This window comes from Homo sapiens, chromosome 11 (assembly GCF_000001405.40).
Source record: "Homo sapiens chromosome 11, GRCh38.p14 Primary Assembly".
NCBI classification, from domain to species: domain Eukaryota; kingdom Metazoa; phylum Chordata; class Mammalia; order Primates; family Hominidae; genus Homo; species Homo sapiens.
The window spans coordinates 124,112,361-124,164,257 of NC_000011.10; the positions used below are offsets into that span (position 1 = coordinate 124,112,361).

The window sequence follows — 51,897 nt, forward strand, 5'->3', positions numbered from 1 at the left end:
CTTTACAAGCCCTCATAGATTTTTAGACACTTGAGCTGCATCCTGCCTATCCCCTTTGGCATTTGTCTAGGCTTTGGGTTTGTCAGGAGCATATTTGCTTGTAATCGATGAAAATTGTTACTTTTAAGCAATGGTCACTCTCATCCAAGAAATTTCTGACAAACTACTAAGTGATTTGTGATCACAGACATTATTCCTGTCTGTAATTAATGTAGTTTGACATACTATGTAAAACACTTAGCACTGGTTTCAAATAGGAACTCAATATATAGTACTATGCATATTTTTAAATTCACTCTATCTATCCATTCATTCATGATAAGTTTCTGCTGAGCCCAGGTTGTCTGTGATATCTTCAAACACTTAATTTCCAAGTTATCGGTGATCATATGAAAATTATACCTATTAATTATAATTGTTATCACCAATATGTAATAAATGCTTATAAGATTTGTGCACGTCTGAGCATTTGTTATTTGAGCTTTTGAAATCTATTCTCCAGTATCTATAGTGGATTGCAATCACAAGACCTAAGCGTATATACAACCACTGGGATTTGTATGTATTTATTCATTAAACAAATAACTTCATGACTTTTAAAAACTTACTTTCTTAAAGGTTTACAATTTTAAGAGCACATAAAGGGCTCAAGTATGATAAAAACGGCAGGAAGTTTTAGGTGAATTGCTATGGAAACATCAGAGGAGAGAGAACAAGCAGAACTGGACACTTAAAACTCCATGATGATAGAGAACATTGAAGAAAGAGAATAACAGAAATGAGACAATGACCGAAACGACTTATTGAAAGCCTGTTCTGAACCAATGCTAAGCACTCTATGACAAACAGCCTTTTTATTTCAGGAAGGGAAATGGCTCTCAGAAGAACTGAAGAAAAATAAGTAGCAAACTATGATCAACATAATCAACACACACCGGCATAATTCAGGGCACATGTGTTACAGTGGTGGGCGCTAAAATAAATTGGATATTGTTCTCATAATATGCAGATTTCTATTTCCATTATAAGCAAATGTGCTTTTCATATTCTGAAGAAGATAGTTTCCTTAAAAGTCTACTTTTTAATTAATCATAATCAAATGTATTAGGGTAAGATAAGGACCCAAAGAGCTGTTATAAACCATGGAGAAATTTGTTACTTTATCCTGTAAAATTCTGTGATGATACAGTGGCTTGCTCTATGAGAGTCTCAGGGGCTCAGGATCTTTCTGTCTTGTTGCTTCTCCATTTTTAGGGGAAATGCTCCAGGCTTTATGATCTAGTCTTTATGGTTCAAGCTGGTTCAGTTACCTGCATTCACACCAATGAGCAGGAAGAGGGTAAAGTGAATGGGAAGCCATCCTCTTTTCTTTGAAAGGGCATGACATGGTGTTGCACTTATTTCTTGTACCCTATGGGCCAGAGCTTAGTTACAAGGCCACACCAGCTTTAAGGGAGGCTAGGCAATGTTTTTATTCTGAATGGTCATAGACATTGTGAAACTTGGGGTTCCTGTTAGTATAAAAAAGAAGGTGAGAATCAACCTTGAGGAATGCCTGGCAACACTAAGACAGACTTTTAAGTGAAGATATCTCATCTATATCGGTTTAATTGTGTATATTGTGCTAGGTTATGGGAATTTTCACATAGTTGTTTTTTCAACAACCAGCAACTTCTGTGTGTTTCCTGATTCAGTGCCCTCTAACCACGCTGCATGCCTGGTCTGTGGCAGACTTTTAGTGCTAAGCTCTAAGCCCAGCAGGATCAGATGATGAACTCTGCCCACGTTTCCAGCTCCTCCCTTTTGTTGCTCAGATGTTTCGGCCAATGGAAAGAAGGCACAGTCACAAGGAACAATACCAGACATGATTTCTCTCCAGAGAAAAGGATAATTTCCTCTCATAATTAGTTCAGTACATGTAAAAAACATGGTTGTAGGGCCTAGTACTGATAAAATAGAATTTGTGCTTATATTATGCTTTACTATATATGCATATATTACATGCATGTAACTGTATATACATGCATGGGTGTACATATATACACATATATACATCTATGCATGCACATCCATGTATATAAATGTGTATGTGGGTGTATATATATAAAGTATATAAATGTGTGTGTGTGTGTGTGTGTGTGTGTATATATATATATATATATATATATATAAAACTTTTATAGCCACTAAGATTCATTAGATCTCACAAAAACAATCAGTGGAGGTTTGTCATTATCCCCGTTTCAGATGAGAGAACAAATAACTTGGGGAGAGTTATTTGTATATAACAAATATCTCACAAAAACAAGTATATAACCAGTATATAACAAGTATATCCACAAAAAATACATCACAGAGACCAAAATCAAGCTGTGTTTTCCATATGTATCATGTATTCTTTATCCTATAGATTCTCGACAGCAATATGACACTTTAAGTCTCAGATTTAATAGGTTGTTTTGAAATAGAGAAGCCATGGGGACCTTGATCGCTTCTAATGTCCTTTAGCCAGGTAAATGAGCATAGACATTCTCAGTTACTTACATCGTTAACCCAAACATTTGGTTTCAGGATCCCATAAGCGACCCATGACAGGAAGACTTGGGCTTCCCTGGCTAGAGCTTCTCTCATTAGAGCAGATGTGTGTGCCTTGCACTATCTCCTTATCTTTCCCCCTGCTGTAGGGGAGGGGCAACTTGGGGGAAAATGACTCACATTAGAGATAAGGTGTCAATGATATAATCTCCATAAAGCTTTGATTAACAGGGCCCAGGACACAGTAAGCCTTTGGCAATTAAGCTTTTACAAAAATATGCAGTTTTTAATGTCATTGTTGTTGTTCCTGTTGCAGCATTTTCCCTTGCCCTCTTTGCCTGTTCTCTGATTGTTCCTTAGCAAAGAGCAAAGAAAAAAACCAAACGTTCCAAAGTCGAAGACTTTTCCTTTGATACAAACAAGCGAAAGTTCGATTATTTGTTCAATAATTTTCCGTTGATCCCTTAGTCTTGTAGTCGCTACTTTATAACCGGTCCCTAGAAGGGGGCGGTTCTTTCCGGAAATTATGACTGCAGCTGTTTTCACTCCGCTGTGACTCAGAGCGCTCCGGGCTGCAGGAGAGGAAGGTAGGGGACCAAGCTACCGGTGCAGGGCCTGGATCCAACCCCTGCTCTGGAAGACTGAGAGCTCCACATTCTAGCTCCCTTTCCCCAGTCCCCAAATTTGTAGGGGCTCCTTGAATTGCACGCCCCATGGGTGGAGGATTTCATCCTGATGTATGATCCCCAGGAAGGTTCCTGCAAGTTTGGCAGTTTAGGGGAATCTTTTGGAGGTTGAAGGAGGGATTTAGCCATCTCCTAATCTCAAGGCCCTTCTTCCTACTTTCCTTCTCTTTTACTTTACTTTTTTTCCCGCTTTCTTTCTTTGATATAGACAATTGATGTTTTCTCAGTTTCAGGATAGTGTAAGCTGAGGAAATGAGGCTGTAAGCCTCATCTACTCCAATCAGTTGCAGCCCCTAAGCCCTTCTCTATAGAAATGTAAGAGACCGACGCAGTCTCTTCTGTAAATACGTGGACATTGGAAATCTAGGACTGAATGGAAAGGTTAAATCAATCTCTGATTTTATCCAAGCCCCACTTCTTACCCCAAATCTCCTCCTTGTCTGGTTCCGAGTTCTCCACTTCACCCCTGCCACAGGCCGCAGGGGTGTGTGTGGCCGGTGGTGCCACCCAGCTCCCCTCCCACCCTCCTAGCTGCTGAGCGGCTGGTGCTGGGACTCTGCATTCCTGAAGCAGCTACCTGGCTAGGCCGGAAGCCTTGTATTCTCCCAGCTGCCTCAGATTCATGGCTTTCAGCTTGGTGGCCAGTCTCTACCTAAGCCTTGCAAGTTGCCTTTCTGAAGTGCCATCCTGAGAGACAGAACTAATTCTGACCCAAACTAATTTTGTTTGTACTGGGAAGAGTGGGGGCAAGGGTGCAGAATAGCAAGTTTTCCTCAACGGAGGATTTGTTCTGAGCTTAGAATCAGGAAGCGAAGGCTATTTCCTTGTAGGGGTGCCCTTTGCGTCTCTCTCTCTTTTACTCTAGCCACCTTGGTGAGTATTGCCCAGCCTGAGAGCTTCTCTTTCAGCTGTTTTACTCCTGTGTGAGTCTCCTGCTTTAGGCTCTCTGCTTAATGTGTTATTAGAAATTCTTCCCTCCCCCAGCCCAGCCTGTTCTACCAGAGAACTTGCCCAGGTCAGAGGTCTGCGTAGAAGCCCTTTTCTGAGCATCCTCTCCTCTCCTCACACCTGCCACTGTCCTCTGCGTTGCTGTCGAATTGTGAGTCATTTTGCCACACTCAGTTTTTATCCAATTTCTCAAAATAAAAACAGATATGGAATGAAAAGCCTGATTTATTGGTGCTGTTTAGTGGGGGTGCAAATGTAGGCTATGTGCCTATATAATATTTAAATATATTAGAATATCTTGGATGGATACAAACAAATATACTCGTATCTTTTAATTTTGGGTCCCAAAAGAAAAGCCACAAGGTAAATGGCCTGTGGCAGGAGTCCATCTTGAATCACACAGCTTCTCACATGCAGCGCGTCTCTGAATGCCATGATCCAAAGTGAATGGTGGCAGAGGTTTATTGATTAACAGTAACAACAATAATAGGGACAATAGTGATGTCTGTCATCATTGATTAAATGCCTCCTATGGCCCATGTGCTATTGTAGGGACTTCACATGTATTAATTCACATACGATGTGTGGATATTATACTACTCATTTTGGAAAGAAAATACTGAGGCTCAGAGGGATTAGTGACACCTACTCCATATGCCCAAGGAGTGGTGAATTAAATACACTTTTGAGAAAGTGGAATTGGTATTTGAACCAGCCTCAGGGTGTTTCAGAGATTTCCTGTTTAGTAGATACCAGTGAATCTTACACCTTCCCCACCTGGGACTGCCATTTAAAAGGACCCTTATGACTGAAATCTTTGTCTCCTTTTTTTTAAAGGTTCCAACTTCCTAACTCCAACATTAACCCTTTGAATGTATTCTTATGCCAGAGAAAGGCACATAAAGTACTGGTGTTTGAACAGATAACTTCCAACATGTCCTCTGTTTGTGATATGTCTTTTCTGCAGAAATCTTGCATCACCATGGTGCACTTCTGTGGCCTACTCACCCTCCACCGGGAGCCAGGTAAGCCTAATTTGTGACTCTTACTTGCCATTGAATCTTTGGCACCTATCACAAGGCTTGATCTACAAGGAGGCAATCTATTGAAGCTTGATGAACTTGAACTCTGGTCTATCTCCAGTGCCGCTGAAGAGTATCTCTGTGAGCGTGAACATTTACGAGTTTGTGGCTGGTGTGTCTGCAACTTTGAACTACGAGAATGAGGAGAAAGTTCCTTTGGAGGCCTTCTTTGTGTTCCCCATGGATGAAGACTCTGCTGTTTACAGCTTTGAGGCCTTGGTGGATGGGAAGAAAATTGTAGCAGAATTACAAGACAAGATGAAGGTAGTAGAGATTACCTCCTCCCTTCTTATTACATTACCTCCTCCCTTCTTATTTCCTTAATGCATACTCTTTATGATCTCTACTAAATGTACCTTCACAAAACATGCTGATGTTGAAAGCTCTTTCTTCCACTCTTTTCTAACTGCCATTTTTCTAAAATCATTTGGGGAAAGAAATCAATCAGAGGCATTCAGAGTATAGCTGTGATTAGACAAGACCAATCACACAGTCGCTCTGCACTGCTCGTCTCTTTTTCAGCCATGTCACCTTGGATGTTCCCTTTCTTTCCCATCCCTCGCCCTGTGCTTCTCAGGCCCGCACCAACTATGAGAAAGCCATCTCCCAGGGCCACCAGGCCTTCTTATTGGAGGGGGACAGCAGCTCCAGGGATGTCTTCTCTTGCAATGTGGGTAACCTCCAACCTGGGTCGAAGGCGGCAGTCACCCTGAAGTATGTGCAGGAGCTGCCTCTGGAAGCAGATGGGGCTCTGCGCTTTGTGCTCCCAGCTGTCCTGAATCCTAGATACCAGTTCTCTGGTGAGTACCTCTCCCCTTTGAATTCTAGTGGTGGGTGACATAAATGGGGAAATTTTCTTAAGGTTGAGAGTGTCATAAAAAGTGTTGGCAAGGAAAACAGAACTAAGGTCATCTTTTATAGGGTCGTCTAAGGACAGTTGCCTTAATGTGAAGACTCCTATAGTCCCTGTGGAGGACCTGCCCTACACACTCAGCATGGTCGCCACCATAGATTCCCAGCATGGCATTGAGAAGGTCCAATCCAACTGCCCCTTGAGTCCTACCGAGTACCTAGGAGAGGACAAGACTTCTGCTCAGGTAGTTAATGAGAGAATACTGCTATTGTCAGTACCTCTGTTGCTTGAGTCTTGACTTGGTCCCCAACCAGTTCTTCCCAAGTGGTAACCCAGAGGGGGTCCCACATGCTCCTTGCATATCGTCATTTAATCTCCAGAGCCTTCTCTCCAGCCTCACCTCTGTTCCTAGTCATGCTGTCTTATGGAGGAGGACTGCGCCCTAACCTCAGCCCCAAGAAGCAAGAAGTTATGATTCTAATGTGGCTCCTTTACCTGTCCTCCACTCAGGTTTCCCTGGCTGCTGGACACAAGTTTGATCGGGACGTGGAACTCCTGATTTACTACAATGAGGTGCATACCCCCAGCGTGGTTTTGGAGATGGGGATGCCTAACATGAAGCCAGGTATTTTCTTTCTTCCTTTGTAGTCATCCCCTAAGGGGCAACTCCCTGTCTTGGAATTACTGTCGAATTACTCTCTTTTCTTTCCTTCCCTCCAGGGGTGGTTAATACATGTGAAACACTGAAATAGTTTACACTATGTCATGCAAAAATGGTTAGGTTTAATGACTGTCATGTGATATGTCTTGTAGGCAAATTTAAGTAGATCAGTAGATAATTGGGCAAAAGCCAGGAACAGATAATTTACAAGAGAAAACATGGCCAGTTTATAAACATGTGGCAATGATCAGTCTTGACAGACATCCAAATAATCATGTGACATTTTCACCTTTCAAATTATCAACGATTTCCAAATCTGATGCCTCATGCTTTAAAAGGTTTTCTTAAGGTTGTGAGTGTGCTAAAAAGTGAACTAACCTTTCGAGGATAAATTTGGCCATATGTGTTAAATCAATGTTAACTTTGGTAATTTCACTTTTAGAAATCTTGCCTAAGGAAGTAAATCCATATATAAGTAAAAATATGCACTGAGATGTCCCCCACCATTTTAATAATATCGAGTATTAGTAAGCAATCAAAATGTCTCTTATTGGCTAAATTTGCTATGCTAGGTATACTTCATGAGTTAATATGCAGCTACTAAAATAGTGTATATTGACAGATTGAAGTAATTGGACAAATGACCTCCAAAGAATGTTACGTAAAAGAAAAGTAAGTTATAGACAGATTACCACTATAAAATACTCTGTGCTTTAGGAAAAACATTTTAAAACACAGGAAGAATGCAAGTAGTCATTGTGATTAGATTGACTAAGTTTAATTCTTAATTAAGAAAGTTCTTAATTTCTTTTTTATCTAATACATAATTTCTATTGATTGATTCATCACAGCTACATGCAGTCTCAACTGAAGTTTTTTTCTCTTTTCGAGATATAATATATGTAACAAAATTGACCATTTTAACTGTTTTTAAGTGTACAGTTCTGTGGTCTTCAGGACATTCACCTTGTACAACCATCACCACCCTTCATCTCCAAAACTTTTTTGTTTTGCCCTAGCTTCTTAATTTCTAAGACTAAGTTTAGCTTCTTAATAACTTTAGTTTCTTAGTTTCTTTTAATGTTTATTACTTTTGAAATTTTCCTTAATGTACATGCACTCTTTCTTGGAATTTAAATTGGTGTAACCCATGTCAGTTTGCTGTGTTCTTGGGGCCTTCCTGGGCTGCCATGCTTCTGAGTTTCGGTGACACAGGACTGGAGTGCTATTGCCACTTCTGAAGCATTTACACATGGTGGAATGGACATGTCCTTGGTGACAATCATATTCAAAGTGGGACGGCTTGGCTTAGGCTCTTGTTTTTACAATTATAGCTGTTGTCAAGAAAATTCCCTGTAGTTGTTTTTCTACAGAGTACCCTACTCTCTCATTGTTAATGTTTGCTTCCAAAGTAGCTTCATACTTGAGCTCACAAATTGAACTTTTTAGTTTTCCCTCACTTGTTCAACCACTCTTCCTCAGGGCAAGCTCTCCATGCTAAGGTCATTCAAGGGGCTCCCAGCTTCCACCAGATTTGCTGTAACCATCTCCTCTTCCACGAAGCTCCATGCTCTGTCTTTGTACGTTAGTTATCTGCTTTTTCCTTTCCTTATGGTGACTATTTCCTTGGGTGTCCATGAAATATTCCCATAACAGTGACCTACGTGTCAGTTAAGATTATTTCAAAGGACTGTTTTCACCAGAGAAAGTTCCATAATGTTGGATCTCAAAAGGTAAGGATTGAGATCTCAGTCCCTGTTTTTCTAAGAAGTTCCCCTGGCCCCTATGCAGATTTTCTCATCTAGTCCCCATGACCAGGTCTGAAGGCCAAGGGGGGACATCAGGGACAGTCTTTACAGTCTTGTGAATCCCTTCCAGCAGGACTGCTCAAGTCTTGCTTCCCAGGTCGTATATTTAGTCAAGATGACTTGCTGTTCTCATCCACACAAGGAAGCGAATGACAGCTTTAAGCGGCAGCTTGTCTCACTGAAACCATTCAGAGTTCTGCCAAATGAAACCTACAGATATATGACAAAAACACAGTATGTTATTTGTTTTACAGACTTAGAACAGATGTACTTACGATATTAAGAACATGTTTTTCTAAAATTAAATTTATAATTTAATTTAAAAATTGTATAAAAATAAAATTTACAAATAATTTTATAATATTGGTTATTATGGGTTTAATCTGAGTTGAGCCCTAAACTGAGTTCCTTAAGTACATTATATTACTTAACTCTTACAATCAAGCTTGTTCAACTCATGGTCTGTGGGCTGCATGTGGCCCAGGACAGCTTTGAATGCAGACCAACACAAATTTGTAAACTTTCTTAAAACATTATGAAATTATTTTGTGATTTTTTTTTTAGCTCATCAGCTATTGTTAGTGTTAATGTATTTTATGTGTGGCCCAAGACAATTCTTCTTCTTATATGACCCTGGGAAGCCAAAAGATTGGATACCCCGGCTTAAAATAATCTTGACGTAGGTGTTACTACCTTGACTTTTCAGAGGAAGACATGAGGCTAGCAAGCAGAGGAGCTAAAGTTTGAAATGCCTCATTTGAAAACAAAGAAGCTGAGACTCATGGAGGTGAAAATAATTTGAGCCAGGCTAAAATTATAGTAGATAATCCACATATAACGCTTACAATTCATCTGGCATTGTTGTAAACAGGTTAAATATGTTACCCCATATCATACTCATGCCACCCTTTCTGACTCCTCAATATAGCACCAGCTCCATTTAAACCAGCTGTCTCTGAGAATGGAAAGGAATCTTGCTCATCACAAAAGCTCCTCCTCCATCGTATATCCAGACATCTGGATTGTGTAAATGTTATTTTTTGAACTAGTGTCCTATCATATATTTGATGGGCAACACCCATCTTATTTAGAAGCCAGTTTGGTGTCTGGCATATCCTATGGAGAAGAAATTAAACTGAGCCAGATTCTATTGTCATACCAAATCCCAGGACTACTGAGAATATAAATCTATGATCCTGGAACTGCTTCTTAAAAATGGGATAAAGGAATTTAATTATATAGCCTCTTATATTTTCTGTAAAGCTGGAGTTAACCTAGCCATTCTCATTGCATCTCTATCTCAATACTAGCATTTCAATTCCTGTATCAGCCCTCACTTGCTTCTAAAAATAGTCACAGCTGTGGCTTTGACAACATGGCCAGATAGACTGGGCTCCTGTGGTCACCCCCACACCATTGTTTGGATGATGATAATAGAATCCAACATGTGTCTCAGTGTTTCCCTTTCTTCTGGGGACTATCAGCGAGTTATTCACACCCAAAGCAGACAGACTTACCTTGGTGGGTATAATACTTATACTCTCAACACTTGTAAATTGTCAACCTAAAAATTGTCCATGTGAGTATCACTTTTTTCAAAGCTGTAATTAAAGACTTAAGGCCCATGTGATACATTTCCCATTTATTTGATTTGAAGAAAAGGTTTGATTCTGCAGATAAACTTGTCTGATTCTTTTGGCAAATGCTGGAACATTTTAACCTAATGTATTTCATTCATTTGCCTAGCTGCCAGGAAACTAGTAATCAGTGACAATGTTTTAACTATTGCTTGTGTCTACTAACTTCTATCCTCTTTCTTCTCTTTCATATCTGTTCTGTTTTTGTCTGTCTTATATATTTATAACTCACCTTGACCCCATTGCAAGCAGTTATGGTACATGAATCATCACAGTGTTTTAGATTTGAGTTTTCCTAGCTCTTAATTGAATTCACTACCATTGATTCTTAGGTACTAGGATTCTTGAGTTCCTTTTTGTCTTACAGTGGCTTTATCCTTTCTGAACAGGTCATTTGATGGGAGATCCATCTGCAATGGTGAGTTTCTATCCAAATATCCCAGAAGATCAACCATCAAATACCTGTGGAGAGTTTATCTTTCTCATGGACCGCTCGGGAAGTATGCAGAGCCCCATGAGTAGCCAGGATACATCTCAGCTGCGAATACAGGCAGCCAAGGTAAAGCTAGTTTCTTTCCTCTTCTGGGTCACATGCTCAAGTGAGGATGAATCTGAGGGGTTAAATAAGGGTCTATCTGGAGCCTGAGAGAGCAGCACGACCACCCTGAGGCTAGCCTTGGAATGTAAGAAGGCACAAGGTGGGGGATGGCCCACATCCTCAAGAGTCGATTGACAGGGCCCATGTGTTTTGGCGAGCCTCTCTCACTCTGTCTCTTCATACTCTCTTACCTTCAGGAAACACTGATTTTGCTGCTGAAGAGTTTACCTATAGGCTGTTATTTCAACATCTATGGATTTGGCTCTTCCTATGAGGCATGCTTTCCGTAAGTTTCTGGAAAGACAATAGGGAGTACAAAACGAGACTTTAAAGAAAGGGACTAAATTGTTAAAGGGGTTACTGCGGAGTTGACTTTGGCATTGGGGGTTTCGGATAAGACTCTCTTTTAATGGGGGTTTCTCAATTCAGGGACTCTATACTGGGCAAGGTTAAGTAACCCTCATGTAACTGGGTGTGTTTGTTTTTCTCAGGGAGAGTGTGAAGTACACTCAGCAAACAATGGAGGAGGCTCTGGGGAGAGTGAAGCTTATGCAGGCCGACCTAGGGGGCACTGAAATCTTGGCACCACTCCAGAACATTTACAGGGGACCCTCCATCCCAGGCCACCCCCTACAGGTAAGAAGTGGAACAGAGCTAACAGAAGAGACAGGAAGTGTGAAATCTCTAAGAATCTATGCCCCTGAGCTTCATGCAGTATGTTGAAATATAGTTTGCAATTCACAGTCTTCTATCATATAGTAAACAGAAAAAAAAAAGATGATGCATTTGTCTTCTTCCTTAACTCCATGCGATGGACACTGGAAGGCCTTTTATGGAGTGCCACAATAACTGAGATGCAGCTAGGAGGGGAGGTGCTAAAAATTCCCAGGGTTCTGAACAGATCATGTGAGAATGTGGTGCCAGCGACTGAAACATTAGGGATTTCATGCCTCTTTGAAGAGGCACCAGAGCCTCTGCAATGAAATAGGTGGATTTTTCAAGGGCAAATTCTGGTTTCTTAAAAAGAACTTGACAAAGACCTGATGAACATTTTCTTTCTTTGTATAGCTTTTTGTCTTTACAGATGGAGAAGTTACAGACACGTTTAGTGTAATTAAAGAAGTTAGGATCAACAGACAGAAACACAGGTAGGAAGAAAATGTGATTTCCGGGTGATTGGTGCTGAGTAGTGACACACAGACTCTAGTGCTACATGATGCCGGTGTTGACCTTCCTTCAAGAGGACCAAATGATTTCAGAATTTAGTTTTAGCAGCTGAAAATTTATTTCTCCCTGTAAACGTTAAAAACAGTTTTCCAAATAACATCAACAACACAGCAAAACCATTGTTTCTTATTCTTTCTAAACTACAACGAACACAAGAATTGAATAGTAAGATGTTAATTTTTTTTACTATAAACATTTTTAGAGAAGTAAAACATGCTGAAAACTACACAAATTATAAGCATACAACTGGACTCATTATCACAGTGAATGCACTGTGTGATCGCCACATAGGTAAAAACTGGAATGGTCGTAGGCCTCTCCATCTGTACCCTTTTCCATCATGTCCTATTCCCTGTCACTACACACTAAAACTTTCCTGACTTACAATACCATGGGTTATTTATGCTTGTTTTTGAATGAAAATAAATAAGTTATACAGTATGCTTTTGTTTCTGTGTATATTATTTCTTTCCTTTCAGCAGTGTGTTGAGAGATTCATATACATTTTGAGTATAGCCATAGTTCATTTTCATTGATGTATAGTATTCCACAAAATGACTATGCCATAATTTATATATTGATTTTAATGCTGTTGGACTTCGATTTGGCTGTTAAAAATGATGCTGCTGTGAACAGTTTTGTATTCTTGTACATGTATTGTTTTGCACACACGTGTATATGCATACATACCTATTTATATACGTAGATTTTTCTCTGAGTAGACAGAATTGTGGAGTTTCTAGGGAATGCCAAACATTTTTCCAAATGATTGTACTAATTTAATTCATTAAATTGTAGGAGTGTTCCAATCGCCTAATTTCCTATCCAAAACATGATATTGTTTGTCTTTAAATTTTAGTTTTGTGTGTGTGTCGTGGTGTCTTATGGTTTTTTTTTTTTTTCTTGAGATGGAGTCTCGCTCTTTCGCCCAGGCCGGACTGCAGTGGCGCTATCTCGGCTCCCTGCCATCTCCGCCTCCTGGGTTCACGCCATTCTCCCGCCTCAGCCTCCCAAGTAGCTGGGACTGCAGGTGCCCACCACCGCGCCCAGCTAATTTTTTTGTATGTTTAGTAGAGATGGGGTTTCACCGTGTTAGCCAGGATGGTCTCGATCTCCTGACCTCTTGATCTGCCCGCCTTGGCCTCTCAAAGTGCTGGGATTACAGGCGTGAGCCACCGTGCCAGGCCCCTTATTATGGTTTTAACTTACATTTTCCTGCTGATGAATGAAGTTTAGCACCACTTCATATTTACCCGCCAGTTGGATGTCCTCTTTTGTGATGTGCTTTCAAGTCTTTTTCCTGTTACTTATTTATTTCTATTAGATTGATTTTCTTATTGATCTATATAGTTCATTCTGTAGTCTGGATACAAGCTCTTTGTTGACTGTATGTTCTAGAAATACTCTATAGTTTGCTCTTAGCTTCAAAATGTATTTGAGTAATAGTTGTTAATTTTAATGTAGTTTGATATTTTTCAGTCTTTTCCTTTATGGTTAGTGTTTTCTGTGTCCTGTTAAAAAGTCTTTCCCTATCCAAAGTTTCGTATTTTTGTAATGTGGATATCAAATTGACCCTATTCCATTTATGGAAAAGTTTGTCCTTTTCTCAGTAATGCACAGTGTCATCTCTGTCATCAATAAGCACCTGTATACATGTACATTGTTTCTGGGTCCTCTGTTCCATTGCATTGGTCTATTCATCTAGACGTGTGCTAGAACTACACCATATAAATTAGTACAGGTTCATGATAAATCTTGGTTTCCAATAGTGATAAGTCCTCAATTTTGTTCATTTCATAACCAAGACTGTCTTGATTACACTTGACTCTTAGTATTTGTATTTTAGCATTAGCTTGTCAGTTTTTACCAAAAAAGGAAACCTATTGGTATATTGGCTAGAACTGCATTGACTAGATCTATTTAAGCAGGACTTACTATTTACTATATTGAGCATTCCAGTCTATTTACATAGTATATCCTTTCATTTACTTTGGTCTTTTCTGATTTCTCGAAGTGTTTGTTTCCAACATTTTATTAAGAAACCTTAAACATATAGAGATCTTGCAAAAATACAACAATGGGGGCTGGCCGCAGTGATTGAAGTCCTGTAATCCCAGCACTTTGGGAGGCCGAGGCAGGCAGACCACGAGGTCAGGAGTTTGAGACCAACCTGGCCAACATGGTGAAACCCTGTCTCTACTAAAAATACAAAAATTAGCCAGGGCATGGTAGTGTGTGCCTGTAATCCCAGCTATCAGGAGGCTGAAGCAGGAGAATTGCTTGAACCCAGGAGGCAGAGGTTGCAGTGAGCCGAGATCACACCGCTGCACTCCAGCCTGGGTGACAGAGCAAGAATCCTTCTTGAAAAAAAAAAAAGAACAATGGACACCATATAACCTTCACCCGGGTCTACCAGTTGTCAACCTTTTACCACATTTGTTTCAGCTATGTTTTTTGTCTGAAATATTTGAGGGCAAACCACAGATGTCATAACCCTTCATATATAAACACTTATGCACTCATCTATGAACAAGAACATTCTGCTACATCACAATACAACTATTAAATTCAAGACATTTAAAGTTGAGATAACACATTATCTAAATGCAGGCCATATTTGTCAATTTTTCATTATGTTCTTTTTATTAAGTTCTGGGATGCATGTGCAGAACATGCAGGTTTGTTACATAGGTATACATGTGCCATGGTGGTTTGCTGCACCCATCAACCCATCATCTGCATTAGATATTTCTAATTCTATCCCTCCCCTAGCCCCCCACCCCCTGACAGGCCCCAGTGAGTGATGTTCCCCTCTATGTGTCCATGTGTTCTCATTGTTCAACTCCCACATATAAGTGAGAACATGCAGTGTTTGGTTTTCTGTTCCTGTGTTAGTTTGCTGAGAATGATGGTTTCCAACTTCATCCGTGTCCCTGCAAAGGACATGAACTCATCCTTTTTTATGGCTGCATAGTATTCCATGGTGCATATGTGCCACATTTTCTTTATCCAGTCTATCATTGATGGGCATTTGGGTTGGTTCCAAGTCTTTACTATTGTGACAGTGCTGCAATAAACATATGTGTGCATGTGTCTTTATAGTAGAATGATTTATAATCATTTGGGTATATATCCAGTAATGGGATTGCTGGGTCAAATGATATTTCTGGTTCTAGATCCTTGAGGTATCCCCACACTGTCTTCCACAATGGTTGAACTAATTTACACTCCCACAAACAGTGTAAAAGGTTTCCTATTTCTCCACATCCTCTCCAGCATCTGTTGTTTCCTGACTTTTTAATGATCACCATTTTAACTGGCGTGAGATGGTATCTCATTGTGGTTTTGATTTGCATTTCTCTAATGACCAGTGATGAGGAGCTTTTTTTCATGTTTGTTGGCCACATAAATGTCTTCTTTTGGAAAGTGTCTGTTCATATCCTCTGCCCACTTTTTGATGGGGTTGTTTGTTTTTTTCTTGTAAATTTGTAAGTTCTTTGTAGATTCTGGACATTAACCCTTTGTAAGATGGATAGATTGCAAAAATTTTCTCCCATTTTGTAGATTCCCTGTTCACTGTAATGATAGTTTCTTTTGCTGTGCAGAAGTTCTTTCGTTTAGTTAGATCCCATTTGTCAATTTTGACTTTTGTTGCCATTGCTTTTGGTGTTTTAGTCATGAAGTATTTGCCCATGCCTATGTCCTGAATGGTATTGCCTAGGTTTTCTTCTAGGGTTTTTATGGTTTTAGGTCTTATGTTTAAGTCTTTAATCCATCTTGAGTTAATTTTTGTAAAAGGTTTAAGGAAGGGATCCAGTTTCAGTTTTCTGCATATGGCTAGCTGGTTTTCCCAACACCATTTATTAAATAGGAAATCCTTTCTCCATTACTTGTTTTTGTCAGGTTTGTCAAAGATTAGATGGTTGTAGATGTGTGTCATTATTTCTGAGGCCTCTGTTCTGTACCATTGGTCTATATATCTGTTTTGGTACCAGTACCATGCCGTTTTGGTTACTGTAGCCTTGTAGTATAGTTTGAAGCCAGGTAGCGTGATGCCTCCAGCTTTATTCTTTTTGCTTAGGATTGTCTTGGCTATATGGGCTCTTTTTTGGTTCCATATGAAATTTAAAGTAGTTTTTTCTAATTCTGTGAAGAAAGTCAATGGTAGCTTGATGGCAGTATGGCCATTTTCACAATATTGATTCTTCCTATCCATGAGCATGGAATGTTTTTCTATTTGTTTGTGTCCTCTCTTATTTCCTTGAACGGTGGTTTTTAGTTCTCCTTGAAGAGGTCCTTCACATCCGTTGTAAGTTGTATTCATAGGTATTTCATTCCTTTGTAGCAATTGTAAACGGGAGTTCTCTCATCATTTGGCTCTCTGTTTGTCTATTATTGGTGTATAGGAATGTTTGTATTTTTGCACATTGATTTTCTATCCTAAGACTTTACTAAAGTTGCTTATCAGCTTAAACAGATTTTGGGCTGAGACGATAAGGTTTTCTAAATAGACAATAATGTCATCTGCAAACAGAGAGAATTTGACTTCCTCTCTTCCTATTTGAATACCCTTTATTTCTTTCTCTTGCCTGATTGCCCTGGCCAGAACTTCCAATACTATGTTGAATAGGAGTGGTGAGAGAGGGCATCCTTGTCTTGTGCCCGTTTTCAAAGGGAATGCTTCCAGCTTTTACCCATTCAGTGTGATATTGGCTGTGGGTTTGTCATAAATAGCTCTTATTATTTTGAGATATGTTCCATCAATACCTAGTTTATTGAGAGTTCTTAGCACAAAGGGTGTTGAATTTTATCGAGGGCCTTTTCTGCATCTGTTGAGACAATCATGTGGGTTTTGTCATTGGTTCTGTTTATGTGATGGTTACATTTATTGATTTGCATATGTTGAACTAGCCTTGCCTCCCAGGGATGAAGCTGACTTGATCATGGTGGATAAGCTTTTTGATGTGCCGCTGGATTCGGTTTGCTAGTATTTTATTGAGGATTTTCACATCCATGTTCATCACGGATATTGGCCTTAAATTTTCTTTTTTTGTTGTGTCTCAGCCAGGTTTTGGTATTAAGATGATGCTGGCTTCATAAAATGAGTTAGGGAGGATTCCCTCTTTTTCTTTTGTTTGGAATAGTTTCAGAAGGAATGGTACCAGCTCCTCTTTGTACCTCTGGTAGAATTCAGCTGTGAATCCTCCTGGTCCTGGGCTTCTTTTGGTTGGTAGACTATTAATTACTGCCTCAATTTCGGAACTTGTTATTGGTCTATTCAGGGATTCGACTTCTTCCTGGTTTAGTCTTGGGGTGGGGGGTGTATGTGTCCAGGAATTTATCCATTTCTTCTAGATTTTCTAGTTTATTTGCATACAGCTGTTTATAGTATTCTGTGATGGTAGTTTGTATTTCTGTGGGATCAGTGGTGATACTCCCTTTATCACTTTTATTGTGTCTATTTGATTCTTCTCTCTTTTCTTCTTTATTAGTCTGGATAGCAGTCTATTTTGTTAATCTTTTCAAAAAGCCAGCTCCTGGATTCATTGATTTTTTGAAGGGTTTTTTCTGTTTCTATCTCCTTCAGTTCTGCCCTGATCTTAGTTATTTCTTTTCTTCTGCTAGCTTTTGAATGTGTTTGCTCTTGCTTCTCTAGTTCTATTTAATTGTGATGTTAGGGTGTCGATTTTAGATCTTTCCTGCTTTGTTCTGTGGGCATTTAGTGCTATAAATTTCCCTCTAAACAGTGCTTTAGCTGTGTCCCAGAAATTTGGTGCATTGTGTCTTTGTTCTCATTAGTTTCAAAGAACTTATTTATTTCTGCCTTAACTTTGTTATTTACCCAGTGGTCATTCAGGAGCAGTTGTTCAGTTTCCATGTAGTTGTGCGGTTTTGAATGACTTTCTTAATCCTGAGTTCTAATTTGATTGCACCGTGGTCTGAGAGACAGTTTGTTATGATTTCCATTATTTTGCATTTGCTGAGGAGTGTTTTACTTCCAATTATGTGGTCAATTTTAGAGTAAGTGTGATGTGGTGCTGAGAAGAATGTATATTCTGTTGATTAGGGGCAGAGAGTTCTGTGGATGTCTATTAGCTTCACTTGGTCCAGAGCTGAGTTCAAGTCCTGAATATATTTGTTAGTTTTTTGTCTCATTGATCTGTCTAATATTGAAAGTGGGGTGTTAAAGTCTCCCACTATTATTGTGTGGGAGTCTAAGTCTTTTTGTAGGTCTCTAAGAATTTGCTTTGTGAATCTGTGTGCTCCTATATTGGGTGCATATATATTTAGGATAGTTAGCTCTTCTTGTTGCATTAATCCCTTTACCATTATGTAATGCCCTTCTTTGTCGTTTTTTATCAAAAAGCCCTTGAAGAAATAGTTTTTAGTGAATATTGTTTTTAGTGAAAGCAATAAATAAAAATCAATATTTGAGTGTTACGTCTGTTCCTTACTATTGGGCTGTTATTTATTCTTGGCATTTTCAACAGACAGAACTGGCAAATGTTTTTAAAAAATTCTGAAATTTTTACTTATGCCCCTGCTTCAAAGGTAGCAGTGTAGCATTCTTCCTCTTTTCTCCAATTCTGTATTTATGTCTTCTTTTCTACAGTGAGATAAACCTAGCTTCCAGCAAAATCAGTAAACATACTCATTTCTTCAATCTACCTATAAGTAGTCCACCCTTATCCATCAGGTATACCTTCCAAGACTCTTAGTGGGCGCCTGAAACTGTGGATACTATACCAAACCGTATATGTACCAATTTTTTTATACATACATACTTATGATGAAATTTAATTTATAAATTATAAATATCTATCTGATACCTGAGGCTGCTACTAAGTGATTAACGGTAATACAGATAGCATGGAGATGCTGGATAAAGAGGATTCATGTCCAGGGTGGGATTGAGCAGCATGGCATAAGATTTCATCATGCGACTCAGAATGGGATGCAATTTAAAATGTATGAATTGTCTATTTTTGGAATTTTTTTATTTAATATGTTTGGACTGCAGTGGACCGCACATAACTGAAACTATAGAATGTAAAACTGCAGATAAGGGAAGCCTTCTGTACACACAAAATCTCTCTGTAATATTTTATAATTCTCTGTGTAGAGGGCTTCATGCATTTTTTTATTAAATTGTTTCCCTAGGTGTTTGATGCTACTTTAAATAGTATTTTTTAATAATTTTATTTACTGGATGTTTATTTCCATATAGAAATGAATTTTAATAGCTTGTTTTACCTTGACTTGTATTTAATGATGTTAATTAATTTAGATATTAATTAAATTATATATTTGCAGACTCTTTTAGATATTCTATGAAGAATCACATTTGCAAAAAATATCAGTTTTATTTTTCTTATTTTTTAAAATTTTCTCTTTTTCTTATTTTTTTTTAAAAAATTTTCTTCCCTTCTGGATTAGCCTGGAGAGAACCTCTAACAGAAATCTGAATCAAAATGATCATATCCTTATTTTATTCTGGACCTCAAAGGGAACATTTCAACTTTGCACGATTAAGTATGGTGTTTGCTGTAAGGGTTTCCCTTTTTTTGTAGTTATCCTTTCTATGATTAAGGAAATTCCCTTTTATTTCTGTTTTGAGGGTTCTTTTCTCTCTTTTCTTTCTTTTGTTTTGAATAATTAATGATTGTTAAATTTCATCAAATGTATTTTATGCATCTGTTTAGATGAATGTGTGATTTTATCCTTTATTCTTTTAAAGTGTGAATTCTAATGATAATTCTTAAATGTTAGACCAACCTTGAATTTCTGGAATAAACCCAAAGTAGTTGTGATGTATTAATCTCTTTCATATATTTTTTCATTCAGTTGGATAATACTTTTTTCAGGATTTTGAATCTATTTTCATGGGAAATATTGACATATATTGTCTTATCTTGTTAGGTTTTGATATCAATTTTATGCTAGTATCATAAAATGAGCTGTGAAGGTTGCCTTTTTTCCTTGCTCCAAAAGGTTTTCTTTCATAAATATTTATTAGAATTTGCCAGCAAAGCTCTCTTGGCCTGGATTTTTTTGAGAAAGTTTTTGTTTTGAACTATTCATATTTTATGTGTTCTTATTTTTTATAAAAGTTTGTATATTTTATTGAAGTTCTTTGCATGAAATTGTCCATGATATTGCCTAATAATGTTATTAAATTTTGTAGAATATATAGCGATATTACCTCTTCTTTCCTAATGTTGGTTATTTGTGCCTTTTCTATTAATATTTCTTTCCTTGCACTGGATATTTATCAATTTTAATAATAATTTCAAAACACCAGCACCTTTGGGTTTGTTGGTACTTTCTATCATATAAGTGTTTTCTATTTCATTAATATCTGCTCGAATCTATCTTTATTATTTTCTTTCTTTTACATTCCTTGGGTTCATTGGCCATCCTTTTTTAACATCTTGAGACAGATGCTTGATAGTTGATTTTTAGACTTTCTTTTCTAATGTGTATATTCAGAGCTATAGATCTAAGCACATCTGTAGCTGAATTTTAAATATGGATATGACATTTGCCATTGTCATCCACTTAATATTTTCCAATTATCATTATGATTTCTTTTTTAAGCTTGTATAATTCACAAGTACAGTGCCTAATTTCCCAATATTAGAGGATTTTCTATTTTTGTTAGTTGTCAAAGAAAAAATTATAGAAATTAGATGTTCCTCTAGATGATGTCTTCCCTCTGAGAGGATTCATTCTTTTCATTCTTTGCTTCTGAATGGTCGCTGGATAGACTGGGAACAGATAATGTTAATCCAGTCAGGGTCTGATGAACTTCAGTCGCGGTGATGGCTGGTCTATTTCTGATTCACCTCTACCTCTGGGATGTAGTCCTTTAGGGTTTTATCCTAAATTCTTAGTTGTTTACAAGAACACTTTGGCTGTGGAAAGTGCAAATTGATATTTTGTTCCTCCCGCCTGCGTGTAACCACTTAGGTTTTAAGTCATCTGCTTTTGTACTTGGCACTTGCTTCAAAGGGTCAAGGAACATCAGATGCTGGGCTCAATTCTCTTGGCTTCTCTCTTCTCCCAGGTCTTGGCCTATAGATTTTTATCTTGGTAGACCTTTGATGTTTTCAAACAAATTATTGTAAATATTGTATACAGCTTTCCTAGTTCTTTGCTGGCTTGAAACAATTTACAGTGGCATTGCTGTGAGCAGAACTTTCCTAGGGTGTTATATTTTAAGTCAGAAGTCATTGATTTAAGTTACAGTTCTTCTGCTTGCCTGCAGAAGATGAATCAGCTCATCTCTCCATGCCTTAGTTTCCTCACATGAAAATTAGAAACCTAATAGTACTCACTTTACAGATTTATTGTTATGGTTAAAAGAGTATACTTAGGGAAAGTATTAGGAACTGTGCTAGATAAAAAGTAAGTGCTATATAAAATTTTGCTATTATTGTAATATTTTAATTTTTATTATCATCCACATGCAGCACTGTCGTGAGTTCTAGTTAGTCATCAATATATTTTTGTTGTTGTTGTTTGATTGTTTAGAGACCGGGTCTGTCACTTTGTTGCCTAGGCTGCTCTTGAACTCCTGGCACTGGCTTCCCAAAGTGTGAGCCACCACACCCAGCCAATATTGTTTAGTTTTGATTTTATACAAAAGACCTTAAAAATATAACAGCACTTTATAACATAGGCTACAATTCAAAGATCATGTTAGAAATTTAAAGGTTGTGATATCAAGATGCTGTCAGGCTATAGTATTTAGGAAGTATTGTTACACGTAGGTCCAGTTAGAAGTCTGTTCCTGAGTCTTACAAGCGTAGAGCATTGATCCTAATGCTGATGCCACTAGACTTGGGGATGATGGCTCACACTAAGAAAGACTGATACATAAACCAAAATTGCAGGGTATTAATTTACAATGAAAACTCTGTCTGTCATGCCTTCCAAAAGCGCCTGTGCTAGTACTACCAATGTATTCTTTGTTTATATATAATTCTATTTGGGAAATCGCATTATGTTTAAGAAGTTACTTGGTGCACATGGACTAAGGCAGGGCAAGAACTCTCCATTTAGAAGTGCAGGAGGCACACTTCCTTTCTCTAAGAATAGTCTTGCTAGGGGAGATATGGTACCAGCACATCATTAGGTAGGAACTGGTGTTAGTTTCTATCTTTCTGTTAGTTTGCCAGAGAGATCTTGCAGTAAGACAGATCAGTGCTCCAGTGACATTGCTATCATTTAGTAGTTGCATGATCTTGGAAAGATTTCTTAAATTTCCTGGGCCTCCATTTCTTATCTGCAAAGTGAAGCAGAAGCCTGCCTTTTAGGGGTCTTGTGATGATTAAATTGCATCATTGATTTAAGGCATTTTTATACCTCCTAAAATATAGAATATGCTCAGTAAATGGTAGCTGTTACACTTTTGGTCAAGAAAGTAGACTATTTCCTTATGTATTTTTGGCCATTATGTATTAATTTTATATTTTCACTGTTTAATGCCTTCCTCTAACCTCTGTCCTGTTACAATTGCAGGTGTTTCTCATTTGGTATTGGAGAAGGCACCTCCACCAGCCTAATAAAAGGTATTGCCCGGGCATCAGGGGGCACCTCAGAATTTATCACAGGCAAAGACAGGATGCAGTCCAAGGTGAGGGACAGACTGACTGTGTCTGTCTGGAGGTGGCAATCCAGACCAAAGTGGAACGGGGTGGGGAACACTGTGTAAGGGCAGGGGTAGCAACTTTCCTCCAGGATACCTGTTCCTATATCCCCAAGGCCTTAGGCTGTATACTTAGTCAGGCTACTTTTGGCCTCATGTAATAGAAGCCCACTGTAGTATCTGGAAATATGACATCTGGTCCCAGTAGCTGCAAGCTCAGAGACAAGATGCTGACAGGGATCTGGGCCTTTGCATTTAAGACCAGACACAGACAAACTAAGAGCTTTGACTGTCAAGACTGAGATTCTAGGTCTGCGCTTTAGAACCTCTTTTGTACTACATGCATCCTCCATGCAAAAGATACAAAGAAAAGGAGAAGGAATAATCATGATATGTCTAATGGATCGGAAGAGGTAGTAAATTGCTATTCCATTTCATCTTTCTGCAAAAGGAGAAGACCCCTCTGGTGGTATTTCTTTTTTTTTTTTTTTTTTTTTTTTCTGAGACGGAGTCTCGCTCTGTCGCCCAGGCTGGAGTGCAGTGGCGGGATCTCGGCTCACTGCAAGCTCCGCCTCCCGGGTTCACGCCATTCTCCTGCCTCAGCCTCCTGAGTAGCTGGGACTACAGGCGCCCGCCACTACGCCCGGCTAATTTTTTGTATTTTTAGTAGAGACGGGGTTTCACCGTTTTAGCCGGGATGGTCTCGATCTCCTGACCTCGTGATCCGCCCGCCTCGGCCTCCCAAAGTGCTGGGATTACAGGCGTGAGCCACCGCGCCCGGCCTCTGGTGGTATTTCTAAGCTCCTCTTTCCCAGTAGGTGCCACCTTTATCTAATCCCCTTCTCCAAGGGTCTCGTTACTCAAACATTTTCTTTATTTACATTTACGTTACTAAATATTTCAGCTTTGGCTTATTCATATGCAAAGCTTCTTCATATATAAAGCCCATCTCCTAGAATAGTATTGAGGAGTAGGCATGACATGTATTATGTATCACATCTGATACATAATAAATGTCCAGTTAATTGTAGCTGCCATTGTCTGTATCATTTGTGTTTATTCTGTTCTCTTCCCCACATTAGGCTCTCAGGACTCTGAAACGCTCTCTGCAGCCTGTGGTAGAGGATGTCTCTCTGAGCTGGCATTTGCCTCCTGGTCTGTCTGCTAAAATGCTTTCCCCAGAACAGACTGTCATCTTTAGGGGTCAGAGATTAATCAGCTATGCCCAGCTGACCGGGAGGATGCCAGTGAGTTCCCATTCTTATTTGTTCCTCTAGTCAAAGAGCTACCACATGACCATTCCACTAAAGCTGGTAGGTGGATTTCAATCTCAGCCAGAGACGGCACTTGCCAAGTATAGCTAGCCTACTTCCTTCCCATCATTTCAGGTCTCCGGTTTCCTAGGCTACCTGATTCTTCATCAGATATTTTCATACATTGTTTTGGGTACCTGCCCCTGTTCTGATCCTTCCATGGATGATCAGAACATTACATGTTCCGTCATTTCTACTCATCTCTAATTTGCAGGCAGCAGAGACAACAGGAGAAGTATGCCTCAAATATACACTCCAGGGCAAGACTTTTGAGGATAAGGTGACATTTCCTCTACAACCCAAGCCTGATGTCAAGTGAGAATTCAGTTTTCCCTTCCTTCCTTCCTTCCTTCCTTCCTTCCTTCCTTCCTTCCTTCCTTCCTTCCTTCATTCCCTCCCTCCCTCCCTCCCTCCCTCCCTCCTTCCTTCCTTCTTTCCTCTGCCATCTTTGGGGATTAGATTTCTTCTCTTAATTCTGGGCTCCATTGTAATTGTTTTCCTACAATCATTTTTTATTTCTAAACCACCCAAGTCTTCTCTCTCCCCTTATCTGACTTTATCTTAACTCTTCTATTCCTAACTTTTAGGAGCCCTGAGAAACTGGTATATGGATGTCTTTCCCTACATTTCAGTACTTTTTTTTTTTTCCTTTCAGCCTCACCATTCACCGCCTTGCTGCCAAGTCCTTGCTCCAGACCAAGGACATGGGCCTCAGGGAGACTCCAGCAAGTGATAAAAAAGATGCATTGAACCTTAGCCTTGAGTCTGGTGTCATAAGCTCCTTCACAGCTTTCATTGCTATCAATAAGGAGCTCAACAAGCCGGTTCAGGGGCCTCTGGCTCATAGGGACGTCCCAAGGCCAATTCTGTTGGGTGCTTCTGCCCCATTGAAGATAAAATGCCAATCAGGTAATGAGTTTTATTCCATTCAAACTCATATAGAATAAAAGATTCTGACTATCTGAGCACATTATTTAAAGGAAAGGGCTGTGAAATGTTCTCAAATTGCTTTGTTTTCCTTATACCTCCACATCTAGGATTTCTGGTTAGTGTTAAATTTTTCTGTCCCAGGGAACTAGAATGCATCCCATTGGCAAGGAGATTTAAAATAATCCAAGAGAAAACAAAAAACAAACATTAAAATGTAGAAAGTGCAGGTAAACCCTGAGTAACCAAACTGCCTAATCTGAAGCTGATTTATCTTTTTTATTGAGATATAATTCAAATATCATACAATTCACCCATTTAAAGTGTACAGTCCAATGGGTTTTAGTATGTTCACAGAGTTGTGCAACCATTGATTGCCACAATCAATTTTAGAGCATTTTCATCACCTAAGAAATAAACTTCATAACTATTAACAGACATTTCCCATTTCTCTCCCTGACCCCACCTATCTTCTCCTCCACTCCCCTCTCCACCAGTCCCAGTAATCACTTACCTACTTTCTATCTCTATACATTTGCCTATCCTGTCTTTATATATTTGTTCTGGACTTATTTTCCTTCTTTGTTTTTGAGACAGGGTCTCACTCTGTTGCCGAGGCTGGAGTGCAGTGGCACAATCATGGCTTACTGCAGCCTCAACCTCTCAGGCTCAAGCAATCCTCCCACCTCAGCCTCCTGAGTGGCTGGGACTACAGGTGCATGCCACCATGCCCAGCTAATTTTTTTGTATTTTTCGTAGAGATGGGGTTTTGCCATTTTATCCAGGCTGTGGCTGGCTTATTTCACTTGACATAATGTTCTCCAAGTTCATCTATGTTGTTGCAAATAACAGAATTTTGTTCTTTTTTATGGCTGAATAATGTTACATTGTGTATATATAGTACATTTTCATCATTCATTCATCCACTGATGGATACCTAGGTTGATTCCATGACTTGGCTATTGTGAATAGTGCTGATATCTCTTTGATATTACTGATTTCTTTTCTTTTGGGTATATATCCAGCAGTGGGATTGCTGGATCATATAGTACCTCCATTTTTAACATTTTAAGGAGCCACAGTTTTCCACAATGGCTATACTAATTTACATTCTCACCATGGTGTGCAAGCATTCCCTTTTCCCCATATCCTCACCAGTACTTGTTATCTTTTGTCTTTTTGATGATAGCCATTCTGACAGGTATGAGGTGATATCTCATCGTGGTTTTGATTTGCAATTTCCTGATGATTGGTAATGCTGAACATTTTTTCATATACCTATTGGCCATTTGTATGTCTTCTTTTGAGAAGTGTCTACTCAAGTCTTTTGTCCATTTTTAAATAAGGTTATTTGCTTTCTTGGTTTTGAGTTAAATTCCTTCTGTACTTTGTATATATTAAACCCTTATCAGATGTTTGGTTTGCAAATATTTTCTCCCATTCCGTAGGTTGTTTCTTCACCCTGTTGATTGTTTTCTTTGCTATACACAAGAGGTAACCTCGTTTATCTATTTTTTGCTTTTGTAGCCTGTGCTTGTGAGGTCATATCCAAAAATCATTGCCCAGACCAATGTCATAGATATTTTCCCTTATGTTTTCTTCTAGTTGTTTCACAGTTTCACCTCTTACACTTAAGCCTTTAGTTCATTTGAGTTGGTTTTTCTATGTGATGAGAGATAAGGGTCTAATGTTATTCTTTCATATGTGTGTATCCAGTTTTCCCAATGCCATTTATTAAAGTGACTGTCTTTTACCTATTGTGTTCTTAGCACTTTTGTCAAAAATTAGTTGGCTGTAAATGTGTGGATTTATTTCTGGGCTCTCCATTTCTGTTGCATTGGTCAGTGTCTGTTTTTATGCAAGTACCATGCTGTTTTGGTTACTATAGCTTTGTAGTATATTTTGAAGTCAGATAGTATGATGCCTCCAGCATTTTGTTTGTGTGTGTGTGTGTGTGTGTGTGTGTGTGTGTTTTCTCAAGGTTACTTTGACTATGTTTTTATAATTCCATACAAATTTACGATTTTTTAATGCTGTGAAGGTTGTCTTTGATATTTTCATAGGTATTGCATTGAATCTGTAAATTGCTTTGGGTATTATGGCCATTTTAGCAATATTTATTCTTCCAATCCAAGAACATGAGATATCTTTACATTTATTTGTGTCTTCTTCAATTTCCTTCATCAATGTCTTACAATTTTCAGTATAGAGATGTTTTACCTCCTCAGTTAAATTTATTCCTAAATGTTTTAATTATTTTGTAGCCATTGCAAATGAGATTGTTTTCTTGATTTCTGTTTGAGAGAGCTTGCTGTTTGTGTATAGAAACACTAATGACTTTTGTATGTTGATTTTATGTCCTTCAACTTTGCTGAGTTTGTTTATTCTATTTAACAGGTGTTTTTTTTTTGGTAGAGTCTTTAGGGTTTTCTATGTTTAAGATCATGTCATCTGCAAACAGGTGTAGTTTAACTTCCTCTTTTCCAATCTAGATTCTTTTTATTTATTTCTCTTGCCTAATTGCACTGGCTAGGACTTCCAGTACTATATTGAATAGAAGTGGTGAAAGTCAGCATCCTTGTCTTGTTTCTGATTTTAGAGGAAATGCTTTCAACTTTTCCCTCTTCAATATGATATTAGGTGTGAGTTTGCCATAATTGTCTTTATTATGTTGAGGTACCTTACATCTATACCTATTTTGTTGAGAGTTTTTATCATGATGTTGAATTTGTTTAATACTTTTTCTGCATCTATTGAAATGATCATGTTTTTGTCCTTTTTTATGTTAGCGTGATCCATGTTTATCAATTTATGTTTATTGAACCAACTTTTCATCTCTTGGATGAATCACATTTGATAATGATGCATGATCATTTTAACGTACTTCTGAATGTGGTTTGCTAATATTTTGTTGAGGATTGTGCATCTATGTTAATCAAGGATATTGGCCTGTAACTTTACTTTTGTTGTTGTATCTGGTTTTGGTGTCAGGGTAATGCTAGGAAGCTTGTTTTTAGGGTAACACTAGAGAGCTTGATGGAAGCAAGCTGACATATAGGAAAAAAAGTAGAGAAGTCAAGAACTTAGTAGTCCAGATGAGGTCAAAGATCAGGTAAAACAGAAATCTCTAACTTAGAAAACTGAAAAAATCAGATATTATATTTTAAAACTAGGAATTTTTAAATTTTTTTTTTTGAGTCAGGATCTCACTCTGCTGCCCAGGTTGGAGTGCAGTAGTGTGATTGTAGTTCACTGCAGCCTCGATCTCTTGGGCTAAAGTGATTCTCCCACCTCAGCCTCCTGAGTAGGTAGGACTCTAGACATGCACCACCATGCCTGGCTAATTTTTAATTTTCATATTATTTAGAAATGAGGTCTCACTACATTGCCTAGGCTGGTCTCAAACTTCTGGCCTTGCGTGATCCTTCTGCCTGGGACTCTAGGCACATGTCACCGTGCCCAGATAATTTTTAAAACTTTTTATAAAGATGGGGTCTTGCTACTTTGTCCAGGCTGGTAGCAAGTTTGTAGGCTCAAGTGATCTTCCCACCTCAGCCTCCTGAAGTGTTAGGATTACAGGCATGAATCTCTGTGCCCAGCTTCAATTTATTTTCTATGAGTGGAACAATTCTGCATAATAACAAGGTCTTCATGGCTTGGGAGGAAGTGGCAGAAGTAGAATGAAGTGGAAGTCATTGGATTTGATGAAGTTGAAGAAGCTTTGCATTAGGGTATTTTATAGGCTATCTACATGGGTGATGAAATCTCAAGATGATGGTAGGCCTTTTAATGGAGTGGAAGTCTATGGTCTAGTTTTCAGATACTTTAATGAATGATCGGAAATAACAAAGAGATTGGAAGTAGACAATAGTGACGACATGTGGAAGGTAAACCGCATTTAATGATCTGGATGCAGCATCAGGGACTGAAGAGGTTGCCAACCCTACCTCCCTACTTGAAGTGTGGTACATTGAGCAACAACCATTTGAGAGTGATGGAGGGAGAATAGTTTTTTGGGAGGATAAATTCAGTTTTAAGTTGAGACTTAGCTGGCAGAAGCCTCCTGTAGTAAAACTAAAGATGCAGGAAAAATTGTTTAGCATGTGCCAGGGGTTCCAGAGGACACAGTAGAAGGAGAGCTCAGAGGGTGAGGGTTTGCGCAGGAGGTGGGCATATGAGAGAAAAATAGCACAGTAAGGGTGGTGACTGAAGCCAGTGTGGATGGGGGGGTATGTATCTTGAATTGTCACAGTCCTTTGCCCACTGCAGAGAGCAGGGAGTGCCACTGTCTTAATGTTTGGATTTTTTCAGGTTTTCGAAAGGCCTTACACTCTGACCGTCCTCCTTCTGCATCTCAGCCCAGAGGGGAACTTATGTGTTATAAGGCCAAGACATTCCAGATGGACGATTACAGTCTCTGTGGGTTGATAAGTCACAAGGACCAGCACAGTCCAGGTGAGTACCTTTATAGGAACATTTTCTCAACAATGTTTTTCTGTCACATATACAGGACTAGGCAAGCTAAAAGCTTGTAGTTACAGCTATGACAAGAGATGCATGTTTCTCGAAGGGACCCCCCATGCATTGGAAAAGATTCATTCCTCCACCCACAGAACCAGCCTGGAAACTTACCATGCAGATGAGGCAGGCCTCGGTTCACCCCTGCAATCTATAGGGACTGACAAACTAGCCTTCAATGTTCTGCTGCCTGTGGCTTTCTTTACCCAGGAGTTCATCTGTTTGAAAAGCACTGGGCAGAAGGTCAGATTTGTTCCGCCCCTATGTTTCCCAGGGTCAGCCTAGCTAGGTTCATTAGGATATCATATAGGACCTTGAAACCTGCTATCCCAGTGGAGTCTAGGGTGACCCCTAGTCGAACAAACCCCCTTGGCCATCTCAGCTCACACAGCTTGCCTGCGGGCTGCCCTCGCCCCCCAGCAGAGCCCTGCTGCCACCATCTGTGAGCCCCTGTTCCACTGGTCATCCTTTCACAAGTAGGGTTTGAAGACCGATCTTCTGGATGTTGTCTGATGACTTTCTTTCTATTGCATTCTTGCTATGGCCTGTCTCTGAATTTAGCAGCCCTAAATTCAAGTGTGCTGAGGTGCCGATAGCTCCACAATTTCTCATTCTTCTCTTTTCTTTCTCCTCAAAGGCTTTGGAGAGAATCACCTTGTGCAGCTGATTTACCACCAAAATGCAAATGGTTCCTGGGATCTGAATGAAGATCTAGCCAAGATCCTAGGTATGAGTTTGGAAGAAATAATGGCTGCACAGCCTGCCGAGGTAAGATTCAATGGAAAAAGGAGTATGTATGTTTTTGAGAGAGAGGTCATCATTGAGAATTGAGGTGATTCAGGACCTACCTGAGGAAGGAAAATATAGGGGGTCATAGACTAAATTAATTTGTAATAAATAGAGGCTGAAGGTTTTTCCAGTCATGTTAGAGCAGAAAGATCAAGGGATTAATGGGGAAGCTAGTAGGAATTGATGGGGTTTTTTTTGCTGGTGGATGACAAAGGGAAAGCAAAAATCCTCTTCCACTTTAATCGTATTCCCTGCCAATCATCTTGGTTATGTAACTAATACTTAGTGAGCAATTACTCTGTGCCAAGCACTGTGCTAAGCAGTTAATATTCATGAGCTTATTTATTTCACACATTAATTTAATAAGGTAGATCCCATTTGTGTTGCTGTTTATAGATGAAGAAACTGAAGTTCAGGGAGGTCTAAAAATGTGTCTGAGTTTACCTAGCCCATCAGTGGCAGAGCCAGATTCAGTTCTAAGAGTATCTGTCTTGAGAACCCCCAATAATAACCTCATTATTGCTCCTCTTCATACCGATGAAAGTGGTCCAGACATTGGCAAAAGTTAACTGAAGTCAGGATAGGTAAAGTGTTGTTACTAGGAACCACCTAGTTGTTTCAGATGTATTTAAATATGCTGATAAGGATAAATTGCATTCCAGAATTTCAAGGTAACTTACAAAATCTTCTAACGCTCATTGAGAAGTTGTTAGGCATGAGACAGGTGCAAAAAGCCTGAAGGACAAATATCATTCTAAACTTTCAAAATGTGGAAGGAGATCAAATAAATTTCAGATATTCTGCAATTCCACTGTCCAATACAGTATCCACTAGTCACATGTGGCTATTGTGCCTTTGAAACGTGGCTAATACAAATGAGGAACTGAATTTTTAATTCAATAGAGGTGTGCTATGGTGGGAAATACATACTAATTGCAAAGACTTTTATAAAAAGGAATAAAACATTTCATCAATAATTATTTTTATATTGATTGCATGTTAAAATGATGACTTTTTAATAGATTGGGTTAAATAAAATATATCAGTAAAATAATTATACCTCTTTTACTTTTTAAAATTTGGCTACCAGAAAATTTAAAATTACATATGTTTCTAGCATTATATTTTTATTGGAAAATGCTGTTCTAGAAAAGTAATTAAGATGATAATTCATACACACTTGGAAGAGGATACAGGGATTATTAGATGCACTGGGAACAAAAAACTTCAGACTGACATTTCCTTCTTTGGAATGGTAACCAGGCCAATGAATCAAGTGAACCAACAGACCTGGTATATCTGAATTTCAGTAAGGAATTTGATTTTTTTTTTAATGATGAGAACATGGACCAAGTACAAATTAGTTGAAAACCTATGGCGCTGAATGATGAATTGATTTCAAACATGAAACAGATTTTTAGACCCACCAGGCTCTGAATTCTCTGGAGGTCCACAGTTTCAATGAAGATTTAGATGAAGATAAAGACCAAGACTTTCCTATTTGTAGATGACAAAACTGGGAGATAAACTATCAGTCAAAAGAATCAGGATCCCAAAAAACCTCTGAACAATGAGTTGCAACTTTTCATTAAAAAAAAAGAAAAACAACATAGTAGGAATAAAAGCTAAGTACTGTTTTGGGTTCCAAATTCCCAACTCTACAGGTAGAGAAGAGAGCATTTGCACATGAAAATCAGAGGTTTTAGATGACTACAACTGTGTGAATCAGAATATTTAACTAAGAAATGGAGGACAACAGGGTTACCTGAAATGGGCTGTGATTGTAGAATTCTATAAGTACATTTACCTCCAGATAGACCATTTAAGGAGATATATTTTTAAAATCATTACGCTGTTTGTTTTTAGACTAGGAGAACAAGCGTGGGGATGCTTACTGCTTTGACATAAGCAGTCCTCTTAAGGAAGAAATGGAGGAATTGAGAATTCTAATCTGAAATAAGACCACTCAGAGAGGACATGATAGCCATTTCCAAGTTTTAAAAGTCATGATATAAAATAGGAATTTCCCTTGATCTCCTGACTCTGAAAGCTGAAGCTGGGAGCAGTGAGCGAAAACTCATGGGAGACAATTTTCTGCTGCATGGCTGAGATTTTCTATTGAGAAATAAGAGAATATAACTAGAGTCAGAATATTTGGCCTTTAGTCTCACTTCTGTCGTTTGCTAGACAGCTAAGTTTGAGCAAATCATTTTGTTAATACTTCTATATGAAATCAGTTTTCTTTCTTAAAAATGTTTATTGATATTTTTTCATGATTTCTTTGGTGGGGGGGTATAAGGGTTACAATTAAAAAAAACTTATGAAGGTTCTTTATAAACTATAAAGCAGTTTTGCCTGTGTTTCTCTTACTAGAGCTGGCCTTGTCTTAGGGGTTTCCAGAACCGTCCTGGTGGTTACACTGGATTTAAAACTTAGGATTTTCTATTTCGAGACTCAATGGATTGCTGCCCTGAGGTTTAAGGCCTGGCATTATGCCTTGCAAGTAGTATCTGGAGGTAAAGAGAGACCAGGTAACTCCATCTAGTGACATTTAGAAGGATGCTAAGTGAGGAGGGAGTGAAGCTTTTTGCATCCTTTTGAGGGACTTCCTGTGCCAACTGGAGCTCTCTATCTACTGTGCAGCTTGTGGATTCCTCAGGCTGGGCCACCATCCTGGCCGTGATCTGGCTGCACAGCAATGGTAAGGACTTGAAGTGTGAATGGGAGCTTCTGGAAAGGAAGGCCGTGGCCTGGATGCGTGCCCATGCAGGTAGGAGCACAATCCTAAGGCCTGTCTCCTTCCCCTTCCCTGGCCTGGCGGAAGGTGACCACAAGAGAGTCCCATTGTCACCTGCCTCCACCATCCTGCTTCAGATCTTTACTAATCTTTCTGCTAGTTCTTTTCTTGGGAGGACAAGGGTGAAATATTAAATTGGGGACAAGGTAGGTGGGTGAGTAGGGAGGGAGAGGGACACAAATGGGGAGTGTGAACTGTGAGAAGGACAAGTGGCATTGATTCTCCTTACTGTCTCAGTACCAAGCTGAGTAGAAGACTAGACTTGGTGCGTGTTCTCCTGGCTGTTTGTTATCTCACTGCAGCTGAGTGTATCTGGGGCCAGAGAAGATTCAAGGAGAATCTGGGTAGCAAGAAAAGAAAAAGCAGGGATATTGAGGACAGATAAAAGCACAACTCAGGGTAGATGATCTGGGAGGTTTGGAGGAGCCTCTAATTGCAATCCTTCATCCCTGCTTCTTGTTTTTCCTCACCACAGGCTCCACCATGCCTTCGGTTGTGAAAGCTGCTATTACTTTCCTGAAGTCATCTGTGGATCCTGCTATCTTTGCCTTTTGAAGATACCATCCAGAAAAAGAAGTGCCTTTAATTTGCTACTGTCATTTCCTCTAGTATCACTTTTGCTGTGATGATGTGTTCTTGTGTATTATAACTCTTTATTTTTTGCCATAAAAGTAAAGGATGCTTACTCCACTTCGCTTCTCTGCTCCAGGTTCACTTTGGATATGATCTTTCTTTTCCCAACATATGCCCTCAGAAAAGTGACAGTGGTCCCAGAACCTATTCCCTTTCTTGAGGGAGTTCAAAACATTCATAGGCAGTAATGTTCCTCCCAGGGTTTCCAGGGAAACAACATGAAAAACAGGTGACATGAACTACAGACTAAAGATTGCAGCATTTATGTTAGAGAATGCTTGAATTAGAGAATTTTCTGCATTATCTTTGTCTGTTCACTTTCTATCTTATATACTTATCAGGGCCATACTGGTAAGCTTGCGTAGGAGGAGTTAGAGGGAAGTTGAAAGCCAACATCTGGATCAATGTAATGTCAAGATCACAAAGACAGAGACTGCAGGGGTCCACTGTGAGAGGTGACACTGTTGGGGACCTTCCTGATTCATTCTTCTTGGGCTTTGCTAGCCTGTACAACCTACATGTCTTTTCTTCCACTGCCTGAAAGACTTGGGTTGAACTATAACTGTTGGAGAGAGATGTTCCTCTTTAATCATGAAACACCTTAAGAAGTCTATAATGCAATCCTTAGTCCTACCCTGAACCTATGTGTCCTCTAAGTCAGGCCCTGATCTAGTGCAGTAAAGGGAAGGGTGGGCTTAATGGGAGCTTTGCCTGGGACCTGAACCTGGAGCACTTACCGCATTAGGAAGAAAGGAGCTCCCCGTAATCGTTCCTGACCCTTGTGTCTCATATACCCTATCCTGGTGGAAATGACCCTATTTGATATGCTGTCCCTTAAAATAACTTGTATCAATATTAAAATGACTATTTCTACCCTTTGATGAGTAAATGCAGTGGTTCTTAAAGTGGTCTCGTCTCCCTACCCCACAATATTTTGGTACTGCCACTTTGGGAAGCCAAACTAGGATAGTAAATTGACCGGAACACAGTTGTGGAAATTTGACCTGAAGTTAGTGAAATAAAACTTAGTAGGGAAAAAAAGCTTAGCAAGAGGTCTACTCCTCCATAGATTCATTTATTGAACTTACATTGGTTTTATTGTCCCTTGTTTTCTGTTCCAGCTTTTCTGATGCCTCCACTGTTCCCATGGTATCCTGACCCTCTATCTTCTGTTGTAGGCTGACTTCTTTTATATGAAGCAAGTAAAGGATACTAATAAGAATACCACTGTAGAATCCTGACCATACCCTTAAATAGTTATGTGATGATGGGCAAATGATTTCACCCTCAGGCACTTAATATCCTCATCTGTAAAACTAAGGGATTAAACTAGAACTTTATTAACACTTTCGAGTTCCACTCAGAATTCCTAGAGGAACATCGGTGACTTTTCACTCAGAAAGTGGGTGGACTAGGCCTGAGTTTCTTTAAGTTGTTGAGTTACCTGGTATTAGGAAGACTTGTGTGACTTGCATAGTGGACTCTAATCTCTCAGTCTTTCTTCCAAGTTTGTTTATGCTGAATGTGATCTGCGGAACAGGGTTGTTAGAAATGCAGCTTTTTAGAAATGCAGAATTTTAATCGATACCAGGAACTACTTTATTTAACAAGGCTCCCAGGTATCATGCATGCACATTGAAGTTTGAAAAGTAAAGGCTTAATATTTTCATGAAATAGGCTTATATCCAAGCCTGCCATCTAGATAGGCCCTACCTATGTAATTTCAGAAAATAGTTTCTTAAGGACCGTGAAACTTGTATAGTTAACCTCTGTGCACACAATGCTGTGACTTTACATTTATTATGCGGAGCGCTTATCGTTTACCTCCTTTTTTCTCACCCTTCAACTTCCAGACTGGGGCTTGTGGACTTAGTGCGGGGCGTTCTAAAACAAAAACTAAACGAACTAAAAGAAACAAAAAAAAAATTATCAACCTGTCTTTTGACCTCTTTAAAATAAGACAACTACAGTTTTAAAGTGGCGTGGTTTTATTTTTCCATTTGGGCTCCTGCACAGTGAAATGTTGTGCCAACTGTAAATTCCTCGAATCTAAACAAGTGTCAGTCTTCATAATCAGCAAATGGCATTTTGGCACATTTGTTGAAACCCCATTTCAAGTCTGATGCTTTATGTTTTGGGAAAGTATAAAGAACCATCTGTAATTTCAGAAACTGGTGGTCCAGGCAAGGAGCCCAGGAGAGAAGCTGTTCTCATCTCCCATTAGTTGCCTTTATCTAGTGCTTGTTTCCCCCACAGCAGCAGACTTGGCCACAGGAAAAGTGGCAGATACCATTCCCTCAAGATTCTTCCACTCAAACAGGCCAGGAGCTCCCCTGGAGGGTTCTCTGTTCTACACAGACTTACTAATGAAATCCATCCTCCGTCTTCCCCAACTCTAACACAGTCCCACTCAGGGTCACTGAGCATCTGCTCTTCCTCTCCCAACTCACAGCAATTCCTTCCTTAAAAACAGTCCATCTGCTTTCTGGAGTATCTGATTGACCAGGAGAAAACCAAAAAAAAAAACCCATGCAGTGAACTGTGTATTTTATCAGTTTTTACCTCATATATTTTGATATTCTCCTAAGTGCATATACATTTAAAATTATCATACATCCTTGGAAAATTGACTCTTTTATCATTATTTAATGCTCAACTTTATTCCTGATTTTTGTTGTTGTTGTTCTGAAGTTGGCTTTGTCTGAAATTTACGTAACTACTGCAGCTTTCTGCTGATTGGTTTTGGCAGGGTGTATCTTTCTCCATCCCTTCACTTTTAGCCTATATGAGTCTTTTTATTTAAAGTGGATTTTTGGAAACAACATGTGGTTGGGTCTTATTTATTTGTTTTTGTTTGCTTTTAATCCACTCTGGCAATCACTACTTTTAAATTATCGACCCATATCATCTATATTTAGAGTAATTATTGATAAAATTAGGTTAATATCTACCATGTTTGTCAACTGTTTACTATTTATTGCATTTTTTTCTTTTATTTTTTCATTTTTGCCTTTTCTCACTTTAACCAGGCATTTTGTGTGATTTCATTTTATCTCCACTCAATATATCCATCATATTTCTTAAGAATTTTTTTAGTTTTAGCTCTGGGGTTTGCAATATGCATTTATCACTAATTTAAGCCCACCTTCAAGTTACACTATATCACTTTACATGTAGTGCAGTTACCTTATAACAGAGTATTCCTAATTCCTTCCCATCCACTATGACATTGCTGCCATTCATGTCACTTATGTCTATATTTTAACTACCTAATTGTTACTATCATAACTTTAAACAGTTATCTTTCAGATCGATTAATAAGAAAATGAAAATACATATTTCACTTTTATTTATTTCTTCCTGACATTTCCTTTCTTTGCATAGATCTGAGTTTCTTACCTGTATCCTTTTTCTTCTTCCGGAAGAATTTGTCTTAAAACTTCTTGTAGAACAGATCTGTGGGCAATGGATTCCCTTAGTTTTTCTTTTTGTCTGGGAAAGTCCTTATTTCTTCTTCACTTTTGAAGCATAATTGTGCTGAACTTATAGCTCCGTGTGTGTGTGTGTATGTGTGTGTGTGTGTGTCTATTTTTTTTTGAGACAGATTCTCGCTCTGTCACCCAGGCTGGAGTGCAATGGCGTGATCTCGGCTCACTGCAACTTCCACCTCCTGGGTTCAAGTGATTCTCCTGCCTCAGCCTCCCGAGTAGCTGGGACTACAGGCACATGCCACCACACCTGGCTAATTTTTTTTATTTTTAGTAGAGACGGGGTTTCACTGTGTTAGCCAGAATGATCTCGATCTCCTGACCTTGTGATCCACCTACCTTGGCCTCCCAAAGTGCTAGGATTACAGGCATGAGCCACTGCGTCCAGTCGTCTTGTCTTTTAACACTTTAAATATTTTACTTCAATCTCTTTTAGCATGAATAGTTTTTGGCAAGAAATATGCTGTTATTCTTTTTCCTCTATAGGTAAAGTGTTCTCCCCCTCCTGCCCCGCAGACTTTTGGGATTTTCTCTTTGTCTTTGGTTTTCTGCAGTTTGAATATTATATTTGTAAATGTAGGGCCTTTTGTATTTATCCTTTTGGTGTTATTTGAACATTCTGAATCTGTAATTTTGTGCTTTTCATTAATTTTGGAAAATTTTTGCTATAACTTCAACTATTTTTCTGCTTAGTTTTTTCTTGTATTTCAATTGCATGTTACACTGTTTGAAATTATCCTGTAAGTTTTGAATGTTCTGCTCTGTTTTTCCTATGTGTTTGTTTTTTATTTTGTTTTTGTTTATATCTTTACATTTAAGTTTAGGAAGTTTCTATTGGTCTATCTTCCATTCCAGAGATTCTTTATATAGCCATGTGAATGTGTGTTTGTTTTTTATTTGGTTTTTGTTTTTATCTTTACATTTAAGTTTAGGAAGTTTCTATTTGTCTATATTCCATCCCAAAGATTCTCTTCCAGGTTTGTAAATGTCAGCAGTGACTCTGAAGTCACCTGTCTCTCAGGATTTCAGAATGACTATTTACCTGTGTTCTCAGTTTCTAAAGGGTACAGATAAATGAGTTTTGTATTATTCCATTCTTGCATTGCTATAAAAAGAAAACCTGAGACTGGGTAATTTATAAATAAAAGGTTTAATTGGTTCACAGTTTGGCAGGCTATACCAGAAGCATAGCAGCTTTTGGGGAGGCCTCGGGAAACTTAGAATCATGATGGAAGGCAAAGCAGCTGGTGTCTTCATGTGGCCAAAGCAGGAAGACGAGAAAGAGGAAGGAGGTGCTACCCACTTTTAAACAACCAGGACTCGTGAGAACTCTGTCGCAAGAACAGCACCAAATGGGGAAATCCACCCCCATCATCCAATCACCTCCCACCAGGCCTACCTCCCACACTGGGATTACAATTCGACCTGAGATTTGGGTGGGGACACAAATCCAAACCATATCATGTTTGTTCAGCTTTTTCTTGTGGTAATGGTGAGAGTGATGGTTTCCAAACTCTTTGCATGTTATAGTTGAAACTGGCCTCCATGTAGTCTGATCTACCAAATCTCCACACTTCACTGACCCTTCATTTACAGAACTGTACTTTTTGGAATTTCAGAGGTAGAAAACATTCTTTTTTCTATTGTGGTCTATCCAAAGTTAAAAGTTTGGGTTTGTTTGTTTTGCACATAAACCAGTTTTTATTACTAAGTGATGTAACAAACAGACATCCTTAATGGTGAGATATGAAAATGAGGTGAGGTGTGGGGAAGAATTCAGTAATGCAGTGAGGGTCAATAAATAGACAGAGTCTCAGGTAGGGATGAGGGTATAATGTTAGGCAATTCTTCTTAAATAATAATAAGCATAGTCATAAAGCTGAAAGTGGAATTGTATAGAAATATAGTCAGGCTTACTTTTAAATATATATATATTTAAAAGTATATATATATACTTTGTCAGCGATCAAGCTCTATATAGACTTTAGAATCCATGCCTTTTTTAGTCTTTATTTCACTTTAAAAAAAAAACAGCTTAGTGAAGTGTAGTTTATGTACTGTGAAATCCATTCACTCACTTTAATTCTTTTTTGAGGTACTGTAATTAACAGTTTAACATTCAGTGGATTTTTAGGGTAAAGACGCTTAAGCTTACAAGCATGTTTTCTGCTTTACTGAGGTACAATAGACAAATAAAAATGATCACTCTGTCTTTTGATTGGAGAATTTATTTCATTTACATTTAAAATAACTATTGATAAGTGAGGACTTATCACTGCCATTTTAATTGATTTCTGTTTGTTTTGTAGTTGGCTTGTTCTTCTCTTGCTTTCTTCCTGTATTTGATTTTTTTTTGGTAGCAATTTGCTTTGATTATTTTCTCTTTATGTTTTGAGACTTTTCTTTGTGGTTATCTTAAGGCTTTCATAAAAATAGCTTGTATTTATAACCATCTATTTTAAGTTAGTAACAACTTCAACTGCATACAGAGACTCTATGATTGAAAGTATTATTATTTTTTGCTTTTAAAAATAAAAAATGTGAAATAGCTACTTGTTTTGAATATTAAGAACAAAGATTATAATACTTTATTAATAAATTAGCTGAATTATCTGATTTTGGGAGAATCTGTAATCACTAATAGATAAAACCATTAAAATGAATGTTACAGATACAATTAATACACAGCTATATATTTTCCATTTTGTACCAAATATTTATACAATAATCATCTTATAATAATGTTCAGGTGTAAATAAATATATGAATGACACTACCACCCTGGTCCAAGATACATAGTGTTGCACATATTCAAAACAACTTTATCAATTATGATAGATTAAAAATTAGCACTTCTGCTGTTGTGATTTCTTAATGTCCATGGCTAAACAGACACACATTAAATGCAGAAGATATTATAAAATGAAGCTGTAGTTCAAGCAGATCAGATTTATCTGAGGAATAGATAGAAATATTCTCTTATAACTATCTATTAGAATGCATGATCAAAGGACGTGTGACGTTTGAAGGCAGAGATTCTGAATTTGGGTTCAATAGTTTCTGAAGCTCCAAGAACTGATAGTTGGTTCCAAATGGACTTAATATTGATTGAGACACCAAATACTTTCAGGCTCACATTTCCATTGAGAGATGGAAACTAGTGATTCATTTTAGACATCAAACTGCTCCATCTGATTCCAAGGACTGGTCCAGTGTTCTAGCCTGTTATGGTTACCTGACTTATATCCCAACAGGTTACAGGCTTTGAAAGTGGGAGTGGGATCAGATAGAAGCATGAAAATTTGTTTAGGAATTAGTGATGACTGAGGATTTCAAATCACTCAAGAGCGTTTCCAAGGATTCAAGTCCCTGATATTGCTTTCATTTCCATCTCTCCCCAATAAAAATGCAGAATATTTTCAGTTCTATATTCCCCCACTAGGTGGGTCACACCTCATCCATAGAAACCATCAAATTTTTAGGATGCCAAGAACTTTTCCACCAGGAAAAAAAAAATGATAGGAAGGGAAGAAGAACAAAAGGAAGAAAAGAAAATAGCAGCTTCAGATATGTGTCACCCAGTAAATAGCCATTATTATACTCCTTTCCATTTTTGGGCTTACAGCCTAATTCTTCTCCACTGGGTTATCGCAGATAAAGGAAGAAACATGATTGACAATTCACCGCAGACCCTTATCCTGCCAAGAAACAACAAAGCACCTGTCATTGGATCAAGAATGCCTAGACTTAAGCTTGCTATTCATAAATAGAAAATTTTGCTGAAGGATTAGTTGATGAATCAGTTGTTGCTAGACTATGTCATGACTTACTTGAATACCTGGAGCAGGAAAAAAAAAGGAATTAAATTAAGCAGACTAAAACAAAGATGATGCAAATATAATGCAAATTTCCTCACAAGTAGTAAACTTTCCAGTGGGATTTTTTTTCCCTAGGAAACAGAACATGAGCTAAATAAGTGTCTCTCTGTCTCTGTTTGTTCCTCTGATGCTTTATCTTATGATGATGATGATTATTATTATTATTATTGAGACAGACTCTCACGCTGTCACCCAGGCTGGAGTGCAGTGGTATGATCTCGGCTCACTGCAACCTCTGCTCCCCTAGTTTAAGCAATTTTCCGACCTCAGCCTCCGAGTTGCTGGCATTACAGGCATGTGCCACCATGCCAGGCTATTTTTTGCATTTTTAGTAGAGATGGGGTTTCACCATGTTGGCCAGGCTGGTCTGGAACTCCTGGCCTCAAGTGATCTACCTGCCTCCGCCTCCCAAAGTGCTGGGATTACAGGCATGAGCCACCGTGCCCAGCCTATCTCATTATATTTTGATGCCATAATCTTGTCAAGGAATCCAGGATAAAAACAGTAATAACCATAAGGTTATATAGAAGGCTTAACCAAATATTCAAATGAATCTATTAATAATTCATCTCTCATCCAGAGACAGCTGCTTTCTGTATGGTGTCACTTTGGGAAGCAGTGATGATGTAGTGGAAAGAGAGCTAAACCTGGGAATGCCTGCTCTTCTACTGTCTAACTTTAGAAAAGCCAGAATTGCTCTGAGGTTTAACGTCCTTATTTGTAAAGTGGAGTTAAGAAAACCCACCTGACACAGCTCTTAAGAATTAATTAAAACTACAGAAAAGTGTATTGGAAAACTAGAACAACTACAAATGTTAGGTGGTATTAGTTATTAACGAGTATTTGAAAATCAAAATTAGTGATAAACTTATTTGTCTTCATAACACAAAGGGAGAAGTCATATTATTCTGGATTTGAGATACAACCCCATCATTAACCAACTCTGTTACCTTAGTTATGTTGATTAAACTCTTTGAGATTAAGCTTTCTACTATAAAAAAATAGATAGAAATACATTTTTGGTAAATATTGAAAGATATTAAATACAGAGCCCTCATCACAATTCCAGTATATAGCAAATCCACAGAAAATGTTAGCTATTATTAAAAATGTGATGTACTTACTAAGACATCCCAACAAACTGTGTCCACCCTCTGAGACCCTATCTGAGCAGTATCTGTACACGCTCCACAACCTGCTTTTCTCTTCTTTTAAAAATGCTTCAGCAACAGCTTTGGTATTACAATGGTAATAGTTTTGTAAACTTTGTAACTACTTTTGTAACTACTATGGACATATTCATAATTGCTTTTGCTTTAGGGGTTAGCTGAATTATCATCATTAATTTAAAGCTCCACTTTTATTGTGTTAGGTCAGTATCTTTGAAAAATTTTATGGTGGAAATAAAATCAAATAATTTTATACTAAGAAAAAACTTTAAGTTTTTTGAATTTATGTTATTCATTCAAATTGAGAATATCCTTAATGGTATACCTGAAAGATGGTTCTCTTTACCTCTTCTTGAATACTTCCAGTGATGAGATCATTACATCAAAAGGTTGCTTATTTCATTGATGTACATTTTCTAATAATTAAACAATTCCTTTTTACATTGAAAATAAATCTATCTTTCTACTATATCTGCCCATGATTCTTGAGTCTGTGTAAAATAACTCATATTGAGTCTACCCACCAGCTTTGCAAGCATTTGAAGACCACATTAAATCTCTCTTTCTCTTCTTTTGGTGCAAGACTCAAATCTCTGTAACTCAGCATAGCCTAGTGCTGAAAAGAATTGGCTTTGAGATTACAGTCTCAGCTCATTTACTTTCTAGTTGTGTAATCTCTAGATTATTTAATCTGTTTTTCAGTTTCTTTGTCAAATAATACCGTCTACTTTATAAAGTTTCATTTGGAGATTAAATGTAACAACGAATTAAACAAATTAGCATGACAGTTTATGGTAAGTGCTTACAGTGGATTGTTAATTAACTAATGGCATTTTAGTTTATTGTTTTTTGGTTTATAGCTCCTCTATTTATACTAGTCATCTTCCCAGCAATGTGTGCAGTATGTGAGACTGTTATTCTTTAGGAGTAATGACCTGAAGATACATCATGATAGTAGATGCATAATAAATATCTACTGATTAGGCTTCTGTCTTGAATAGTGATGTTTATTAGATATAGCCATATAGTCACAGGCATGTATAGACAATTTCAAAAGTGATGAGGCAAATGGTAACACGAACTATCATGAGATCGTGAGCTTATGATATTGAGCTGAATTGGAGCAAAGACTTGAAGGTGTAAAAGACAACTAAACAAAGGGATAGCAATGCAAACGATCTAATGTTAAAACTGGTGTTTTTCTACTATGCAAACAGTCTTGGGGGAACATATTTCCCACTTTAGAGCATCCCTTTCCAATGATATTATTACTGTTATCTCGTGATTGGGTGATGAATGTTATTGACAAACTAATTGCTCCCTCAGAAGTATCACTGAGTCCCAAGTAGGGCTTAAGGGGATCTGAGAAGAACTTTCAAGAAAGCAGTCCAGAGAGAGTGAGTGTGTACAGGTCTTGATTGTACAAATCCTATGAGACTTGATTCTTTATAAATAGGAGAATTAAGGCTCCTTTGGCTGGAGCACATTGTGCTCTGCTGAGAAAAAGTAAATGTGAGATCTTGTTATAACAGTTGGAAAACTTGACTATATTCTCAGGTGGACTGTGTGAGTGTTCAAACTTCTACCCATGTCTCATTGTTAGCCTCTTCCCCTCACACACTAATGGGTTCACACATTGAGAATTTCCTGGTCTTTGGTGACTTCTTCCTGAAATGGACTTAAAAATCAAATTATGGAATCACAGTATATCATGGTGTCTGATCATTGGCAAAACCAGATTCTCTCTTTCTTGCCTTTGCTGACCAAGGAGATGAAAGCTCACAGGAATCTGCGCTGCTCAGAGAGACGATTCAGGTGTGGCTAGAATTAATAACACGGGGCAGACTGCAGAAGCATTTCTTCCCCAGAATGTCACTGTTTCTATATTGTCTTTACTTTTGCCCAGTTCTTGGGTAATATGTGGGTGACTCATTCTGGCTTGGTCGCTCTCTTTAGAGATGCTTTTCCATGACACTTGCCACAGCTTATGATTGGGATCCCCATGTTGAACGTGGCTCTGCAACTTGAAAGCTCCTGTATTGGAGCTGATACTAAGATCTAGTGTTAAAGGGATAGAAAACACCTGTTATGTGATCTCTAAAACTAAATGAAGTATTTATCAAGTGGGCTCTAAAGTCAAGACTGGAAACGACCAGGAGGAAATAGGACATGAAGACTTTTCCTACCATAATATAAAGCAATGATGTCAATGCATCTGGAAAGCGTGTCATTGCCGAGCAATGGGACAGGCTGTCTTAGAAAGCAGAGGCAAACAGAAGGCACAATTTCCTAATGATTGAGGGCACAGGAAATGGAATTAAACCAATCTGTCACATACTAGCTTTTCAAGCTTGAGAAATTTGCTTGATTTTTCTAAGCTTCACCTTCCTATCTATAGATAAGAACAGTAATAATAATAGTAATTTCTTTTTATAGGTATGCTTCAAAAATAAACAGCAAATTTTAAAATGCTGAGCCTGTCCTTGGAACACAGTAAGTATTCATTAAATGGTGTGAGTGTGTGCGTGTGTGTGTGTGTGTGTGTGTGTGTGTGTGTGTGTTACCATTATTATTACTAAGTGAGTAATGAGAGATCCCTGAATCTTTCAGGCATTATACCCTGCTCCTGACTTACATAACCTACCTCATTAGTGCTGTTCTTTGCCTTTCTTTACATGGATCACTGTATTTCTTACTTCATTATGGTAACATGAATTGGATGCTTTCCTTGCTGATACTGTTTCTCAATATTTCAGTCATCTTAAGTCAGCTTAGAAATGACTATAAGAACAAGAAGAACCAGAACAGCCTCTCTTATTAGAGTTAAAGATCTTCGACCTTTCAAGTCCAGAAAGATGTAATCTGAAGAGTATGTAATCTTAAATCTATTCAACAATGTTATTTAATAAAATATTTTTTTGCAAATAATTACAGGATATGCACATTAAAGGAAAGTGCTTAAAGAATTAAGTTTAAGATATATAAAATAGAGGGAACTAAGCTATGAAGATGCAAAGGCATAGGAATGATACAATGGACTTTGTGGACTTGGGGGAAAGAGTGGGAGGGGGCAAGGGGTAAAAGACTACAAATATGGTGCAGTGTATACTGCTCAGGTCATGGGTGCACCAAAATCTCACAAATCACCACTAAATAACGTACTTATGTAGCTAAATACTACCTGTACCCCAATAACTTATGGAAAAAGAGAAAAAAACCTTTCATTATAGTTCATAGTTTTGCCAGACATTTTAGCAGATACTTCATAAACTTTACTATAATACTAGGATATTTGTGTTACCGATGTTGTTATAATAAGTATGATTTCCATTTGGCAGATGATGAAACTAAGTCTATGAAAGACGTCATGTAAATTGTTTTAACAAGTATAGCTAATAAATGGAAAGGCCAGGATTCATATTAAGTTTTCTGGTTTCTAACCTAATTATTTTTCTGTTACATTGCAGAGGGCAATGAATAGTGGAAGTTTCTTATGTAAAGACATCACAAGAGTTCAAATAGTAAATATGCTCAAAAAGAATAAATCCATGGTACATAGGCTTCTAACTTAAGCTAAAGTGTTTTAAATATGCCTCTAAACTTCTCATCCTGTAGAAGACAAGAATCTGCCTTTACAAAGCATCCCTTCCATGAGTCGAATAGACTGACTCTAAAATAGGCATTTCCTTATTATCTGATTTTTTTTTACATGGATCTCTCTCTTGCCTTTCATAAGAAGGCAGGTTGTTCCTTGTTAAAAACATAGCCAAAGCACTCATCAGCAAAAAGCTTGAGAACTTGACATTGGTGTTTAGACTTTGGTGTCTTGGGTACCTTTTCAAGGTTGGATGTTTTCACAGCCATGAGGAATTTCTCGGTGGTGTCCGAATTCATCCTGCTGGGCATCCCTCACACGGAGGGTCTGGAGACTATTCTGTTGGTCCTGTTTTTGTCCTTCTACATCTTCACCCTTATGGGGAACCTGCTCATCTTGCTGGCTATTGTCTCCTCTGCTCGGCTTCACACGCCCATGTACTTCTTCCTGTGCAAGCTGTCTGTTTTTGACCTATTTTTCCCTTCTGTGAGTTCCCCTAAGATGCTGTGCTATCTTTCAGGGAACAGCCGAGCCATCTCCTATGCAGGCTGTGCATCCCAGCTCTTCTTCTACCATTTCCTGGGCTGCACTGAGTGTTTCCTGTACACGGTGATGGCCTACGACCGCTTTGTTGCCATTTGTCACCCTCTACGCTACACCATAATCATGAGCCACAGAGCATGTATCATCCTAGCCATGGGGACCTCATTCTTTGGCTGCATTCAGGCCACCTTTCTGACCACTCTCACCTTCCAATTGCCTTACTGTGTCCCCAATGAGGTGGACTATTATTTCTGTGATATCCCAGTCATGCTGAAGCTGGCTTGTGCAGATACCTCAGCCCTGGAGATGGTGGGGTTCATCAGTGTGGGCCTCATGCCCCTCAGCTGTTTCCTTCTCATCCTCACCTCCTACAGTGGCATCGTCTTCTCCATCTTGTAGATCTGCTCTGCCGAGGGCCGACGCCGTGCCTTCTCCACCTGCAGCGCCCACCTCACCGCCATCCTGCTTTTTTACATGCCAGTGGTCCTCATTTACCTGAGGCCTACCCACAGCCTGTGGTTGGATGCAACTGTTCAAATTCTGAATAACCTGGTCACCCCCATGCTGAACCCCTTAATCTACAGTCTCAGGAATAAGGAGGTGAAATTATCACTAAGGAAGGTCTTATATCAGCTGGGCTTCCTTCCTGAGCAGTTGTAGAGAGAAATAAGTAACTAGCGCTTCAACCACACTTCATAGCTTATAACCATTTTTATTTAGTTGTCACACATATTTTTGAAATTGAGGGCACAGGTATTATTATTTCCATTTTACAGTGTGGAGACTAAAACTCAAAGTAACTTGTCCAAGGACATGTAAGCTGTGAATGGCAGAATGAGGACTCTAGAGCTGGTTTTGTGACTCTGGGGCCTGTGCTCTTTTGAGGAAATCATACTGCTTGAGAGGGAGGGAGAGAGAGAGAGAGAGATTGAGAGAAACTCTTCTCAGTAGGCAGAACAGCTTGGAGCTTCTGCTTCTCAATCTGTATTTTCTTCATCCTCCTACATCCCCTCCTCCTCTTCATTTCCCTCACACCATGACATTTATTCATCTTGACTACAGTGACTATATCCTCAAATGCCTGCATTGGATAAGCCCTCATTTTTATGCATCTACAAGTTGTTAAAAATGTTATTCAGTCAAAAAGGAATGAAGAATGCCTCCTACAATGTGGATGAACTTGAAAATCTAATCCTCAGTGGAAAAAAAAGCCAGACACAATAGGTCACATATTGTGTGATTCCATTCCTGTTAAATATCCAGAGCAGGTAAATCCATTAAAACAGAGGAAATTGACCTTTTTTTTTTTTTTTAGTTTGACTGTGGGGTGATGAAAATGTTTCGGAACTAGGTAGAGGTGATGATTGCACAACTCTGTGAATGTGCTATGTACAACGTGAATGTGAATGTACAAAATTCCACTGATCTGTTCACTTTAAAATAGTTCATTTTTTGTTATGTAAATTTTACCTCAATTTAAAAAATCATTCTCTCAAAAAAAGAAAAGAAAAGAAAAACAAAAAGTGTTTTTTTGTTGTTGTTGTTGGTGGTGGTGGTGGCGGTGCATCCCAATTTATTTAAACAGCATCCTGTTATTTCTGAACCATAAGGAGGTTGTATAAAGAGAAAGGCATCTGGCTGGGACTTGAGGCAGTCTCTTATGGGTAAAGCAGAGATACTAGTGTGCTGTATCACTTCCAAACCCTGCCTGCCAGGCTTAGACCTGGAAACAGGCCCTGGGTGTGAAGAAGCAGCATGTGAATGAGATGCGAAGGTAGGTAGGGGAATCCAAACAGGGGCAACTGTACTGTGATCCCACGTTAGAAAGGCTGGCTTTGGGCAGGGCACGGTGGCTTACATCTGTAATCCTAGCACTTTGGGAGGCCAAGGTGGGTAGATCACCTGATGTCAGGAGTTCGAGACCAGCCTGGCCAACATGATGAAACCCCATCTCTACTAAAATACAAAAATTAGCTGGTCATGATGGCGGGTGCCTGTAGTCCCAGCTACTCGGGAGGCTGAGACGGGAGAATCCGTTGAACCCGGGAGACAGTGGTTGCAGTGAGCCAAGATCACGCCACTGCACTCCAGCCTGAGTGACTGAGTGAGACTCCATCTCGAAAAAAAAATAAAAGAAAGTCTTGCTCAGTACAACGAAGAGGCAATGCTGGGTCCAAGATGTCATTGTTTGGTGTCTTTGCCTTCTCTGTTGACTAAAAGGGTTCGATTTTGGACCCCCTCTTACATTTCTTTATTTTTTGACTGAAATATGCCAATAATGAGAAATGAGCTATTGTTTTCATAACTGAATTCATTGAGAATCCTATCACACTGGGGAAATATGTTGCTGTGAAGTTTGCTCTAACAGGGCTGTAAAGAGGATGATGGAAGAGGAGAGGGCAGAAGCAGAGACTAGTGCTTTTTCCCCACCTGCACTTCTTAGAATTAGAGAGCAGTAAAGAAACGGCCAGAACAAATGAGCAACACTGTATCCATGGCTCCAGCCAGTGGGTGAGCCTGCACAGCTCCTGGAAGGGAGACAAACGTTTGCCTGGTCACTACGCAAACTCCTAAAAACCTCTTTCGGTGCTGTTTCCCCCTTGTTTTCCAGTAAACAAGAGCCTAAAAGGGAAGCTAGAAATACATCTCAAATTATTTCAAATTTATTCCAAATCGCAAGCCCTTGTCAAGCCTCTTTGAGTCCACTCTGAAGATCCCTTCCCATGCCTCAGTGTACTGGTGTAGCTGCACAGTCAGTAAAAACAGACAAATTTGTAAAGATAAAAGATGAGATCTGATTCCTTTTCAAATCTTCACTCATTCAGAGTTGTTTGATGAATAACTCTGTGCAAGGGCGAGGAATGCAAAATGAAAAAGATATGACCCCAGCTGCACAGAAATCAGAGTCTGCTGGAGAAACAGACATACAGCTAACTAGAACGTCCCATCATTAAGCTATGATCAAGATGTACAATACAGCAGAAAATCTGGAGTGCATTTTCCTCATTTGAAGAAAGGACCTTACAGAAAAGGTGTTGAAGATTGAAAATGTTGTGTTGTTTTTTCCGTATTAAGAATGGCTGAGGAGTATTTTCCAGGGAGAGGCAACATACTTCTCAGTCTTTATATGTGCAGGGAGAGCAGTGAGAGATTATTTGGGCAGGTATCACTTAACTATTTGCCATTTGTGACTAAATGCCTTTGCAGGAAAAAATAAAATTTAGTGTGCCTTCTGTTTTCAGGGTTCTTCTCCAGCTCAGTTCTTTGTTCATTGGACTTGATGTCTTGAATAAAAAAACTATATCCCTATCTCCTTAAACAAGTTGACTTCTCTGCTTGTCCCAGCCGTTCTGAGAGATGCTGTTCTTAGGTCTCCAGGTAGTGTCTGAGTTCTCTTTCCACCTAAGCAGGAGCCTAGAATGCCAGCCCCAACCTGGAGGCGTGCAGGCCCAAGTTGGGTGTGAGGGTGAGCTGAGATTTTTCTGTGTTCTATAATCTAAGGGGTAGTGTGAGAAGAACTTGAGAAAAACTGTGAAAGGGAAAACCTCAAACCAGGTAGACAATCCAGAAGAATATTTAACCCACAGGGGCAAAGCAAGACAAAAAAATCAAGTGTCGAGACCAGGGAGGCCAGAGAAGAACAAGAATATTGAAGCGGAGGATCAGAGGATGTTTTGAGCAGAACAGGCTCCAGCATAGCCTTTCCTGAGACAGTGGGTTCAAGCATGGTCTAAGAGGGGCATCCAGGACCTGATGCCAAGTGGATTCTAGTTTCTTTAAAGGCTTCTTTGTTCTCCCCCAATTTTTTTTTTTGCAAGACACTCCTGTATTCTCCAGTCACTGTTCCTTTTTGCTCTTTTCTAATTTTTTTTACGAAACTGATGCCTGTTCTGAGTTTCATTTAGGTGTTTTGTTTTACATATAGTCCCAAGAGCACAAAACTATGATGGGAGCATCCAAAGTGAAAACTTATGATGTGGACACTAAAAGTGAAGCTAAGGTGATGGCCGCTGACATGGCAGGGGAGGATTGTGAAGAGGAGTTTTCAAAGGAGTGTTCACAGGTGTTGGGACCTGTTCTGTTTATTTCCTGCCCTCTCAAGTCCCCTGCTGGTTTGTTCTAAATCAAATTGATTGAAATGAATGAATAACCAGTCAGAAATCATGTTTTCGGTCACTAAATTTGCAATTACTTTTGGTCAAGGATACTGACTCCACCTTTGCAAAAATAACTAGTCAAGCTAAGAGAATAGCATTATTACATTATATGTTGTATTGGTTCACTTAGGGTAAGAGGGGCAATAATACTTGTTATTGTTGGAGTGCTACATTGGTGAGAAACAATTGAGCCTACTATATATCATTCCTTTATTTTACATTCTGTTTAAAATTATTATTTTAATTACTGTTTTGCTAATAACCTATAATAATGATACCATCAAAAAGCCATTCTTTATTGTCCTGTTGGATGTCTGTTTTTAAAAAATATTTTTATTAAATATTAAACATTTAGAAAATAATACTCATGAAAAATATGTAAAATATAAGGAACTGTGATACAATGATACAATGAACACATGCATCCCATTACCTAGTATAAAAAAAAAGAGTAATGCTAGTGCCTTGGAAGTTCTCCGTAGACCTTGGCCTGATCACACATCCTTCTTTCTCTCTAGAAGTTATCATTCTCTAGAGTTTTGTGTGTATTATTCCCTTGATGTTATTTGCATTTCACCTGCTATGTCTGTGTCCCTAAACACCTATGTTTGTAACCCTTCTTTGCAAAGCTTTGAACTTTTATTAATACAATTCAACTGAAATTGGCTTTTTTCACTTAAATATTACATATATATTTCAATTTCCTCCCCTTTTATTTTCAGTTGACACACAATAATTTTACATTTATGGGATACAGAGTGATTTTCAATATGTGTGCACAACGTGTAATGATCCAATCAGGGTAATTAGCATATCCATCACCTCAAACATTTATCATTTCTTTGTGTTGTGAACTTTCAAAATCCTCTCTTCTAGCTTTTTGAAAGCATATCGTAAATTATTGTTGACCATATTTACCCTATTGTGCTGTAGAACACTAGAACTTCTCCCTCCCATCTAGCTGTAACTTTATATCTATCAACCAACCTTTTCTTATCCTACATTTTCCCTTCCCCTTCCAAGCCTCTAATAACCACAATTTAGGATCCCTTAACACATAAAGAAACTCTCTGAAGGTAACTTCTAGAATAGGCTGAGGAGATGTGGACAGAGGTCCTAAGAAATATGGTCATAATTCATTCACATCCTAACGTAGTATCTTTCCACAATGCAAACCACATACTACTACTCTGTTTCTTTTGGATCTTCAATAATTGTTTGTTGCATATAGGTTGAATTAAAACAATTCAGTACCTTATCTGCAGAATTAATAATCAAAACAAACCTATCTCTTTAGTTTCCTCAAAGCCATAAGTTCCCCCAGCAACACCCCATCTCTCTTCTTCTTGCCATTCAGTGTTTAACATAATATGTATTAAATAGATACTGGTTTATTGAAAGAAC

The 51,897-nt window shown here is 38.6% G+C and overlaps 1 protein-coding gene, 1 long non-coding RNA gene and 1 pseudogene across 5 annotated transcripts; all 3 read left to right on the forward strand.

The window, feature by feature from the left end:
- Nucleotides 1-3,089: 3,089 nt before the first annotated feature.
- VWA5A (von Willebrand factor A domain containing 5A) lies at nt 3,090-35,361 on the forward strand. Of its 4 annotated transcripts, none has more exons than XM_011542828.3 (19): nt 3,090-3,122; nt 4,206-4,320; nt 5,007-5,194; nt 5,313-5,515; nt 5,829-6,051; nt 6,173-6,348; nt 6,615-6,729; nt 10,600-10,769; nt 11,006-11,094; nt 11,300-11,444; nt 11,877-11,956; nt 22,560-22,674; nt 23,769-23,933; nt 24,214-24,314; nt 24,655-24,908; nt 29,238-29,381; nt 30,082-30,212; nt 32,877-33,003; nt 33,506-35,361. In XM_011542828.3, the coding sequence occupies exons 3-19, from the start codon at nt 5,104-5,106 to the stop codon at nt 33,583-33,585; spliced, it is 2,409 nt and encodes an 802-aa protein (XP_011541130.1). In that variant the 5' UTR covers nt 3,090-3,122; nt 4,206-4,320; nt 5,007-5,103; the 3' UTR covers nt 33,586-35,361. The 4 variants fall into 4 exon arrangements, with proteins under 4 accessions (XP_011541130.1, NP_001123614.1, NP_055437.2 ...); NM_001130142.2 differs by having other exon boundaries at nt 5,137-5,194; NM_014622.5 differs by lacking the exon at nt 4,206-4,320 and having other exon boundaries at nt 5,137-5,194.
- Nucleotides 35,362-44,596: 9,235 nt separating this feature from the next.
- Nucleotides 44,597-45,126, forward strand: LOC124902778 (uncharacterized). The gene is made up of 2 exons (XR_007062930.1): nt 44,597-44,691; nt 44,955-45,126. It is a non-coding gene; the product is annotated as an uncharacterized LOC124902778 (long non-coding RNA).
- Nucleotides 46,062-46,994, forward strand: OR10D1P (olfactory receptor family 10 subfamily D member 1 pseudogene; annotated as a pseudogene).

Coding starts and splice junctions, on each gene's coding strand:
- VWA5A (XM_011542828.3), top strand. CDS start 5,104: ATGTCCTCTGTTTGTGATATGTCTTTTCTGCAGAAATCTTGCATCACC. Junction 5,195..5,312: donor CACCCTCCACCGGGAGCCAG/GTAAGCCTAATT, acceptor GTCTATCTCCAG/TGCCGCTGAAGAGTATCTCT. Junction 6,730..10,599: donor GATGCCTAACATGAAGCCAG/GTATTTTCTTTC, acceptor CTTTCTGAACAG/GTCATTTGATGGGAGATCCA.